Genomic DNA, 72,089 nt, shown 5'->3' on the forward strand with positions numbered 1-72,089 from the left:
GGATATATTGATTCCGGTTCTTGTTGAGGCCTTGAGTTTGCTACTTGGCCCCTTGAATGCTGACGTTAAGGAGGCCCCGATGTTGAGGCCTGGATGCGTAACACAGCGTTTTCTTCTCTCAATCTTTCTGTCTCCTGGAGGAGAGCTTTTAGTTGTCTTTCGCTTGCCACTGTCTCCTTTCGATGGCTAGGCGCCATTCAAGATTATCTTCCACTCCTCTACTAGATGATCGGCTTTGGGAAGGTGTGACCATCTTTTTTAGTGACTGAACCAAAGTAAAAAAGTTCCCACAGACGACGCCAATGTTGATACCTCGCGCTCCTAGCGTTCCACGTAGTTGCCAAATGGATGGATACGCGATCTCAACCCACAAAGGTTCTTGATTCAGTCGTCATACCTGCAAAAGACATCCGGACAGGGTGTCCGGATGCACCCTCCGATGGTTTTGTTAGCCATGGTTAGAGAGGGAGATATAAATCAGTTGGCCTTTTACTAGGTATCAGGAGGTTACCTTCTTCTTCGTGCGAAGGTTCATATATAGTGCCAGGAGTGCTGTTCCTCTCATTAATGGCGAGGAGATATTTTATGTTTGTCATGATGACATTCGGAGGCAGCATGGTCATCGCCACCCTACTGGCGGCTGTCAAAAACCGTAGTAGGTGATGCTGCTGTTAGAGATCGTGGGAAGTGATCATGTAGAATGATCGTGGGAAGTGACTTGTTGTCACCTCAACCCGTCCTTTCACTCTGCAGGTGATGGGACGTGGAGCATGACAGGCTGTTGTGGTAACGTGTGAGACTTGCTTACTTCAGTTAATGATCCGGACCATTGTATCCGGATGGAATATGGCGATCATCCGGATGTATTGTGTAAGCCGTCCGGATGATATGTTTATAAGTGTCACTTGATCTTCCTTGAGGTAGTCCGGAAAAGCGTGCCATGTGTGCTTTATGAGAAGGTCCGGATGAAGATGACCCGGATGACAATGCATGCCATGTGTCACTGTAAGATGCGTGTCACGTGTCTCGGAGGGAGGGGTCCCTACACAAATGACTGTTCTTCTCCTCTAGCAAGCAATTATCCTTTCTTTTGGGTTGGAGGCAAAGAGGGAAGAATGAAAGTTCATGGAAGAAGAAAGAATAATGTTGTTCGAGTCCACAAGCTAAATTGTCCTATTCCAATTGTGGGGCTGCTAGTACTGCCCATTTTCTCAGATTGCTTTTAGATGGAGTCATGGCGTGTTCACACTGGCCTCAATAATGAGACTTGCGACTTTGGATTTCATTTTTTTTTTCTTTTTTTTTCACTCTCTCTCATTGTACTTTTATTTCCTTTCCTTTGCTCATTCTTTTACATCTATGCCATGTCCATGTTGCTTGCATTCTTCCTTTTTGATTTATTCCTTTCATTTTTATTTGATGCTTTTATTTTCCAATGAAGCTGTGAGACTCTTACAGTCCGTTTAGAAGTATTTCGAAAAACCATTTTAAGTTTTAATATGAAAAGCATTTTTGAAGGAAAATAAGGCATTGTATGGACCCCGCGTTTTAGCTCATGCGCTTCCATTTGATGGCGAGTTCGATTTTGATTTTTAAAAAATTGATTTATTATTTAAAAAATGATTTGGAGTCGCCACTTATTTTTTGTTTTATTTTTTAAAGGGTAAACAAAATAAGAAAGAAAATCGTAAGTGTAACTCCTTATTTTGGAAAAGGTGGTCTGTGAAAAACCGAATCGGGCTCAGGGGTCAGGTTACTTATCGAGAAGGTACGGTAAAAACCGTAGCACCTCTCTAAGTCCTTAAAGTCGGGTATTTGCTAATAAAATGAAACGATCATGACAATTAATGAGTAAATCAACGGATATCGAATGAAAATCACAACAAAATACCCGAATGAATATGAGAGGCAATGAACGTACATGAGTGATAACTTGATTTATTTCGTGGGAAGCAAATGTTAGTGAATAAACACATAATAACTATGTGCATATCATAGGATAGAATAAATCAATCACATATAACAATCAAATCAATCAATCAATCATAAAATCTTATATGTCGGGCGTCCATCAAAACCCGTTTATTTTTCGCGTGAATTAATTTCATAGATTCCATTATTCAGGAATTACAAAATTGAGTTCACGCTTATTTGAAAAATGTTTTAAAAACTAAGAAAATGTAAAGATTGCTTACCGAATGGGAAGTGGCAGCAACTTTTATTAAAAAAATGTGATTTTGGGAACCTAAAACTATAAGGATGAGAATTTGAAAAAAACTAAAATTATTTGAAGGGTTTAGAAATTGAAAACTATTTAAAAGCTAGAATTTGAAAAAGATTTGAGAAATAGGAGTGTGAGAGATTATTTATAAAAACCAAACAAGAATGAAACAGAGGGAGGGGGACACGTGGCTCAAAGGTGGCCCATACTAAAGGTGGCCATGCATGGCCTGGTAGGAATGGGGGCCAGGGATGTTTGCTCAACTTGCAGATTCCGAGAATCATGGCCGGCGCGTCGTCACCGGAGGTGATGCTCTTCTGGAACCTCTTGATCGAGCCTATGATCGCCGTCGATGTTGACTCTGTTTTGCCTTGGTCTTCAAGCTTTAGCAATCGGCTGTAGGTTGCCGTTCGTAACATGGCCTCTGGGAGCTCAAAGAAGTATCTTCTTCGTCGTACGCTGTTCTCGAAGCTTTGTGGTTGTGTTGCCAAGAGCAGCAACCAATGTCATAATCGGAATCGAGATCAAGATCTGCATTCTGACGCGTTCTCTTCAGCGCCGAAACACCTCCGCGGCCTCTGACAGAGAACCTGCTCGAGGCCTCCCCATCTTCGCTGCTGCCTGTGCCGCCGCTACCAGCAGCACCACCCCCCAGCTGCTGCTGATTCTGAGCCTGCTAAATCGCGGACCCACCGAAGTTCATCTGGCCATGGATCCCCATCTGCTGGCGCACCATCATCGGATAGAGCGTTCTGTTTTGCAATACCTGGTTCAGGATTCATGCCCGAAACCCATAATAGATGTCACGTGTTGCGCAGTCAGCTTAATATCTCCTGCATGATCTCTGTTCATGTGAGACGCCACAGGCTTAGAAAACTGAGCTATTGGATCAACTTTTGCAGCTGTATAGACCTCTTTAGTAAACTCTTCTGATCCCAAGAGAGCCGTTGCAATCCCAGACACATAACGCACTACTTTTGGTTCAATACGCATAAATTAGAAGTCACCAAAATCAACCCAGAATGCATCGGGATGCCTTGTCAAGTATGCTGTACGAATATTCCCTTTATCCATGCACATCGTCTTCATTGATTGGGTATGTGAACTCCTCCAGGAGTAGTCTAGAGAGAGGAAATGGAGACATAGGTGTATGGTGGGTATGAGATAATGAAGGTAGGGTGGTGAGGAAAAGAGTGAATGAGCTGGGTATTAGAGAGTAGGGTGGTGATTAGTGAGGCATTTGCATGGGAATAGGGATAAAGGCTATGAAGCATATACACGGGTAGTGAGAAAATGGGTATAAAGGATATGGCTATGTGGAATGGGTTGTAACAGATGGGTGTAATGAATGGAGGTAATAGGCATCATGGGTGGAATGGGTAATGGCTGTTGACACGGCTACGAAGTTCCAACATCTCTTGATGGTCAGGATCTACAGAGAGGGCAGCTCTACAGTCTCGCAGTGCACCCAACACATCTCCAATGTGCTCATGAAAGGCTGCCCTCAGGTGTAGAAGGTGAAGATCTGCCTTGAATGCTATTGCCCTTGACAGTTTTGCTATTGCTTCCTTGTCCCTGATGAGCACCCAACAGAAAACCAAATATTGACCGAAACCTTCCGCCAATGAAGCCCATGTAACTGGTCCTGCACTCAAGGGTTTGCCAATCCCTCCAACAGCATGCACCTCACCTCTCATAATATTGATGACAAAAAGTGCAGGATGCCTTTTGTCAGCATAAGTTTCCATCCCGTTCTTCGAAATTTGAATTCCATGGTCCAACAGTATTGGGAAGAAACTTCATAGATAAGTATCAGGGACAGGGAAAGGTATCCAAAAACAGAGCACAAAAAGATAGAAATAGAATGAACCAAGAAAAACCAGGTTCCATGTTTCAAATCAGTGGCCTATGAACAGGTGAGACAAACAGGGAAACATATATGTGTTCACCAAGTATCAGACTCAAGAATGAATCAAGCTGCTTACAGAGAGAAAAACAAAGAACCCAAGAATACGACTAAAACAGAGCTAGGTTATAAACAATCAGATTCAGCAAACAAACAAGTGATCATGATGTCCATACCAAATACAAACGATGTCTAGGAATTAAAAAAAGGTATAAAGAAGAACAAAATGTGAATGAGATCATAGTAAAATGACAAAAACCATACCTGGGAAAAACTCTACTCAAACCATGCTCACACTTAGCCTCAAGTGGGATCTGTCCTTACCAAAAAAAATACACAAGCCAGCACAATCTCACCTCTGCAGCTGGCTCCTCAAAACTCAACGAATACCCTCAAGCCCCAGGATCTCTCTAAGAGTATCTCAGAAAACTCCCTCCTCTCTCTTGCTTGCCGCTCAAGCTAAAACCCATACTCTCCAAAAAAAAAATCTCCCCCTCTGAAGTTCTCCCCTTCACTCTCTCTGCCTACCTCCAGACTTGCCCCCCAAGCCAAAAGGAACCCCCTAAAAATCTCTCCACCTCTGAAGGTCACCGCCCAAGCCCAAGCCAAAAGGAACCCTACAAAATATCTCCAGCCAACCTTTCCAAAACGCCACCTCTTCTGCCAGTAACAGAAGCACCACCCTCCACTAACGGCCTGCAGCTTTTCCGAATATTCCTTGGACAGGTGTCGAACTCTCATTCGCTCCTCAATTCCACTTCATACAACCTTTAGGCTTATCGTGTTACTTGTTATCTCCCTTGAAGGCATATGTAAGAAAGTTGCAATAGTTTAATGAAGCTAAAAAAGATGTGATCTAGGTTTATTATTCACATGGAGCACAATCCGTTATTCTTAGAGAGTATTTTGCTAGTCACATAGAGTGCATAGAAACAAAAAACTTAAGGAAGCTAGTAAGTAGCTTTAGTCAAGCATAGTACCTTTTTAGGTATGTCGGGTTCATGGACGTGGCAACTAAGTGCCGTTGGGGTAAGTAAGCCCATAGGTACTTGTAAGTGACATTTTCAAGATATGAAAAGGGTTATCCTAGGTCGGAACATTGTTGATAGATTGACAGGTTGGGTAAACCCATGGGATAGCTGGTTGAAGGTCCTTAATGTCTAAAACATGCCATAAGCTGTTGAAAAATAGCATTACGAGATTTTTCCACTAAGGGTGGGGCTGTAGTATGAGCTAGTCCAGCTTTTGCATCAAGTAGAACTGTCATAGAAAGACTTTCCATAAGAGCCTATAGTTCGAGTCAAAGTCATAACCTCTTTATTTGTTGAAAATAATCGTTAAAGAGCATGCTGGGTGAGCTTCCTTGCATTGGAAAGATAGCTCAACTTTTCTTTGATCGAGAGTTATAGGTGTAGCATTTTAAGAAGACCTCGCAAAGCAGATGGAGCCATGTATTGACTTTCTAGGTGATTAGTAGGGCCATATGAGGGTAGATTGCCGCAAATTGATAGAAAAAAACTCTGAAAAATAGTCCTTCGCGGTTGCCTACTAGCATCATGAATTGTTGATAATGGTAAAAATGTTCGATTGGATTTTTCATGCCATCGTATAGGTTGAACCTTGAGGTCACATAATGAGTAGGCGACTCTCTTTGAAGCAAATGGGGAACAATAGGTGATGCACATGCTTGGTTCCAATGCTTTGATGCCTCTAGGGCTAAGTCGTCTTGTAATTTTAACCAATGGACCTTCGTCGATAATTCTTTACACTTGTGTCCCAACTTTGTTTAACTCCAAGCTTGGTCATTTGAAGAATTTTCAATTTGAGGTAAGCTAATAATGGAGTTGCGGTATCTTATAATGCTATTCTCTGAGAGTCCTTCATGTAGTATCTAGTCCAATAGGCTTTAAGGCCTTAGGATGAGCTTTCTGTGGATTTGTAATGCACTGCTACCTTAGCTCTATACAAATGATGTACCTATTTTGTGGGGTCACCAACCATGAATTGAAGGTAAGGTAGACAAGTAAGTAGCACACGAATTTCGAACTATTTGTGGTTGAATTCTATTATTGTACTTCACCATTAGAGATTTAATCGTGGTCCTGGATGCGTTTTTATTAGGGCTAATTTTTTTTGCTAAACTTCCTCAACTTGTTACTCTTGATTAAGAGGTTGTTCTCACATGTTAGTTCGAGATTCCCAATCTGTTGTTTGAATGATGTTACCATGAGGTGGACACATTCTATAGCTTGGCTTGCCTTGGGATAGTTCCTACATCATAAATCAATAGGCAAGTTCAATTACTTAGTTCACATGCAATAGAATTCATACTGTTTCCAAAGTAGATGGTAGAGAAAGATTTAGGTTAAGTTCTTTACACAGTGGAATTGTTAGACTTGACTACTTAGGCTTCAATCATTGATGGAACTAAATTGCAGTTGTCATATTTTTTAATGTGATTTTCTTTTTGAATCTTCATTTGCTTTTATCATCATTATCGCAATGTCCTTTTCCTTCCGTTTTTTGAAGTGTTTGATTTCTTTTATTATCATTTAGTTGTTTAGAAGGAGGTCATTGGACGACTTTTCTATTTTTTAAGATATATATATATATATAGAAACTAAAAATAAAATAAATATAAATATAATTGGATAACATAATTATGAATATGAGAAATCCCCTATTAAAAACAAAAACAAATATTTTTTTGTTGGTAATATGTATCATTTTTTTGTTTTTTTTTTCTGTATTTTTGTTGGTGGTAAAATAAATATTGCTATACTTTTTATTTTATTATTATTATTTTTACTCTTTTGCAACTCCTTACAAACTTGGTACTAAATTTTCTCTACCTTTCAAGAAATTTACATCTTGATAAATAAAATCAACTCATTGTTTTTGGAATAGGACATATTAACAACATTTTTTGAATGAATTTTATGTAGCTTTATTTGTAATTTTTTTTTCCTTTAATGTGATTAATATTTATTCATATATTTTACTATAGTGATAAGTTTTTATATATTCTAAATAATTAATAATTATCAGTACATAAAAAGTAGATACAAACACACATGCATATTTATTTATTTATTATTATTTACTTTTATATAATTATATATATATTTTTTTCAGTTTTCTTTTCAGAATAATCTTTAAGCAACCTTCGTCATATTTTTTTTTTTATATATATAAATTTTTTCATGCAAAATTCCTTGATCCATGTTGTTGTTCTCCACCCATTTAATTTTTTAGCCACATATTGAGTTACTCAAAGGCCACAACCGTTAATATAATTACTTTTAATTACATATTTAGGTAAAGATCAGAATTATAATTATTAAAAAATTAATAAATATGAATAGAAAAGTGAATGAAATTACACAGAGGGGATGAACTTGAAGAGAAAGTGGGTAGTTATTGCGATGGTGGGTGTGAAGGGAATATGAAATTTTCATAGATTTATATGAAAGAATTTATGGGGAATTCCCACCTATGGTCAACAAAGCTTTTCAAATAAAAAAAATTATAGTGTTTCATTATGCTAAAAATATTTATTAGTTATAATCAAATTCAAAATGGTGGGTCGGTGAGCAATTGTGGCTTAGGGCCTTATATGTTGGTTGTAAGGGTCTCCAAAAAGCCCGCGGCCCGCTTTAGGCCCGACCCGGCCCGATGGGCTAAAGCCCGGCTCAAGCCTGTCAGGCCCGAGCCCGTTTCTGGATTTTAGGCCCGGCGGGCCGGCCCGCTCCTTTAAAAAAAAACTACAAAAATAAAAAGTATTAAAAAAAAATATTCATTTCAAAATTTTATTCATTGAATGTATAATTACATTTAAAAATGTGGGAAAAGTTTACATCACTACAAAATAAATACATCCCAACTAGGTTGGCACCTATTTATTTGTCAATCATTGTATTTTTCAACCACAAAAAATAAAAATAAAAATATAATATACATTTAGTCATTATTTTCTAGTGGTGATGGCGAACTATCATGCATCTATGAAGATCTTGATAATTTTAAAGATTCCATATCGGCAAGCATCTCTGTTTCTCGAATGGAATCGTACATCCTTTTATCTGCTATTTCCCAATCTTTCACACATATCCCTACTTCAATAACATCTGGTGTTAAGTTGCATCGTTTTTTACTAACTACTCTTCCACCTGCACTAAAAGCAGCTTCTGATGCAACTGTACTCACAAGAACTGTTAGTACATCACGAGCAATTATAGAAAGCACAGGATATTTGTGTTGATGTGATTTCCACCATATTAAAATATCAAAATCTTCTTGATTTTCAAATGAAATTATATCAGTATTAAGATATTTATCTAAATCAGATGTATTATTTGGAGAACTATTTGTTGTCTTTTTTTTACTTTTCAACATTTCTAGAGCTCCTTTATAAAAAGATGAGGAGTTTGTAGATGTAGGTGGTAATTTAATAGTATTAATATCATTACCCTATTTTTCTTTATAATAGTTATATAAATTATATAATAATGAATTTATTTCATTTTTAATTTCTTCAATTTTTATTTGGTCATTAAAATAAATAATTGTTAACCATTCATCCAAAGCTTCAAATTTCAATCTAGGGTCCACAATTAAAGCAATATAAAAAATTAAATGTATTTCTCCCCAATATTTTCTAAATTTTTCTATCATTGCAAATATTGTATCATTAAATATTTCAAAACTTAAATATTTTTGAAGTACAATAAAAATATTAGTTATTTGCATAATAACTTGATTTGAAGTTGGATAATATACACCACAAAAAATGTTTGTTGAAGTATCAAAACTTTCAAAAAGATCTCTTAAAAGATCCGCAATATTTCAATCATAATCATTTAATGCATAAATATCTGCTTCACAATCATTGTTAATTAATTGTATTTCATATAATTCGACTACTTTTCTATATTTTGTAATATTTTGTAAAAGTTTATATGTGGAATTCCATCTAATGGCCATATCCAAATTTATATTTTTTCTTTTCATATTTAACATTTTGCAACAATAAAAAAATAATTCATGTTTTGCTTAAGAACTATTAATACTATATGCAATGTCTCTAATTTTTTCCAATGTACTATCAACATTTTTTAATCCATCCTTTACAATTAAATTTAAAATATGTGCACAACAACGTACATGAAATATTTTAGCATGATCTTCTTTTACTTGTCAATATCGTTTTAGTCTATGTATTACTGCATCATTATTAGCAGCATTATCTAATGTTATTGTCAATATTTTATCACGAATGCCTAAATCTATAATTTCATCATTTATTAAAGATGCTATATTTTTACCACTATGTGGAGCATTTATTAATTTAAATGAAATTATTCTTTTATTTAATTTCCATTCATTATCAATGTAGTGAGCAGTTATACATAAAAAACCAGTGTGAGTTAAAGATGTTCAAATATCAAATGTTAAACAAATATTTCCTTCAAAATTTGCAAAAAAAAATTTTTAAATTTCTTTTTGTGTATAAATTTTTTTCATAATATCTCTTTTAACTGTATTTCCAAACCAATCTTTAAATTGAGGATTAATACCTCGTTGAATTGTTCCTGCAAAATCATGAGTTTCCATCATGTTGAAAGGTTGTTCTGCTCTTATTATATAATCAATCATTTCTTCACGACAGTTAGATTCATCATAAGAAAATGTTTTTAAATTTCCACTTTCATTTTTACCTAATTGCATATAATTTCTAATGTCTACATTATTTTTAGTTTTACAATTTTCATGATGTCTTTTTAAATGACTTGTGCCTGCATTTGAGCCACCAGTAAGAAATTTATTACAAATTTTACATTTTACTTTTATTTCTTTTTTATTATTTTCTAAAATTATTTCTATTCTATCAAAAAAATTCCATATATTTGAAGTAAATTTTTTGTTTGATGATATTTCATCACATGGACTAGATGAAGAAGCACTTGTCATATTATAATTATTGATAAAATATTATGCCAAAAATAATAAAGTAATAAATATAAAAAAAAAATGTAACAAAAAAATAAAGTAGTAAGGGTGAAATATGTTACTCAATTAGAGAACCGATGCAGAAATTCCTAGCAAATTTGAACTCTTGGAGCCACCAATGCTTATTTTGCACCACCAACAATATTGTATAATTTGAGGGAAAAATAAAAGAATTTGAAATATTGTAGAATGTGAGAGAAATAGAGAGAATTTGATGAAAAAATGAAAAGGAAGAAAATGTATTTATAGGAAGGTTAAAAAAAAATTCAAAATTCAAAATAATTGGCCATGTGACCGTTGGAGCCTTTAATTTTTTTTTTTTTTAATAATATACTTTATATATATATATATATATATATATATATATATATATATAACTAACTCAATTAATAAACATAAAAAGAATGTAGTTTAGCTGGTTAGAAACTTAAAGTTTAAACATGAGGGGAGGGGTTTGAATCCCCCCCTCTTCCTTCCCTTGGCTTTTTTGAAAGCCATTTTGGCTTAATTCAAAAAGTCTGCCGGCCCGGCCCGCCCGCCAGCTCGCCAGCCTACAGGCTCATAGGCCGAGCCGCGGGCCTAGCATTTTAGCATGGCCCGGCCTGTTGACCAATCAACTGGCCCATAGGCTCGGCCCGAGCTGGGCGCCTCCTATTTACGGCCCACCCCGCCCGTTGGAGACCCCTGGTTGGTTGGAGGATTAAACACTTATTGAATCCAAGTTGTGAAATTGTGAGTTCATAGGAACACACGTATTAATATTTATAATCAATTAAAATGCTTCAATTATAATTATTTTTTATTGATAACAAACACTAGATAAATAGAAACTCCTACTAAAATAAATGATAAGGCACTAACTTATCATACATTTCTTTTGTAAAATTACACATGAAGAAAAGTCTCTCCTCTTTGCTTTATGCATTGTTTTTAATTAGGGTTTAATAATATTCTAATTTTTTTAAGCTGAGAAAATCGAACAATTTAATCTTAAAAGAAATCTGTGGATACAAGTATTAATAATATTTGTTCGATAGACCATAAGTAATTATTTAAAAATTTTGGAAAGATGGAGTTTTTTCATGCAAAGCTATTAAAGAATTGTTATACTCAATTTTAATTATATAAAAAATATTATAAAATTTCCTTTTATTACTTTTTTTTTCCAAAGAAAATAGAAGGAAAGAAAAAAAATAAAAAAAAAATATTAGAAGTTTATGAATTAGTATTTTATACCACTTCAAATTCATTTTCCTTATTTCAATCCTTTCATATAAAGATTAAATAATTTAATTATAAATACAAGTTTGTAATTAACATTAAATATATTTTATTTTTTTTTATTTTTTTATAATAAAATCAAACATGAAAAATTATTTTTATTTAAGTTTTTTTTTTTTTTTTAACCAAACATAACGTTAAACTTTGGCGAAAGGAAGGACATTGCTAAAAAATCATAAAAGTTGAAACCTCAACTTGTTGAAATAGATATTTTTCACACTTATTTATTATAGATTCTTATTGGGTGTTAGCCATTATTTAGCTTCAATTTTTCTCCTCACTTTTGCTCTTTTTATGCCTTTGGGTTGCTTTGCTCTATATATTTTTATTCCTTAAGTTCTCCGGTAAATATTAAAAATACATTAAATCAATTGATAAACCAAGAGAAAGCCCTAACCAGGTACAGTAGAAGAATTTAATTGGTAAAATATGTCTTCAAGAGAAACTTTTCTTGTATTTTCTTTTCTTTTCACTTTTCACTCTTTCTTTTTTTAGTCATTCAATGATCATCATTTGGCTCTTAGACTTTGCTTGCCTAACAAGTTAATGATTTTATTTGATTTTTTTTTACACTTTATTCATTATCTCCTATTTTATTATTACTATATATATATATATAATTTCTTATTTTTCTTATTATTAAAAAAAAAGTAAAATGGAAGAGAGAACAATAAATAAATAAATAAATAAATAATATAAGCTGGCAGGTTAGGTATACTAAACTAGAGAGGGAGACAAGGGTGGGACCAAACTATAGTTGAAGCCTAACATAGTAAACAAACATATAACAACCAGCATGCAAACATTCTAAAGTGATGAGATGACAGTAAAATAATATACTAAGATCGTATTTGTTATTTTACTTTTAATTGTCTAGATTGTACTTAATAGACGGTTTATTTTATTTTAGCTTTTTGACTTTAGTTATTTTAAAAACTGTTTGTTTTCTAAGGTATCACTTTGTTTAAAATAATTTGATCTTAATGAAAATGGTAACAAAAAATTTACTTTCATCTTAAATCTTTACTATGTAACAAGTGTGTACAGATGAGAACTTGAAGTCAGTTTCATGTGGAGAATGAGATCGCCAACAGCCATAATTTTGTCTTTAAAGGCATCCTTCATTTGATCAGCTGAGTGAATATCTTAAGTAGAAACACTAGATGAGCATGACCATAAGGCCTGGTAGCAAGCACACAAAATTCAGCTCAAACACGAAGGATTATTTTGAAGCCATTGGTAAATAAAATTATTACTGTTATCAACAAGAAACGATTTCTTAGCCATGTCCTTTCATTTTCTCGAGAACACTTCGTGTTCAATTAACAAGGCCAATCAACAACCCAAAATAAGAGTATTCACAACCACTGAACAACATATGTAGCAGACACAAATCTATCATGTTCTTTTCAAGCCATTACTTTCTATCAAGAAACCTATTATACACTGAATCAGAAGGGGATGCATTTCCTCCAACATACAACTGCATTATTTGAAGCCACTCACTGCCCTGATAATTAAAGAAAATAATAATCGCCCTGGTCCGATGATGAGCCCACATCCAAGGGGTAGTTGTTGTAACACTATTTGTAATGCCCCGCTTTTAATTGTGTAGATGTTGACTACTTTAAACTCAAGATAGACCTAACAACCTTAAAACATGTCTTCATAGTTAAGAGGAGTTTGTACATGTTCTCATATACCATATCACAATTGTGCTCTAAATTGCATTACTTAAAAAGCCTGTTACCTTCCCATGGAATGCAGCAACAAAAAACAAGCTCGAAAACTCCCACCAGTTTCTCATGTAGGCCAACATATCCATTTAGGGATGCAAAGGAGTGGGTGGTTGTGACAGGGGGAGTCGCGGCAAGCGAAGGAGTAGACCGCAAAATGGGTTGCAGAGTGAGAAGTTGCACCTCTATAGAGTTTCCGGAGTGAGATCAACAGAAAGATAAATGATCAGAAACTATATTATAATGCGGTTTGTTTGCATGTATACTATCCAGTATAATGCAGCAACGTACCCCAAGCAAGTATACTAAATCGTAACAAATAAGAACCAAGGCTGCTGTATGGCAATTTCTAAGAATAACTCACCATGGTTTGAGAATTTTTATGACCAGTTCTCCTCCACAATGGATGCCGAAATACTGGGAAGACAAAGTGGCCTTGTATGAATCTTGACTGACAAAAACACTATTGGCAGGTAGTGATCGCTATACTATGGATTAGCAGTCATGTTAAAGTGATATAATCCTCCACTATTTCTCTAGATCAGGAAATGGCTACACAGAACATGCAAAAGGCCTTATTTCAGTGAAGGGACTGCATTCATCTCTTTGAAAAGAAAAAATTCAAGACGAAAAATAAAACATACCATCAATACAAGAACAAAATGGAGATGGATACAAGGTATATAATCTATATATTGTACCTCTTATCCTTCAACAAAACAACAATGGCAGCGACTTCAGCAGGAGAAACACGTGACCGTGGCTAATTAGAAGGTGTTTGCAGACAGCAGCTACTAGAAGACGTGGTCGTGGCGAAGCTTTTTGCTCTTGAAATACCTTGAAAAGCAAAAATCATTAGGACTTTGGTGCAGTCTAAAATAGAAACTAAAGAAGCTAAGTAGTTCTGCTTTTATAAAATTCATTTGGTTACCAATGAATATTCAGGACAGCTTAAACGAAAAGAATCTTTGCTCATGCACCCAGTGATCTGAGTTCAAAGCTTGACATTAATTAGTATCCTCTGATGGTATTGATCCATCATCACCAAAATTCCTAAGATCCAAAGGCATAGGAATATGGTTGTGTTCATCATCTTGGAATGTTGGGTATTGGACATCCAAATTTCCTTGAGCATCCAGTAAGTCTAGCGCAGCATGGTTTTGTTGATGATCTTGGATGTATACAAGATGTATCCCAACTCCTTTGATGTTGACGCAAGTTGCTTGATGACTATCAAATGAAATTTCAAGGCTTCTGCGTTGATTGGAGTCATGCTCATCTAGAACAGCAACCTTAGGGTAATACACCACCCACAATCGATCTGACACACCACCATTACTCTTGTAGCATTCACATGGGTCATAGTTAATAAAGAAGGAAGAATCCCCTTTATCAGACGAGCCACCAAGCAATTTCCAAGAGTAGAGTAAAGGAAAATCATCCTCAAAATGTTTCTCAGAACCATTTACTTTCTGATAAAGATAGAAGAAAGCAAATCCGAAGAAGTTGTTATCCTCGTACAAATTCATAGGAAGCCGTATTCTTATATGGTTCCCCATTTTCTGATAGGATACCCACCTTGGAATTCCGCTACTTCCTGGAATATTAATTTTACTGATTCCCGTTTGTGTGTCACATTCTGAATCCTGCACAAAAGTTTAAGCACCATCATCAAATACAAAGCATAGTTGGTATAAAAGAACTTTTATATCTAATACATCGTACCTGAGTAGCTGATTTCAACAATTTGAGGAAAGAAGACCAGAGTGGACTTGATGGACTAAACAAAGTTTCCAAGGCCGTGCAATCATGAGCATCAATTTCTCGTAAAGTTGATGGAAACTCCGGAATTTCTTGAAGCAACTTGCAGTGGCTGATATTAAGCTCTCTCAGCTTATAAAATTGACCGATATCACTGAAGATTGCTCCTTCCATCCCATCGCAATAACTCAAATCTAGGTTTTCTAAGGAGCGTAAGCCTTTCAGATTCCCCATGTTCCTAGGAAACTTCTTCAGTTTTGGACAGCCATGGGCAGTCAGATCTACAAGAAATTCCAAATCATAAATGGTGTGTGGAAGAGTCTCAAGGTTCTTGCAATTACTCAAATCCAAATATCTAAGACGCTTTATTCGTTGAACGGATGATGGTAACTCTTTTATAGCCGTTCCACGTAAATCAAGGTTTTTCAACTCTTGCATGTCCTCCATGATTTCCGGAAATGTCTCCAGGTTTGAGCAATGATTGAGATCGAGTGTTGTAAGGGACTCCAACCTACAAATGTTGCTTGGAAGACTCCTCAGGTTTTTGCAGAAACACAATGAAAAAAAAAGTAGCTGATTCAGATGTTCAAATGGTGCTGCTATCTGTTTTATACCCGTTCCACGTAGATTAAGACTTTCTAAATGTTGCATGTCCTCCATGATTTCCGGAAATGTCTCCAGGTTGGAACAATCTCTGAGATCGAGTGTTGTAAGGGACTCCAACCCACAAATGTTGCTTGGAAGACTCTTCAGGTTTTTGCATATTCTCAAAGATAATAACTCAAGTGAAGTGATGTGAACTATTGAGGAGGATAATTCTTCAATAGCAGTATTATCTAACCAAAGCTCCCTTAAACCTTTCATACAACCTCTTTCCATCTCCAGAAATTTCTCCAAGCTCGAGCAATTACGTAAATACAGTTCTTCAAGGGAGTCCAAGTACTGAATGCTACTTGGCAAACTCTTAAGCAGTTTGCAATTACTCAAATCCAACCAAGTAAGCTTTGTCAAGACTCCAATAGATGAGTCAATCTTGTCCAGACTTCCACAAAGTCTAAGATTTAGTCTCTCTAGATTTGGCATAGTTGAGAAATTTGATATATGGTCAAGCTGCGTAGATCCCTGTAAATTTAAGACCTTCAACTTTCCAAGACACTGTAGCCAAAGGAAAATTATTTTAACAAATAAATTTTTATAATCCTCAAAATTAATATGTGACAAAACCACAATAACTAATTAGTAGTCATACCTTATTCCCTTGCCAAAGTTGTCTTATGTTGCTCTTCTTCAAGTTGATTTCAATCAGGTTCTCGCCATAAAAATTTGAGGGCAATGATTTCAAAGGATATCTTTCCCAAAGAAGATAACTTAACTCATATGAAGGAAATTCAAAGTCTTCAGGAAAATGCACCTTAGACTCCATTTTCATAAACTCTTCATCATCATTACAAATGATTTGGAGCAACCTAAGTTTCATCATCTCTGCCCAAACTTGTGAATTGAATTGTATTTCCTTCATTCTAGACAAGTCCATAAATATTGCCTCAACGTTTTCCATTCCCTAAAGAATTAGAAAATAGAATATATGAGCTAACTAAAATTATACATACATACATACATATTATATATATATATATATATATATATATATATATATATATATATATATATATATATATATATATACATAAGGCAAAAATAGTAGTATGAAGGAAATTAAATTTATGTATTTTCTTCTTACCTGCTTCCTTATAAATGCTCGATAGATATCCTCAGGCTCCCACAATCTGCTCCACTTGTTAGGATCTCTAGGATATTTTTCACGAACAATTTCCCAACCCATTTGTTGTATAAGATCGTGCATATGTATCTTGTTATTTAAAATAGTGATAAGACTTCTGTCAGATAGATGTCTTATTCCACTATAACCATCCAAAATTCTTGACACAAAATCCATATCTTGTCCTTTGAAAAAGCACGCAATATCAAGAAATATCTCCTTTTGTTCACGATCTAATCCATCAAAACTTATTCGAAGAACATGTAAGATTTCCATGTTTGGTATTCTTTTCAATTTATGCAATTCACTCTCCCATTCAAGTATTGTTCTTTCGTATAATAAAGAACCCAAGATTTTAAGAGCTAATGGAAGCCCTTTAGCATAATCTACTATACACTTTGAGAGGTATGCATACTTTTGTTTGGGATGGTTTTGTCTAAAGGCACTCCAACTAAAGAGCTCAATGGAATCCTCAACATCTAATTCCTTCATCTGGTATGAATCATCTAGATGATGAAGTTTTAATAGGTGCTTATTTCTAGTTGTAATAATAATTCGACTTCCTGGACCAAACCATTCCTTGCTTCCAACTAAGGATTCTAATTGGCTCAGATCATCTATATCATCAAGGATAATAAGAACCCTTTTGCAGTTGAATGTATTTTTTATCATTAGCTTTCCTTGGTCCAAACTACTTACGTTGTGATTTTCCCCCACTAAGATATCCAAAAGTTGTTTTTGTAAGTTAAGTAAACCACGATGATCTGCACAAGCTTCTCTCACACTTCCAAGAAAGATGGTACCTTCATATTGATGAAAGATTCTATTACAAACAACTTTGGCAAGGGTAGTTTTACCTATTCCACCACATCCATAGATTCCAACCATTCGAACATCATTTGACTCAATACATAATTTCGAAGTCATTTCATTCAAATGGGAATCCAGTCCAACAAGATTCTTGTCAACATATATGAAACCATGATTCAACCTACTGAAAATATCTTCAGTAATTTTCTTAATGTACTGTGACTCATACCTGTCAAAAATAAAACATCATAAACATATGATAAGTTAAAAGAACTAGAAATCATAAGAAACATAAAATAAATTTGATAATACTTCATTTAGATATTTTCTACATTGAAGTACATTAATTTCCATCATATAAACATGATTACTAGTAGAGTTAAAATGTAGAATATATATGATCGATGCTATTTGTGAAGTGCCACCATTTAAGTTATACTTGTTCAGCACACCAATCAAATTGGAATGGCCTAACCAAGTATTATAAACATGAAAAAAAAAATTCATGCTTTCATAGTCTATATTTCTTCTGGAAAGTTTGGATCTGTTTCATAGGTGGTAAGTTTCAACCTTAAAAACTATTTCATTTGCATTTTGTCACACATGGTTACCGCATGAATGATAATGATAATTAAAGGAGTAATATATGATATTCTATAAAATAATGTATTCTCTTTTCTCACTTTACTACATGGATCATAATTAAAGAATTAGTACAAGGATGTTCTTTAAGCACAGTATTGTATTCTTTGAGTGCTAATTCTTATCCTCTCTCTAATCATATTCCAACATTCCTACACTCACATATATGCTAACAATTCAATCAAAGCTTAAAGCAAAGGTATCTTCATGACTTCTTAATTATTTAACCGCCCAATGCATATACTGAGCAAACTCAAAATAAAAATTGAAAGCCCAATTTCTTTTGGGAACTCCAATCGTAATTTTTGTTTCTAAAACTTAAAATCATCATATCTCCTAATCATGGATTTCAATTCATGTATTTATCAATATTCCAATGATATGACTATAATTAAAATAGCCAAATTCCTCACAATCCTATATAAATAAAACTCCCTTTTATATGAACCCTGAAAGAAAGTTAAAGTTTTACGTTCTTCACAGTCCAACTTTGCACCTTACAAAATTGGTTAAATAAATTGGCAGATTGAGTACAATTTGATTAAGGTGTTTTATTGGTATTCAAGATACTGGTTAGTTTACAATTTTGTAGCATGTTAATAGATATTAATAACTTTTTAATCTTTTTTCTTAACTTTAATTTTAATTGTTATATAACTATGCAAACAAATTTTTAAATAAATTGATTAATTCATTTTTGTAAGATTAATGGATTAATTATTGAAAATTGTAAAATTAATAATAAATTTTGATTAAATATTTTAGATATGGATTCTTATAAGGCCTAAAATAGTCAAACTTATTAATTGATATTTAATAAGTTCAATTTATAATTTATTATGAATAATTATTCAATATAATTCTTCTTCTATTATAATATTTTTTATATAATAATAGAAGAAAAATGATATTTAGTTATAAAAGATAGTAAACTTCCATAAATATTTATAGTTTATTGCAATTTAATTATCATTTAATAAATTAAGCATTTAGGCTTTAGATATGAAATAAAAAGCAAAAACATTTGGTCTTTCTCGTTATCATTCCATATCTAATATATAAGATTAATCAACCAATAACGTAAAAAAAAAAAACAAACAAACAAACAAACAAAACAAAAAAAGTTTCAAATTTTACAAAACATTTAAAAAAATTTAAAGAATTTTTCAAAAGAATTATAAAAATAGCAAGGGATCTTATTAGAAAATTTTCGATATTTTTAATAAATTTCATGGAATAAAAAATATTAAGGTGGTGTTTCTTTTATTTTAACTTTTTGTGTAACTTGCTTTTAAATTTTAGATAGTTTATTTTAAAATTTTTATTAACTTATTATTTATTTCTTATATTTATTTTCAAAAAATAGAAAAAGTCAAAAATATTTTACTTTTCCTAAATGTTAAAAGTAATTTATTAATATTTAGTTTTAAGTTCTATTTATAAAATTAAGTTTTAAAATAAAAAAAAACAAACATCACTTAAGTCTTTTTTAAAATATTTCAATAATTTTTTTAACTAAAAACGCAGAAGATTTGTATTCCTAAATTATCTATAATTTAATAATTGAGTTTCCTATTAAACTCACCGCTTTTTAATTAAATATCCAAATCTAAAATGTTTAAGCATTAGAATGATCATTAAAAAAAATATTTAGTAAAGTATGAAATACAACATTAAAAAGGTCAATTTATTAGACAAGAAAACCAAAAATTTCCCATAACAAATGAAAAGTTAAAAACCAAAAAATAAAAAAATAGATTAGGATAAAAAGAAAGAAAATACTGACAAATATAAATATTAAATAGATTTTATAAGAGAATTTACTTTTCTTAAAATTTGATTTTAGTATATGAAATTTATGTTATTCAAATGCCCCACCACACACACCTAACATTCTAGAATGTTAGGTGACATTCTATAATGTTCGGTCACCACATGAACACACCTAACATATATAATGTTAGGTTTTTTGCCGACAATATTAAAATTGTATATTTTTCAAGGGGTAGATTCTTTCTTTTAAATAAATAAAATAAAATAAAAATTAAAGTTGAAAAAAATCCAACTTATAAATAAAAGCTGAACAACACTTTTTATTTAAGTTTAGTTCCCCTTTTTTTTCTTTCATTTTTATTTTATGGCTCCATAGAAGCATAAAATAAATTCCTTATATTCATCAGAAGTAGTTTCCAGATTTTAACATTAGTAGGCCTCCAAATAAAAAAATTTGGTTCATGTGTTTATAAATATTTCAATGAATTTTTCATGACTATAATTGTAGAACCTCTTATTCTTTCATGACTATAATTGTAGAACCTCTTATTCATGTACTAATAAATAAAATTCACATAAAAATGAAAGTTGAAAGGAAATTTAAGTTTTTTCTTACCCATCATCTTTCACATGCTCTCCTGATAGATTGGCTGCCTCTGTCAATGCACTCCTCCACCTTTGCACCATCTCTTTCTTCTCTTTTGTATCTTCTTTGTAATTCTTAAAAGCTTCTCCAAAACCCCCTGTTTGCTTTCGTACATGGGATGGATCAACATGGTAGAAAATTGAGAGGACGATTTGTCCCATTTCTTTCCTGCACTCCATGATCTTAACAAGCTCATTTAAACACCATCTTGAATCAGCATAGTTTTCAGAGAAAACGATTACGGAAAACCTTGATCTTTCAATGACTTTGAAGAGTTCTGACCCAATCTCTTCTCCTCTCTTAAGTTTATCATCTCTGAAGGTGCGATTGCCTCTCTTGAGCAAAGCTTGGTAGAGGTGATCAGTGAAATTATAGCGGGTGTCTTCGCCTCCAAAACTCAAGAAAACATCATAGTTCTTTTGAGGGATGGAATTAGTAGTAGTCGTAGCAGAGGAAGAAGAAGAAGATGAAGATGAAGATGATGATGAAAAGGGTATTAGAAAACTTAGGAACGCAATTATGGAAGCGATTAGGGAACTTATGGAAGCTATTAGGGAATTTATGAAAGCCATGGTTGGTTTTTGTTTCAAAATCACAAGAGGGTGTGAGGCTTGATTTCTCTTGAGACTTGAGGATATGTAGCAAGCAAACTTTGCTTAATACATAAACTGTTTCTTAGTAAAAAGCTGGGGAGGTAATTAAGTGGCTTCCACTGACCTTCCTAAGCAACTTCAATATTTGTAGCTTGGTAGATAGGAAAGAAGGACAGCATTCCCAGTGCCGAAAGAAAGAGATTCTCTCATTCTTACATTTGCTTTTCTTTTATCACCTTTTGCTTTTGTTTTGTTGTCTCACAGGTAGGCCATTCAATTCAATGATCAGCATTTGGTTCTTGCACTTTTCAGTGTATTCTTCAAGCCATGAATGGAATTGAAAGGTAACTGTCAATTTTTTAATGTACGGCTTCACGTTCTCTTTTTTACTTTTGCTTTTGTCATCATTACTGCAATGCCATTTTTCTTCAATTTTCCCTGTTGCCTTTTTCTCTTTTATTATCATTCAGTTCTCTTTGAACGAGCTCAGCGGGGCCAGCGGGCAAAGAAAAGACTTCTGTATACCTTGCGTCTGTTTTTCTTGCCACTTTTTCACTTTTCTTCTGTTTTCATTTGGGTGTTGCATGCACTCAACTTCCCTTTTAAAAAATAAAAATATTTTACTCTTACTAAATAATAAAAATAATTTGTTGATTTTTATTTATTTCTTAATATTTAATAAAAATAAAATATTAAAAAAATACGTAACTTAATACTTGACACTATTAAATATTATTTAGTTTTAACTTATATTTAAAATTAAATAAAGAAAACAAATATCATCTAAGACCTTTTTTTTAAACATTTCAATAATTTATCTAACCAAAAGTGAAGAAAACTTGTGTTCCTAGATTATCTGTAATTTATCTAACCAACAGCCCCAGCCAAAAATAAAAATAAATGCAACCATATCATATTGTTGCAATTGAAGTTGACCGCCACAAAGCTGGAGCAAACATAGTATATGGTTGCGGCTAGTGTTATTTCCCCTATTATAGTTTGAAAGACAAGGCAGCAGCCAAAAGGAGGGTGCAACTGAAGCTTCCGGATATAGTTGTGGCAGTTTAATTCCCTCCACCAAAAGGTATATAAAGCAATATAGCACCTGTTTTCCGCTGCTGTAAGCATCTTATGGTCAAACATTAAATGGTGGCTGTAGAGTTCCACAAGTTACTTTGTGGTTTTTTTATATAAAATGTCTGTGCAGATATGCAGACTTAGTTTCAGTGTACCGCCATCTCACTTCACAGGTTACAAACCGGCTATTATAATAAGTTTTTCAGAATTTAAGCACAATGAACAATACAACATATCAACAACTAAAGTTGATTGACTCTGCTATTTTGGGTCATTGACTGTCCTTGAGAGTTCAAGTTGTCATGTTTGTACTCGCTTTGCATTACTATTGCAACAATTACATACTACAGTTGAAACCAACATCAACGAGACTTGACGTTTACAAATTAAATTTTGCCAGCTAGAAGGTGAGGTCTCACTTTCCTCACCAAGCCCTGAACTTCAACAGCATCTGGAAACATGCATTCAATGCGGATGCCATAGTGTTTCTTAACAGTATCCAAGAATTGATATGTTTCCAGGTTGAACCTTCCGGTGTTCAAGTTGAACACCTTTAATGGACAATTCAGCAGCATCTTCAGCACCACTGCCAAAAAAACAGGAAAGCAAATATTTTTTTCAGTACACAGCTTTGATTCTGATTCCACTAGTAAAGATGATGCAGAATATCACACATGGATTGATCAATGACAGATACAGGAGTAGCAGATAGAGATAAAAGAAACACAATATAAAGTACTTAATTCCATTCTGGTGGAAATCCCAGTTTTTCAATTGAAAATGGAGTACCAGTACTGGATTAATCAGGTGTTCTGTTTTGAAACAATTGTCAGATAACCATATATAGAGCTTCAAATGTTGCATATTGCATACAACTTCATGATTCTGCACATCCCAATAAAAGTTCCTACGAGATCCAGTATAAAAGTATAAACCTAACTCCCCAAATCAGTAATGCTGGCATTAAAATGCTAGCACTAAACTAATGGCTACAGTCAACTTGTTGCACACTTTTTCAAGAATGAGTCAAAACACAGTAACGTTAATGGATATGATGATCTGTTGACAAGAGAACACCATTCCAAAAAGATATCTCATGTGTTTTCTAAAACCAGATAAGGTTTAGAAACAGTTACAATAGCATGCAAGCATGTCTGCAAAATCGTAACTCCACAGATCTATTAGAATATGTAACACAAATTTCATCTACCTCATACCTGCTTTTACAAAATCTGTATGTTTATACTGAGCTTTTCCTTTAACATCCTCCTCTGTTACAGAATGTACATGAACACAAAACTCAAATCAATGTCCTCTATAGTCAATTGGTACTCCTTATCTTCTGCTCCAACTATTATCACTGGACTGTTCCATCCTCTTCTTAACCAACTGAAAGACATAAATAGAAAAGCTATGTTATTTTTTAATTTCAACAACAGTAAAATCACTGCTTTGAAAAACCTCACAGTGATGTAGAACAGCTGGAAACAGGTTCCAAATTTTAATAGGATTTAATGATTTTAACTGTAGGGATTGGAACATCTGGACCACTCCCTTTTCAGCCCACATCTTCCACTCCCTCCCTCCCTATTTCTCCTCATAATTCATTGAGGGTTCAATTTCCTTTAACTCTATTTTTGTCTTCTCGCCTAAGCATACATTCCTGAGATGCCAAAGATAACTCCCTCCTTGTCAACTGCAGAGAGGAGTTGCATGGCCTCTTCACCTCGCAACACCTTCTCCTGGAGTCCCACCACACTCCAGACATTCATGGACATTGGCACTTAACTGCCAAAATCATGAAAATCTATGATTGCCCCTAACATTATATGAAAACTAGTTGCATATTATGTCAGAAAAATTCAAACCCCCAGCCCATATGCTATGGCCCTCAACTTTGCCAAAGAAATAGGCATTATTTTCCAATGGTGTTAATCCCCATAACTGGAATGCAAATTGGATTCTACTTGTTTGTTCCAAAGGTATAAACGAACACATCCCAGGCAAGCTGACCTCGTAGCTAACCAACTTTTTGTAGGTATTCAGAAAATGCTACTTGAACAATGATGCAGGTGTGATCGATTTACATTTACATATTTGAATCATCAAAAAAAGAAGCTGAGCAGCACATAGGAAGTTCATTTAACAATATATTCATTATTTGTAACCAGCGGCTTAAATTATGAACATTCAGTGAAAATTACCTGTAAACCCATTCATTATCATACCAAGAGACCAACTTGATAAAGTTGTCATTCAGAGCAATTCCAGCCTTGGCATAAAAAATACTCGACCTGCCAAAGGGCAAGTGATTATACAATTCACTTGCAAAATAAGAAAAGTATTGAAGATGAGGAAGAATAAAGATATTGCAAGATTTGCCTCACCTGCGGTCCCCGATAAAATCACTTGATACCACATCATCCTTAGTGTAACCAAGGATTTCCTTCAAATTTCCCTCATATTCCGCCCTGGAAGAGAATCAGATGGTTAAATTAATAAGAATATCTCGAGTTATTCTTTTTCATCCTCTTTTCTTGCAAATCAGAAGGTGCAACCAGCCAAGAAAAAGAAATAAATAAATCCAAATCAGAATATGATAGAAATTCAAAAAAAAAAAAAAATTCCTTCTAGATCCATTTGTATATATGAAAAAACTCTCACAAACACAAACATATATATTAGTCATATTATTGTGGAACTAACTATAAGTAATGCTAATAAACATTGAAGAGTAGTTATGGAGCAACAAAATTCACTCTAGCAGCAACTCTCAAGAAGAAACCATCCTCAAAATCGGTGGCATATATTGAAAGGTTGAGGCCTTAACTCAAGAGTAGATATGAATGGAGAGAGAGATTTGGATGAACTACAACAACAGAATGGAAAACATAAGAACAAGATGTAAGTTTGAATTCAAGAATGGTCTAAAAGTTATCTCTTGTTCCGATTTATAGAAACTTACAGTACACTGTCCAAGAATAATTCTTGAAACATTGCTTAGTTTAAGTTGTTTCACTTTTTTGCCAGAGTACCATATCAACATATATTCATCCTGAAACATGACCTAGGAACACAAATATATGGGAACAGAGGATGAAAGAATCAAGAGGAAACATACCTGTTACTTGCTCCTCCTGTAAGAGCAAATTGCAACTGATAGATGCAGCTTCTTCAAGATAAACTGCACACAATAAATACCCAGAAGCACATCTTCTCAAAAATGAAAAATTTTCAACACCTATAAATGAATGGATTTGAATTAGACCTAAAAGGTAAATAAATCCTTTGGTTCCAAAATAGAAGCCATAGGATAGAACATAATTCCTACAAAATTGGGGCAAAAAATAGAAAAACCATATAAACCTACCAGTGTCACTAGGTCCCAAGGGTTTTACGGGCCTAAAATGATTCAGGCCTATCTATTCTCCACCATCTAGAATCTGTAAATCAGGGGTTACCTAAGCACAGGAATGAGTTAAAGATCCTTGAGAAATGAATTTTCATATTTAGAAGTCTTTTCGTCTAAAACACAATGATATCCAAGTAGGTGGATGATCTTCATACCTTTCCTGTCTAAAACACCAGTAAAGCCTTTTGGGGCACCCTCAGGTGGAATTTTCATACCTACATTTAGGGCTTCAAATTACACCAACAACATCTTTGAGAAATCATCAAACTTAAGAGATTATCTCAATCCATAAGAAAGGAAGAAAAATCAGCTAGAAAACCTCCAAATCGAAATTTCTACAGTAATGAGTGGACAAAAAAAATGGAGAAGCCGTACCTGAAAACCCTCCAAATCCTCTGGTAACTTGAAACCCTAGCAATTCAAAGCCCTAGAGAAAACCATAAGGTAGAAAATAATAGAGTGAAATCGAAAAAAATAAAAATAAAACAAAGTGACAATGTTGAAAGAAAAAAATACCAAGCTGCATCCCACAATGCCTGAAGAATCATCCAGCTATTACAAGAGAAAAAAAAAAAACCAATGAGTTCGGTACCGACAATGATGAAAGAGGAAATGGGTTTGGCAATCAAAGGTGAACGGGAGAGAAGTGGGTTTGGCAACGAGGGTAAGCAGGAGAGAAATGTTGCAATTTATATATGGGTTTTATGGTAGTGGTCTGGTGGCGTCCTGGGCCATATATGGTAGCGGCCAATTTTATCCCACAGCTATAGGATGTTTATAGCAGCATCCAATTAATCCTGCAAACTATATGTCTGTTGGGAACCACTCTGCAACTGCGACTTGTGTAGCTGTGAGATTATATATATACTTTTTAGTTGCGGATGTTGTCGACCCTTCCTAAAATTACGCGACTATATCTCACTTTTTTAGTAGTGTGATTAATGTCTCCCCACATTTCCAGAGATTACCTTAATCTCCCACATGGTTTTCAATACAGAAAAGAAGAAAATCAGAGGTTTGAGAGAGAATTGCATGTCAAGGAAGTATTCAATTGTATTGAAAAAATTCTTTTAGCTTATGCAGGACCAAGATTAGCTGCCATGAATATACCCCTAACAATGTGACCAAGATACGAGCACCACTGCAACCTATTGGATGTCCCAAAGATATAGATCCACCATGAACATTGACCTTTTCCTGAATCCACAAAAGAGCACATGCTTATAGAGGCAGAAATATGAAAATGCTCAGGAAAATAAAATTGTACAAAACTGAAGTAAACAAATTCAATGTATAGTAAGTCACTATAGGTTAAAAAAAAAAAAAAAAAGTTGAGACGGTGAACCAAAACACTCACAGGATCAAGACCGCAACTTTTAATTAGCAAGAGCTACAACCTGCAGAAAGCAAATGAGATCATAAAATTAGCATAAACTGTTACTTGATAAAAGAGATGGTAGAAGTATAACAAGCACAAGAATAAATCCTTACGGCGAAAGCCTTGTTTATTTCATAGTAATCAATTTGAGAAGCCTTCAGGCCCGCATTAGAAATAGCTTTTGGAATTGCAAGGGCTGGGGTAGTTGTAAACAACTCAGGTGCCTGCCCAAGCCAATCATGTTTTAGTATCAAGTCATCTGTGGTCGTATCAAGATCGAGACAGATATAAGTTAACTTTTTAACAGTACCTGAGCAGCATCACCATATCCTGCAATCTTAGCAATCACTTGGAGTCTAAGCTCAACTGCCTTCTTACCACTCACTAGCACTAATGCAGCCGCACCATCACTGTCCACAAGCGAATAGCACCAACTTACAGTGAAATGATTGGCAACACCTCATGGGTTGACATGCTTGGTTACATAGAAATATACAACAGAAATCTATCAAAGCAATATATGGGTTTAACTAAAATCTGATGAACTAAAAGAATCACTATCTCTTTAGTGGGTTAACAAAAAAGTATATGCCCCTAACTTAGGTGTTTAGATATGAATTTAGTTATTTATTTTCAAAGTGAAGCCCTATATAAAGAATCTGGCAAGAGTTTCTCATTTTGGCCAGATGGTTGGGAAATTCAATTGTTCATCTCACATGCTACAACAAGATCAGGTGTTTGAGACTCTTAAGGACAAGGCAAGCATGTGAGAGCACACACACACACACATACCTTATGCTAGAAGCATTCCCTGCAGTAACTGAACCCCCATCCTTGAAACTTGGTCAAAGTTTCCTTAGTTTAGCAGCATCAAACTGTCAAGATGGAAATGGATATCTTAGAAAGCAAGGAAAATAGATGGTACTGAGAACCCAGAACATGAATTTGTTTCATGACAGGTAAGGTAATTACTGGGTTAAAGATGATCTGACTAATACCATTTGGTGATTAGATCCTATATATTTGTTTTCATACATCAAATTACCCATTACATTACAGCAATGCCCAGGCCCCTTTTAATTGATGAAGATTGAAATGGCTTGATAGAAAAATTGAAGAATGATTCGACATATTAGGCAAAGTAAATAAAATGAAGAGAACGGCACAGGATTGCTTATATCAATAACCAGTTGCAAATGGAAGAGTGGCGTCAACAACTTTTCCCAAATTACATGTATGAATAAGAAATTTATATTTCAGATGATGGACGTGAATCCCTATGCCCATAAATAATATTTACCTTTCCTAGACCTTCATCCTTATCAACAAGTGCAGATGGCAAAGTCACATGGACCCGATTAGTATTTTCAAAGCCATTTACAGTAACTTTAAGAAAAAATGATGTGTGATAGTCAACACATAAATCACCCTTGCAAGCAGTACTGTTATTTTAATTTGTGTTCACTTGTTGTTCTTGTGATGCATGGTTTCACCAAGAGTTCGTTAGACATGTCCACTCGAATGAAATTAGACCGAAGATTGAAAAAGTAGAAGAAGATACAAACTAATCACAGTACAATTTTCAACCCTACTTGGTAAATTTCATTTAAGTTCCAAACAACTAGTGGGTAAAAAACATTGAGGAAAATTTCACAACAGCAAACTGTTACCTGTTGTTCTCTTGTTATCTTATGCTGATCAGCACATATTTCTGCACAAATTGCCATTCCAAAATCGTTGTAAACATCCCAGAGGCCATCTTTGGCCATACCATCAACAATAGTATCATGGCCTAATCGAGATCCATTTCTGTTTATAAGCTCAGAGTCAGCTTAGATACATAGACACTTCTCCCTATTAGTAAGAACGGCAACAATATGTACTGGCCCAACATGCTTCGTTCACATACTGAGAATCATGTTAAACTAAGCAAGCAACTCAATAGACATAATTGATCACATGACCCAAAAAGCTAACGTTGCATCTACTAGGTATTTAGGCGCATTAGACATTCTTTCCATGCCACCAGCCACAACTACATCATTTTTACATACTCTCAACCCTCTTAAACTATCACCAAAAAATTGTAAAATAATCCTGATCTTTAGTTTAGTCATTTGCTGAAAGTTCAATTTTTGAAGGGAGTATTATGGCTGTTTATTCAATTGTGAGCACCCAAATTGAACTCCCCTATGAAGATGGGATTGACTACACACAGTTCTCAATTTTCTTCTCTGATAGAGAGGCATTGGAACCAGGTTACATGATAGGGCAGCTCCGGCAAATTCCCAAAGAGAGATGGGCTAAAATGTGGAGGCATCTAAAGTACATCTCCCATCACTATGAATTCCAGTACCCCTAAAGAAAGGAGACAATATTGATATGCTATGGAGACAGGTAAAGCACAAGCTTCCCAGGGCCAACCTTGATGAACATAGAAGCCAAAGGTTGAAAGCTCCAGACTGGTGGGACCGCAGGAGATAGTTTCTGCATCCTGCTTTCATTACCTTGTAAATTAAAAAATCATTCCTAGTAGCTACAGTCTTAAAGGGGGAAAATTTTCCACACAACAAATGGATATATCAATTCCAATGTGCTTTGCTGGCTCTTCATGTCTTGGAAAAATTTAGAAAGAACCATCACAACTTTCCCTTCAAATTTATGTCGACTATTCTAGCATTTTCTCTGAATAATTGAGGTGGTTGGTTGCCTTGAAATTGGTTTTCCCTCTAGCCTTAATGGGGAGGAAGAATTTTCTGGACGTTATATTTTCCTAGCAGTGTTGGTGGTTGAAATGAATTCTTGGAAATGTATATGTTTTTGGTGGTCATCCTTGCTAGCTGTCTATGTTTATAATGGAATTTCAATGATGAGTCAGCAATCTTCTTGTTGGCTTTGAGTGAGAGAGTCTTCTTGTATTCTGTTAAACCAGAGATTGCCCAATAATGCATTAATATGTTAATTCTTTTTTACACAATTTAATTTTTATGTCTCAGAATAGTAGTGATTTGAACTCTCCTATATATCACTCAGTGAACAGATCGAAATACATCTGGAATCTGGATGGGTGCCTTGTCCTTCAAGGCAAACCTGGGTTTTCTGAGTTGTCTCATAATTCCTAATTATCTCTCACAGTCCCTGAGAGTTAATGCATTACAAGGAAAAGAGGAAAAGGGAAAAGGCTTATTATGGTTGCCAATTAGAGCCATCCCACCGGTTGATGGGAGTGAATGCTGATATCCATCACCTACCTGAAAAGTGAAAACCTTGGGACTAATGGTTGTCATAATCTGCTCACTGAGTTTCTTTGTGATGCTCTTGGAATCAAAGTTTCTGTATTATCCTACCTCTATGACCCATTTCCATTGTGAAAAATTTTTAAGTTGAGTTTCATTTGGAGAGGGAGACAAAAGCTCCTACTGCCCCCAAAAAATAAATAAAAAATAAAAAATAAAAATGAAAGAGAGAGAGAACAGAAAAACAGAAACTAGTGATGAGCAGGTGCTGGGATCTGAGGTTCCCTATGATTGGGCCTCAAGCAAGGAAGCAGAGTAGTGCAATGCAATTGAGCGGTGTTGGCCCCCAAAACAAAACAAATCAAACCAAGCAGGAGGCATCCAGACACAATGAACCCACCACAACCACACATGTCCACAACTTTCTATTACATCTTCTACTTTACCACTATCACTACTAAATATTTGGTGGTAGCAAATAAAAAGAAAAGGGAAATCAGATATCTGTATATCTGAGCTTTAGACTAATTAGGCTTCTTTGGTGGTAGAAATGATTCTAAATGTATCACTTTCAATCAGATCCACAAAGTTTCCCTGAGGCCAAAATCCATATCCATGAAATCTACTAATCACAATGCTAGCATGATTATTTTAATTGCAGAATTTAGATTATGCAAACCATAATCAGATTCGCAAGCCTAAAAAACACACACCGCATCAACACTGAAAGTGTATCTCTCTATTTCCCCAAGGCTACTGTGAACACATCATCCATGAAACAAAAATCAACTAAACAAAACCGACTGGAAAAATCAGGGGAACACATTATCCACGTTCCAAATCCAGTCATCCAAACATACACCATGATTCGAGAAAGTGGAGAGCAGAAACATTATAGTAGATAAACAAAACGAAAAGATTTTATTTCTTACCATGTTGCAAATTGAATCCTTGGGCATGATACTTCGTAAATAAGATTTCATTGAATCGTAGGCATGAAATCAAAACATACCTTAAGAATTGAAATTAGCAAATCGAATCCTACAAAACCCTTCAAATCAGCAGATCCTCATACCTTAGGGCTTAGTATTGGGCTGAAACAAAGACAATGGGCACTTGAGAAAATCAAAATAAGGAAATATGAAAAATAAGCAAAGCAAAGCAAGGAAAGAAAGGGTCCAAGGAGAAAGGCCTGACATTAAGAGTTTGGCTATGGAGAGGCATAGAGAGGGGTTTATGGCTGAGCTTTTAAAATGGGATATATTGCAGCAGCGAGGTTCATGCGGATTAGATGCATGAGAAAGCAGCCAGTACATGACTGCATCCATAAGGAAACACACTATCCTTTTAAGCACGGTAATGATAGTGGTCTTCACTGTAGATTTTTGCCGAGGAAAATTTTCTGCTCATGCTTGTATATTTAGATGCGGGTGGAATATTATTGATCCTGTATATAATCTTTAGTTGGGGACTTTTAGACCCCTACTAAAACTGTCACCATATCTTATGTTTCTTGTAGTGTATAATTGGACTTTCAAAATAGAGTAGCTAGGAAAAAAAATTAAAAATAAAATGAAAAAAATGAAAATCATTAGAAAGAATTTGGGCCTGTTGATAAGAAAGACGACTTACCAAAAGCTTGAGATGAATGTTTAATATCTTCTGCAGCATATCCATTGGACAAATTTGCAAAGAACCTCCAACCACTTGTGCATATAGGCGGGCGCGGCCTGTACTTTATGTGATTAGGGTGTGAAGAATATAATTGAAGTGTAAAAAAAATATTATAATAAGATGAACAACATGATCAAGGAACTAAAAATATGATTAGAACATAAAGAATATGATTAAGATACAAAAAAAATTATGGTTTAGGTATAAAAAAAATACGAGTGAGATTAAAGTATGAAAAATGTAACTAATTAATTTATAATTAGGGTCAAACTTGGACCAAAATGGTAGAAAAATAAATACTAATTCTTGATTCAACTAGCTTAACTTACACCATAATTAAGAAATTTAAAAAACATATGATAATTTTTAAAACTTGAATATAAAATTAATTTAAAAGTCTTTTTTTTTTTTTTCACCTTTTGCTAATCAATATATGCATTCCATTTTTTCCTTCTAAATTTTGAACTTAAAGACTTCTAATATCTAAATGTGCTCCTTTCCTTCCAATAACTCATTCCAAAGATTAGCTTTTGAGTATTATAAAATTAAAAATTAAATAATAAAAAAGAAAAGAAAAAAAAAACGGAATATCAATCTAGTAAATGAAAAGAAAGAAGACGGACCTTATAGGAGGATGAAGAAAAGTGTGTTAGGTTGAAAACTAGAGAAGTCTCGATTTTTTGTTGTGTGGGTTCTCTGCACCATCAAGACTTCTCCTTAACATTGAAATCTGTATTTTCACTCAATAACCGAGGCCAATGGTTGGTGGCATTGGAATCTCTGTTGAAGATGTTGGTTTTATATATAAGATGAAGCCCACACTCTTCCACTTTCACTTCTTCACCATAAAATGAAGCCTTCAAATGTCTCCATTCATTTGACCAATGCTTATTCTCAATAGCAACCTTTGGATAAAATGCCACCAAGACTCTATTTGATTCACCACAATTACGGCAATGTAGAAAGCTACGGCTAAATATGAGTAGATCCATGAACTTGGATTTAGATAAGCAACCATCCGGATAATCAAAGTAAAAATTATGGAAGGTCAATTGACACCAAGGATCTTCATATTCAAAAACAGAGCATAAGGCAAATCCCAAAAAGTTGTTATCCTCCCACCAATTCTCAGGAAGTTCTACTCCTATTTTAGATCCCTTTTTCTTATGGCTTATCCACTCTGGAATTCCATTATTTCCAGGCATTAAATATAAGGTCAAAATTTCGAATTTCTTCCTCCAATAGGACCACCTACACTTCTGTAAGAAATATTAGTGTAATTCTTGTGTTTTTGTCAAAAAAAAAAAAAAAGGAAAAAAAAAATGTTAAATGTCTTGAAAATCATACCTCAATTGTTGATTCGAAGCACTTGAACAAGGAAAAACCAAGTAAACTTGAGAGACTTGATAAAGTTTCCAGGCATGGGCAGTCGTGGACATCAAGAGCTCGTAAACTCGGTGGAAGCTCTGGAATTTGTAGAAGCTTCTGGCAGTGATACAAGCCGAGGGTTCTCAGTTTAGAAAGTTGAATGATGTTGGCAGGTATGCTACTAAAATGGTTCCCATCCAGAGATAAGTTTTGCAATGATGAAACGTGGCAAATATGATTGAGGATCTCTCCTTCCGTTAGACTGCAGTTACTTAGAGATAAATTTACCAGTGAAGATAGGTTCCAAATATCACTAGGGACTCCTTCTTCCATTAGATTGCAGTTACGAAGACATACACTTTTCAATGAAGATTGGCGGAAAATATCACTGAGGATTCTTCTTTGAATTGGACTGAAGTTACCTACGGATAATACTTCTAGTGCAGATAGGTGGAAACCTCTGTAGTCTCTTGAACATGATTCTACCAGTGATGACAGGGACAAAACATAATGGTTAAGGACCTCTCCTTCCACTTCATTTTGTAGTAGATTATTGCTCCACCAGATTACTCTTTGCTTTAGAATGCAACAAGTTAGATCCAAAGATCCCACTAAGTTCACCTCCACTCTCTCCAGTTTAGGGCATTTTTGGACATCAAGTTTTTTAAGAGCTCTGCAAATACTATCTGGAAGACTCACAAGCTCTGCACAACATTTCAAATTCAAGTGTTTAAGAGCCTTTAGACGTCCAATTGAGGATGGAAGCTCTTCTATACCTGTAAAACTTAAATCAAGCATTTTTAGATTTTCCATATCATCTTTGATTTCTGGAAAACCCTTTAAATTTGAACACCCCTCCAAGATGAGAGTTTCAAGAGAGCTCAAATTGCAAATGCTCTCTGAAAGACACCTTAGGCTTTTGCAATATGACAAATCTAGGTGTTGAAGAGCCTTTAGACGTCCAATTGAGGATGGAAACTCTTCTATACTTGTAAAACTCAAATCAAGCCTTTTTAGATTTTCCATATCATCTTTGATTTTTGGAAAGCCCTTTAAATTTGAACACCCCTCCAAGATGAGAGTTTCAAGAGAGCTTAAATTGCAAATGATATCTGGAAGGCTCACAAGCTTTGTACAACATTTCAAATTCAAGTGTTTAAGAGCCTTTAGACGTCCAATTGAGGATGAAAGCTCTTTTATACCTATAAAACTCAAATCCAGCCTTTTTAGATTTTCCATGTCATCTTTGATTTCTGGAAAGCCCTTTAAATTTGAACACCCCTCCAAAATGAGAGTTTCAAGAGAGCTCAAATTGCAAATACTCTCTGAAAGACTCCTTAGGCTTTTGCAACTAGACAAATCTAGGTGCTGAAGAGCCTTTAAACGTCCAATTGAGGATGGAAGCTCTTCTATACCTGTAAAACTCAAATCAAGATGTTCTAGATTTTTCATATAATCTATGATTTCTAGAAAGCCCTTTAAATTTGAACACCCCTTCAAGATGAGAGTTTCAAGAGAGCTCAAATTGCAAATGCTCTCAGAAAGACACCTTAGGCTTTTGCAACTAGACAAATCTAGGTGTTGAAGAGCCTTTAGACGTCCAATTGAGGATGGAAGCTCTTCTATACCTGTAAAACTCAAATCAAGCCTTTTTAGATTTTCCATATCATCTTTGATTTCTGGAAAGCCCTTTAAATTTGAACACCCCTCCAAGATGAGAGTTTCAAGAGAGCTCAAATTGCAAATGCTCTCCGAAAGACTCCTTAGGCTTTTGCAACTAAACAAATCTAGGTGTTTAAGAGCCTTTAGATGTCCAATAGATGATGGAAGCTTTTCTATACATGTTTCCTTCAAATTAAGCCTTTTTAGATTTTCCATATCATCATTGATTTTTGGAAAGCCCTCTAAATTTGAACACCCCTCCAAAATCAGAGTTTCAAGAGACCTCAAATTGCAAATGCTCTCTGGAAGTTTTGCAAGGTTTCCGCACGATAACAAATTAAGGTGTTTAAGAGCCTTTAGATGTCCAATTGAGGATGGAAGCTCTTTTATACCTGTACGACTCAAATCAAGCATTTTTAGATTTTCCATATCATCATTGATTTCTGGAAACCCCTTTAAATTTGAACACCCCTCCAAGATGAGAGTTTTAAGAGAGCTTAAATTGCAAATGCTCTCTGAAAGACTCCTTAGGCTTTTGCACCATGACAAATCTAGGTGTTGAAGAGCCTTTAGATATGCAATTGAGGATGGAAGCTCTTTTATACTTGTAGCTGTCAAATCAATCTCTCTTAGCTTACTCATATTTCCTTTGATTGCGGGAAAACTCTTCATCTTTAAACAATCTTTACAAGAGAGACTTTGAAGACGTTCCAACTTATGAAAGTTTCTTGGAAGACTCTCAAGGCTCCTACACCCTATCATATCCAAGAAAACAATTAGTTAATAACTTTAATAATAATAGTAATAAATAAACCTTTATAGTAACTTTATACAACCTTTTAGAATTAGGATCTCCAAATTTGTCACCCTTGAAAAGTCTGAAATTTCAACAAGTTTCTCTGAGTAACTAAGGTTGATGACTTTCAAGTTGTCAAGAATCTGGAACAAAATAAAATGTCTTAGTAGATAATTTTTTTTATAAATTTTAAAATTATTATAAAAACTATTAATGAAACAACAATTATAATAATACCTCATTCCCTTGCCAAAGTTGTTTTATGCTGCTATGCTTTAAATTAAGTTCAACAAGATTCTTTGCATGAAAATTTGTTGGCAAGGATTCTAAAGGGTATCCCTTAAAATGGAAATATCTTAACTCAAAATAAGGAAAATCAAGATTCTTGAGGGCCTTAAAATCTTTCTTCCACATATGTGGATAATAGACTTTGAGCAATCTAAGTCTATTCAGTTTTGTGAAAGAATTTGTAGATATCTGGCTTGCTAGAGAACCTTGTACAAATAGTCCTTCAATTGCTTGAGTCCCCTAAAAAATAAAAGCCAAGAATAAGTCAAGCACAAGATGTACGAAAATCAATTAAGTTATATAGATTTATTATTTCTTAAACAAAATACATTTGGCTCTTACCGTATTTCTTGTTAACACACTATCAACATCATTACAATCCCAGAGTCTACTCCTGTTTCCAGGCTCTTTGAGACATTCTTGACGAACAATTTCTTGGCCCATTTGTTGTACTAAATCATGCATATCTAACTTGTTTTCTGAAATAGTAAGAAGACATTTATCATTCAAAACTTTTATTCCCATCATTGCATAACTTCCTAATATTCTTGAAACAAAATCTTTGTCTTTTCCTCTGAAAAAACATGCAATATCCAAGAATATCTCTTGACATGTATGATCCAATTTATCATAACTTACTTTAAGCACATTTTGAACTATCTCGTCAGGTATTTTTTTTACTTTATGCAATTCACTTTCCCATTCATTTATTGACTTCTCATAGAGAAAGCCACCCAAAACTTTAAGTGCTACTGGAAGACCATGAGTATACTCCACTACACTATTTGAAAGGCTTTCAAATCCAGTTTTGGGAGTATTTTGCTTGAAGGCCCACCAATTAAAAAGTTCAACAGATTTTTCATGATTCAACTTTTGCACCTCATAAAGTGCTTTTACTTCATGTTGATCTAACAAATGTTTATCTTTAGTTGTTATGATGATTATACTTTTTGCACCATACCAACCATGTTTTCCAGCCAAGTTTTCTAATTGCATGTAGTTGTCCACATCATCAAGAACAATAAGGACTCTTTTCGATCGAAGCCTTTCCTTTATCACATTGATTCCTTGGCTAATATTGTTGAATTTTGGCACTTTACACTTGACGATATCTTGAAGAAGTGTCTTTTGTAATTTAAGTAGACCATCTTCACATTTCCCCCCAACATTTCCAAGAAAGCTACAACCATCAAATTGAGACGAGATATCATTATAAATAGCCTTAGAGATGGTAGTTTTGCCAATTCCACCAATCCCATAGATACCAACCATGAGAACCTCATCCAATTCAACTTTTATAAGTGATTTTAATTGCGTCAAATGAAAGTCCATTCCAACTATGTTGTAGCCCATATCTAAAGGCGTACGATTCAATCTTATAGCGATATCTTCATAAATCCTTTGAATAAACTCTGCCTCAGATCTATTAATCATAAAATATGTGGTATTAGAATATGTCACAAATATAATCAATATGAAATAAACTTGAACAATAGAATGTAATAGAAAAAAACTTGAACAATATTGATTAATTTAATATAATCAATATTAAATTACTTATTTAAGTACATTCTAATTATTCCCAGCTATTAATTCAAGTAAGAAAAAAGTGAAAAATGTAAACTTTAGTTGCTTACTTTGTTGAAAGGTTCAAATTGAAGTCGACTAGTATAGAACATTATTCGACTTCATGATAAGGGATGCTATAATCATAACACAAGCATATGTCAAGCTTCAAGATAGCTTCCAATTTGGCATCCAAGTTCCCTAATCTAGTAATACCTTTCTTGATTAAAGAGAATTGTTACTCCACTATGCTCTCACATAACTTTCTTTCACCCTTTATTTAGTAAAAAAGATCTTTAAATTCCTTATTCCCTTGTTTCTATGTTTTATCAACTTACCATTATTTTAATGATTTGTTTTTTGATTAAAAACCTTTAATTTAATTGAAGAAGATTTGAAATACTTCTTAAAGAAAATTAATATAAGAGAATAGAGATTCATTTTTGTTAGTGCTTTCATATTCACAATGCTTTCATTATGAGAATAAAGTTGGTAAGTTAAGTAAATATATATATATATATATATATATATATATATATATATAGTAACAGTTTTTGGGGATTGAGCATAGGGCCAACTAACCAAACGGTCAATGGAACAAACTTTTTATAAAATAAAAATAAAAAAATAAAAATAAATAATGTATCATTAGATCACAAAACAGGTTATCCAAGAAGAATATCATACTAAAAATATGATCATTATAGTGTAGCAAATTTGGATGAACAAGTCTTTGAACAATTTATGCACAAATACTAAGAATTGAGACTCTAAATAATAAGGAAGGTGCATGAGAATCTTTGCAGTGAGTGAGCATGGAATTCATGGGCATTATACAATCAAAATGTCTTTGCAATATAGAATGGTTAAACATTATACTAGGCTTGTGTCTATAAATTCTAGATCTCTAAAGAGACATGACCATTCAAGGTGTTATAAGATAATTGTAATAGAGATGATAGAAACTACAGATGTAGGGATCCCAAAGAGATGAGAAAATCCTTCATGCAAGCAGCCTAAGTTTATAAATGTCATTTACACTTTCACTCTTTAAAATAATATCTTACTAAAAGTGTTCATTAAATTAAACTATAATATTAAGCACTTAAAAAGCTTTAGATTTTGAATATATTAGAGTGAATATGATGAGGATGATGATGATGATGATGATAGTGATGGTAATGATGATAATAATCATAATAACTATAACCAAATGATGATATAATTAGTAATAGTAATTATAATTAATATCGATAGTATTTGTATTATAAACCGTAGTAGTAGTAGTAATAATAATAATAATAATAACAATTAGCAGTAGTAGCAATAATCAATATTGATAGTATTTTTATTATAAATTGTAGTAGTAGTAATAATAATCACAAGAAAGTATAAAAGAATGAAATAGAAAAGTGAAATGGAAGAATAAATAAATAAATAAATAAATCCATTTGGACTCTTTTTCATTGATCAAATATTAGTCAAATATTTAGTAGTAATTTTTTTGTAGAAAAAGAAAAATTTTTAAAAACATAAAATAACAAAATTAAAATGGAAGAAAAAGATAAAAATAATAAATAAATAAATGAAGCTATTTATTGGACTTTTTATACTGATAAAATATTAGTCAAATATTTAGTAGTAATTTTTCCTCCAACCCTAGGTCCTTACACTATTAAATTATTTATCTCAACTATTTATTAATAAAATAAAAGAATGATTTACTTGTAGGTCTCACCATGAAATCCAAGGTCACGCTACCCAGCTTTGTAATTTAAGAAAGTAGGATAAAATTTATCTAGTAGAAGTATAGTTACTGATTCTGCAGATGAAATCCAGACAGGTTGGCTGCTATCTTCAAGGCATTCTTCCACGTTTCTATTTTCTTCTTCTTCTCTTGATCTGCATCTTTTGCATGCTCCAAAAATGCATCTTTAAAACTTCCTCCTTGATTTCGTACATCTGTTGGCTCCACATGGTAGAAAACCGGCAAAACCACTGATTTCTTTTCTGTCATACAATCGATGATCTTTACCAGTTCATTCAAACACCACTTGGAGTCAGCATAGTGTTTCGAGAAAATAATAATAAAAATCTTTGATTCTTCGATAGCTCTCGAGAGATCTGATGCGATATCTCCTCCTTTCTCAAGTTCTTCATCATCTCTGAAGGTGTGAATTCCACGTGCAACCAAATTAGCATAAAGATGACCAGTGAAAGTCTGGCGGGTGTCTTCACCTCTAAAACTCAAGAACACATGATAATTATAACCATCACAATTAGAAGTGGAAGACGACGCTTTTAAGGTGCTACTAGAAGCCATTTCTGGACTGGATCTGGCAAATTACAAGGAGGCTAAGAACGGAAAGAAAGGGTCTTTGGTTGCTAAATGGCTGTTCTTCTCCTCTGGCAAGCAATTTTCCTTTTCTTTTTTTTTTTTTTGTGTTGGACGCAAGAGGGAAGAATGAAAGTTCATGGAAGAAAGAGAAATACTGTTTGAGTCAACAAGCTAAATTGTCCTGTTCCAATTGTGGGGCTGCCACTATTGCTCAGTTTCTCAGATTCATCGCGGCTTCACATGAACCAACAGCTGGCCTCAATAATGAGACTTGCGAGTCTGTTGATATCCATTTTAGGTTTTTCACTCTATCATTTTACTTTTATTTCCCTTCCTTTGCCATTCAAAAATCAAAGCTCATTCTTTTACATCTATGCCATGTCCATGTTTCTTCCATTTTTCCATTTTGATTTATTCTTTTAATTTTTATTGGATTTTTTTTACCCAATGAAGCTGTGAGACTCCTACGGTCCGTTTAGCAGGATTTCTAAAAACCACTTTTAGTATAAAAGATAATCATAAAGAAAAATTACGTATCAAGAAAACACTTTTAAATATTTGAAAAATTATTTATAATATTTTTTGGTGAATCATTTTGCCAATAATTCTTTTAAAAAGATTTTGAAAGAAAATATTTTAATTAAAAACATTTAAAATATAATCATTTAAAGTATATTTGATGATAATTTTAAGAAGTGTTTTAGGGTGTATTTGACAATAATTTTAAAAAGTGTTTCTACTATTTATAATACTTTAAAAAATTTATTTTTAAAATATTAAAAACACTTCTTAAAATTACTATCAAACGCTCTGTTAATATTTCTAATACTTAAAATATTTTATCATTCAAGTATTATAAATATTAGAAACACTTTCTAAAATCACTTTCAAACGAATTCTTAATATACAATGTGTGATAATATTTCTATTTGAACTGTTTTTAATAAAAACGATTTCTTTAAAAATGTTTTTGTGAGAATCATCAATTAGAGACTTCTCCCAAAAGCATTATGAGTGATTTTTCAATTTTTTAAAAGTGTTGTTTTAAGTGTTCTCTTATTACTTCTCTATGAAGCACTAAAATTATAGTAGAGTTTAAATTTTTATTCAAAAATACTTTTTATATATAAAGTGTTTTTTAAAATTACAATCAAAACCCTTAATTTAATTTGTTCAATTAATGAAATTTTGTCAAACTCAAGTGATTCAAGTTCAATAAGATCACCCTAGTTGCCAAAAAATGATTAAATTTGTACATGATGAGAAATGTTAAATTAAGAGACAGAAAAAACAAAATTCCTATTAAAAACATTAGGAAATTGTAAAAGGACAATGTAGCCATGTGAGTAAAGAGAATTTTTATCTGGATGGATGGAATAAATAAATAAACACAATTTCCATGAAATCTTTTGGGAGAGGAAATATGTTGAAGAAATTATCATTTGTAAAATTGGTCATGAAAAAAAGTCTCTCCTTTTTGCTTTATGCATTGTTTTTATTAGGGTTTAATAATATTTCTAAACTTCTTATTCAAGAAAATTGAACAATTTAATGTTAAACGAAATTTATGAATACAAGTATTAAATACTTTTGGCTCCAAGACCGTAACTAAGTATTTTAAAAAAATGAAAAGATGGAGTTCTTTCATGAAAAGCTATTGCCTTAATTTTTTTCTACTCAAGAATTGTGATTCCCAACTTTAATTATAAAAAAAAAAAAAAAAAAAAATATTGAAGTTGCTTTTGATCTGCCCAAGAATCCATGATTCCCGCGGCATGCTCAAATATTTTTGTGTAGCTTTCATGAATGATGGCACCCATGTGGTTTTGGGAGGTTCTCAATAAATCTGTCTTTGTGCATGTGAGAGGGCACCCATGGAGAGTGACATATTTAAAATTCTCTATTTGAAAATTAGATTTGCACAAATGAAGAGTGGGAATTGCACCTACAATATAACAATACATCTACACTAAACAAAGAAATTCACTACCAAACACGAAATATTATATATATATATATATATATGTCACTTGCTTATAATATAAATTAATGTAATAATGGTTGAGGTATGAAATTAAGTACCTGTATATGGAATCTTAGAATAGAGTTTAATTGTAATCATAATTCGATTAGATGATTTCGATCATTGAAAGTAATCAATTCGGCTTTTGAATAGGTACTTGTGAAGTAATAATGAAAATGGTTGTGTCTTTCCTCCACGCTTGACCTCCACTTTTCATCCATGGACACCAAATTTTCACCCCTATACACTTGCATGTGATAACATATAAAAAAAATTAAATTTTATACATGGAATATCTACGAGCCAGATAATTTAGCATGAAAGCTTTGTGTTCTATTATCTTCAGAAATTTGTAGAAGAGTATATAATAATAATATAAAAAATAATAATAAACATCCTATAAATATAAAAGAAGCATTAATTTTTAAAATCAAGAAAATAAAATAATATTAATATTTGAATGGTATTAATCTATGGATATGTTGATTGAAGTAATTCTTATTATTGTGTTTAATTCTATATATTTTCTTTATCATTTTTGTTATATCTCCTTAATTATTCTTATTGTTTCCATACATCTTCTTGATTATTTTTTTACATCTCTTTAATTATTTTCATTATATCATTCAACCATTTGGTGTTTTGATTATTTTTATTTTTTTTCATTTTATGTTTATTTCCTTTAATAATGTATAATTGTTAAGGAATAAGATTAAAAAATAAATAAAGTCTATTCAATAATATTTTTAAAAGGTACTTTTAATATAAAAGAAATTAAGTATTTAATAAAAATTAAAAAAATTAGTTTGTATAAATAAATGGTTAAAAACATCTTATTTTTCTTTAAAAATATATTTTATACTAGAAGTGATTCTCTAATATATTCATATTAAATTTAAAAGTGAAACTAGCCTATTATACAATAAGTTGGAGGATCCCACCTATTTCTTGGAGCAATGGTTAAAACCTCAGAGTTGGAGGATTATTTTCAAAGTGTCAACGGAAAAATCCAAGCTCCATGGACAATGGTTTCTCAAAAAATTAAGGTTGAGGGTATTAAGGGCCTTCCTCAAAGAGGACTATGGGCTGTACCACCAAACTCCTCTTTTTGTTATTAACATATGATAAAATTAATTTTCAGACTAATTTATATTTTATTTTATTGGATGATAAATATGTTGGAAATTATACTTTTATATAATTAAAATGGTGCTACAATAATTAAAAAATCTATTTTTTTCTATATTTATTCATTACAAGAAAATAGGATTTAATAATTGGCCAACAAGCCTCATTAAAGATTTAATTAACATTTTCTACAAATTTTATTATTTTTTATATAAATTTTTTACGTAAAAAATAGTGTTTTGAAGATTGAATCAAGTATTGAATAAGAAAAAATTTTAATGACTTCATTAGCCTTTCATTTAATAATTCTATTTTACTTGGACAACTTTGTCTTTTTCTTTACTTTCTTTTTTTTTTTTATAAAAAAAATCTAGTTTGATATTGATTAACAATTGATTCACTTAACATTTATTCTAAGGTCTTGTTCTAAAAAATGATATCAGAAGATAAATTTATAAATATAAAAGTTGAAATTCTTAACAAAATTATATATATATATATTATTTTCAATTATCTCCCATTTGTTGGATGATAATGGGATTGCTTTGTTGGTATAGTGGGTTTGGTTGGAGTTATTGATTTTGGTGCTATCTTTTTATTTTTAATTTTCCTATTTGTTGGATGATGGTGGGATTGGTTTGTTGATATAGTGGGTTTGATCGGAGTCATTGATTTTAGTGCTATTTTTTTATTTCAATTATCACAGTGTGTTCACTAAAATAGTGATTTAATTTTGGTCTATATTTTCAATTATTTCCCTTTTGTTGGATGATGGTGGGATTGGTTTGATAGTCAAGATTCCACAATTCTCTTACAAGTTACAATTTCATTCATTTAATTTTGGAAAATGTTAAGTTATTGTAATAGTACCTATCATGTGATAGATCTGAACCGTTAAATATATATATGGTAAAATACAAGTTTCAATAAAGGTATAAATAAATTAACTAAGATATAAATATACAATTAAATAGAGTTAGACAATAAACAAAAGATCAAAAATTATATATGTAATACCATTTAATTGATAATGTATTTTTGATAAATAACATAAAAAAAAATACTATTCAAGTGATGTAACCAAACACTTTAATTTTTCTTTACATTTCTCATTTGGATTTTACTTGATATTCCCATATCCTTTTTTTCTTAAAACAACTTTTTTTTGCTTCTTGCTTATTAGTATTTGGTGTTTTTCCAAGGAAGATAAGATCTTTAATATTTTTCATTTTTTCTTCAATCAAACAATTGTTACACCCAAAGTGGTTAAAAGTGTGACTGCATGGGACTATGCATCTTAATATTTATATCAAATTAAAATCCTTCTGTTAGAATTATATTTTTGTTAACAAGGAGTATTATGAAATGCTTACCACCAAAATAAAAGTAGAAATGTTAAAAGTTAAAATGTTACGTAAATATGGGGATTTTGGCACTAAGAGTTTGTTATATTGATAAGATAAAGAGATGCATGACATCAATAACAAGGAGAAAAATTGGGAAAGTTGAATTTAGGTTGATTTTTTCTATACAATATTAATTTTTAACCCACATAACCAAAAATGGAAAATCGGAGGAAAGAAAATAAATGTTAAATATAGATTAAATTAATTGACAAATCATAACAAATACCTAATAAAATATAGTAGAAAAGGAGTGTGTTTGAAAATGATTTTAAAAAACGTTTATAATATTTCTAATATTTGAATGATAAAAATTTTCAAGTTTTAAAAGTAATACAAATATTTCCTAAATTAGAACTCTTGAAGTTGGAAACACTTTCTTATCTTTCATGTGTACAAGTGATCCTCGCAAGCACATAAATAAAATATGGTATAAAAAAATTAAGTTTTGTGAAAAAAGTAAAGAATATGGTCATTTGGGTTTTATGTAATTTTGACCAATCGAAACAATCGAAGCCATCAAAAGTAGAAAACAAATAGAGCCAAGTCGTTAATTTTAACCAGCAGCATATAACCATAAGATCAGATTCATGATCTGAGTAAATGTTCCGTCAGACTCTGGAGCCATGTTTGGAACCAACCCTTGAAAGATTTCATTATCTGCCAGCACCAAGTCTCTAGCTAGGTGATGCAGTGATACGGTGCAGTAGATTCTTCCGGCGGTAGATCGACTGCAATGGAGCGAAAAGCTTGCTTTATCTTAAGCAAAGCCCCATTGCAATCATTGAAAAGGCAATTAACCATTTCTCTAATATATCCTCACCATACCAAGCAGAAGATGCCTGCACAATCATAGTGCAATTGGTACATGAAGCAAAAAAGAATTTAATCTGTCAAAAAAAAAAGAAAGAAAAGAAAAATCCGAACTGAATACGAAATCAAAAAAATCAAAATAAGAACCTATATAGAAAATGAAAAACAACTGAAAGATTCAACAGTTCTATGAAACATAGACAAGCTAACAACAATCATTCACTTGTAAGCCATGGCAAACACTGAAAACTATAGTGAAATAGAAAATTAAACCTAAATAATAGTAGTAATAATAATAACAATAAGAAAAACCTACTGTTTGGTTGACAAGAAAAATTGGAACCAACCAGTGCAAGCAAGCATATAGCGATGCTCTTCTTAGATTCAATTCGGTTAAATATCAAGTAGTTGGCTTAAAGTTCCACTCCATAAGACCTTTCACTCTCTCTCTCTTACTCTATTTTCTCCCCCCGTCTTCACTCCTAATCATCCTAAACCAACTGAGCTCCTCCACAACCCATTGAAAGACACCAAGTTGCACCAGCAACAGAAATCATAGCTGCACCAAAACTGTTGAACAACTCAAGAAGCGTGATAGCAGTTAGGAGTTTGTTTTAGTTTGTTATTAGGTTAAACTTGTTGAGATATTAGGAATGCTTTTCTTGTATCATTCTTTCCTTATATCATTCTTTCCTTGTATCATTCTTTCCCATTCTTAGAATGGTGATTATCCTCTATATATACTCTGTACATGAACGAATAAAAGAATGAATGAGATAAATAAATAAAAAACACACACCATTCATCAATTTGAAGATGGTATCAGAGCCATGAAACTGAAATCTTGGATATTTTGTCTGTAAGGCCAACCATTGCTTTCATATACAGATTTGCCATCCAGATTCCGATCTCCGTTACCCAATTTTCTGATTCGTTGATCTTCTGTCCTTCGCTTTTGATTTCAGATTTATTATTATTCATGTGGGACCATAGTCATTGGAATATCGGAGTGAAAAAAAAAAGAAAGGAAAGAAAAAAAAAAGGAAAAAAAAATTGAGTGAAAAAAATACTATTGTTTTTCAATCTGAAGGTACGTTTAATCCATGAATTATTTTGACTGAATCAAACTATGACGTTTGGTCACAACTCATGGAGATGCATATTGCTGAAAGGGAAAAACTTTCCTACATTCGAGGTAAAACAAATCCACCAAAAGAGTCAGAAGATGGATATGAAAAATGGTATGTTGAGAATCAAAAGGTGAAGATATGGTTGTTAATGTGCATGAGTCTAGAAATTATGAAGTGTTACTTACGCTTACCCACTGCTCAAGAAATTTAGAGTGCATTATCAAAGGCCTTCTATGATGGAAGTGATGAATTACAAGTTTTCACTTTGAATAAAAAAGTCTTCACTGCCAAACAAAGCGGCAGGTCTCTTTCTGAATATTATGGAGAGTTAACTGAGATTTTTTGCGAATTGGATCATCAGGATAAGGTAGTCATGAAAGATCCTGATGACATTGCAGCATACCAGAAATCCATTGAATGACAACGAGTGCACATCTTTCTTGCTGGATTGGATGGTGACCTTGAGCAAGTTCGAGGAGAGATTCTACGCAAAGATCCTCATCCCTATTTGGAATAATGATATGCACTGATTTGACGAGAGGCAGTGCATCATGCTAGTATGAAAGTAGAATCTGAAAACCCTGACACCTCAGCTATGGTAGTCCGACAACGATCAACCCAGAATTGGTAGGACCAATCCAAGACCAATCATCCTAAGATAGGCCCTAATATTGATAAGTTAACCTTCAAATGCACTCACTACAATAAGACTGGTCATACTAAGAGTCGTTGCTTTGAAATTGTGGGATATCCAGATTGGTGAGATCATAATCATGATCAATAGAAGAAGGATTTCAAGAAAACCTCGACTACAGTTGTTGTCGAAATAAAAAGAGAGGCTAATGCTGTTGAGAAAGTCTTTGCATTGGTAGCTGCTATAGATTATGGTGGTAAGGTTTTAAATACTTCCACACTTGTTATTAATAGTGCATGGATAATTGATTCTGGTGCTACAGATCATATGACTTTTGATTCTAGACAGGTCTCACCCCTTAGACCTTCCTCACAAAAAATCGTTTCCATAACCAATGGTAACACAACCTCAGTCATTGGGGAAGGATCCTTAACTCTTACTGATACTTTGAATTTGGATTTTGTTTTAATTATTCCACCTTTAGATTACAATATTTTTTCAGTTTCTCAAATCACTACAACCTTATCTTGTATTGTCATTTTTTGGCCTGAATTTTGTGTTTTTAAGGACATCCAAACAAGACAGACCATTGGTTATGGTATTAAATGGGGAAAACTCTATTACTTGGATTTGCAGTCAAAGGATTCCAATAAGTTGCGACAAACCTTGATGGTAGATGGATCTGAGGGGAATGAGAAAAAGTCTGAAATTTGGTTGTGACATCGACGTTTGGGACATGCTTCCTTTGGTTATTTAAAAAAATTGTTTCCTAGTTTGTTTGCAAGGAGTGATATTTTTGGTTTCCGTTGTGATATTTGTGAATTGGATAAAAGCCATCGTACTTCGTTTCTGTTAATTTTGAATAAAAGTCTGCTTCCTTTTATGGTTATACATTATGATGTTTGGGGCCCATCCAAAGTCCCAACTTTGAGTGGCTTGCGTTGGTTTGTTATTTTTATTGATGATTGTACCAGAATGACCTGATTATACTTGATGAAGACCAAAGATGAAGTGAACTTGTTGTTTCAAAATTTCCGTAAAATAATTGAAACTCAGAACAATGCAAAGGTTCGGGTTCTGCGTAGCGATAATGGTGGAGAATATCAGATTTTTTATTTTCAAAAGTATTTGGAAGGACATCGCATCATTCATCAGACTACTTGTTCCAATACATCCTAGAAAAATGGAGTCCCTAAACGGAAAAATCAGCACTTGTTAGAGGTTGTTCATGTTTCCTTGATAGCAACAAAAATGACGATATCTAATTGGGGAGAAGCAATCACATCTGTCGCATACTTGATTAATTGAGTATCTTCCAGCTCAATTGACTTCCAAACATCTTTCCAAACTCTTACTAATGTCGTAGTTACCCCAACTGTCCCAAATCTACCTCCTCGTGTTTTTGGTTGCGTGGCATTTGTGCATCTACACAAACACCAACACACCAAGTTAACTTCCTGTGCATTGCAATGTGTGTTTGTTGGATATGCATTACACAAAAAGTGATATCGATGTTACCATCCTCCAACTCGACGAATGTTTATTACAATGGATGTGGTGTTTAATGAAGATTCGATGTATTTTTCATTTGAGTCTGAACTTCAAGGGGAGTACCATAAAGAAATTTAGACTCTCGATTATGATTATCATATCTCGGAAGGGGATGAATCCGAAAGATCTGAACTAGTGAACAAAGAAGCGAGTGAATTGGATATGAGTGGTACAACTCTAGAACCAAGTAGTAATGAAGCTCCCGTGTCAGGATGGAGATTTCCAAGCCATAAATGTAAGTAGCTGAGCGTCATAAATGTTTTCATTCAAAGTAAAGCTTTTAATCGCTCTGACTTGCTTTGAATGGCCAATACTTGATAACCTTTTGGTCTCAGTGGATTCTTATTGTTAGATCCACTGATGTTCATTAGTTATCTCCTACGAGCCATTATATTGCAAGTCGAGGAGATGACCTATACCAATAAAAGAGCATTTATGAGGTTCAGCTACCCTTTTTGTAAGTTTTCAAGGACTAAAACTCAGTTGTTAAACTCATACCGGTTCGGGAAGTAAGCATCACCTTAGTTACTTCCCCAACTCGAGGTGAAAAGTCCTAAAATCTCCATTTTTACACAGTGAGTTAAGCATGGCTATCCAAAGCTTTGAGAAATTTCTTTTTCCATCTTTTAACCTATTTTCATGTTAGTTTAGTTTACAACACCTTCATCTTTTTATGTTTTCATCTTAACCTAATTTTTATTAAGAAAAGTTCACTCCATCCTCTGAACTTCACCAGTTAAAGTAAAAACCCTTCCCAGTGTTCGATCCTAGAGCCACTATGCTATAGTAGCTTTGCTACTTTAGTGTAAGGACCTTAGGTATAAATTTTGTTGATACCCTTACATGCCAAGCTACCAAGAGTCGGGTTATCAAATGGCGCCGTTGCCGGGGACAGTTGCCGGGGAAGGTGCTACTTCACTGTGAATACATTAGCCGGAGGTAACTTGTGAGACTTCTCATGAGTGAGGTGAATTCTATCTCATTTTTCATTTACTAACTTTTTATTTTAGTTTTAGAACATTTTTAACTTAGTTTAGATAAGTTTCTTTTAGCTTTTAACTTTCATTTTTAGTTTATTTTTCATACTCTGTTTTTCCTTCCGCATGCTCTGTTTTTTTTTTCTTTTTCTTTGTTTTATTTATTTGTTTTGTTCCAGCTGAATCCGTGCATGCCCTATTGGATTAGAGACCAAGAGGGAAGGTTAGTGCGGATAGAGACTCCACGAGCTACTGAATTAGAGATTATTTTGGAAGTCATGGAGAATCAGCCAGAGGATCAACATTCACAACACGGGCAGGAGAATGATCCGAACTTGTATAGGTCCATGAGGGACAGGATGCACCCTCCGAGGATGAGTGCACTATCTTGCATCATTCCTCCTACAGAGCAATTGATTATCAGGCCACACATCGTGCCTCTGCTTCCTACTTTCCATGGGATGGAAAGTGAAAATCCATATGCGCACATAAAGGAATTCGAAGATGTGTGCAATACTTTTCAAGAAGGGGGAACAACTATTGAGCTTATGAGGTTGAAGCTCTTTCCATTCACATTAAAGGACAAAGCCAAGATATGGCTCAATTCCTTGAGACCGAGAAGCATAAGAACATGGACAGAACTTCAAGCTGATTTTTTGAAGAAGTTTTTCCCTACTCATAGAACAAATGGATTGAAGAGACAAATCTCCAACTTCTCAGCACGTGAGAATGAAAAATTTTATGAATGCTGGGAGAGGTATATGGAGGCCATCAATGCATGTCCTCACCACGACTTTGATACATGGCTTTTGGTGAGCTATTTTTATGATGGCATGTCATCTTCAATGAAGCAGATATTGGAGACAATGTGTGGGGGTGATTTCATGAGCAAGAACCCTGAGGAGGCTATGGATTTCCTAAGTTATGTCTCAGAGGTTTCCCGTGGATGGGATGAGCCCAATAATAGAGAAATGGGGAAGAGGCCAATTCAGCAAATGTCAAGAGGGGGGATGTACAATCTGAGTGAAGACATGGAAATGAAAGCCAAGGTAGCTGCCATGGCTAGAAAAATAGAGGAAATGGAGTTGAGAAAAGTTCACGAAGTCCAAGCTATTTCAGAACCTCAACAACAAGCCAATCCTTGCTCCATCTGTCAGTCATTTGAACATATGGTGGAAGAATGTCCCACCATTCCAGCAGCAAGAGAAATGTTCGGGGAACAAGCTAACCTGATTGGCCAATGGAAGCCAAATCCAAATGCTCCCTATGGCAACACGTACAACTCTAGCTGGAGGAACCACCCAAACTTTGCATGGAAGCCAAGGCCAAACCCATATCAGTCACCAGCCCAATCAAGCCAACAAAGTCAAGGTCAATCCTCAGTTGAGCAAGCACTCATAAGCCTTAGCAAGGTTATGGGTGACTTTGTGAGTGAGCAAAAATCCATCAACTCTCAACTAAATCAGAAGATTGACAACGTAGAGAGTACATTGAACAAGAAGATAGATGGGATGCATAATGAGTTGTCTAAGAAAATTGACAACATCCAATATTCCATCTCAAGGCTCACAAATTTGAACACTGTCAATGAGAAAGGGAAGTTTCCCTCTTAGCCTCACCAAAATCCTAAGGGGATACATGAAGTGGAATCCAAAGATGAGGATTCTTCAAAGGTGAGGGACGTGCAAGCTATTATCACTTTGAGAAGTGGTAAGGAAGTGCATCAGCCGAAGCATGATCAGAGGAAAGCCAAAGAAGACAAGGCTGATAGAAAAGAAGAAAAGAAGAAAGAACAAAAGGGAAAGGAAATTCAGATGAAAGAAAGCATCATTCCTAGCATGGATGAGGAACTTCAAATTCTTTTAAAGGAAGGCATGATGAAGAAACACATGCCTCCTCCATTTCCTCAAGCCTTGCGTGGGAAGAAACCGATCAAGAATGCTTCTGAGATTCTTGATGTGCTAAGACAAGTGAAGGTGAATATTCCTTTACTTGATATGATCAAGCAACTACCCACATATGCAAAGTTTTTGAAGGACTTGTGCACTGTGAAAAGAGGACTCAATGTTACAAAGCAAGCCTTCCTACTTGAGAAAGTGAGTGCTATAATCCAATGCAAGTCTCCAATCAAATACAAAGATCCGGGGTGTCCTACAATCTCAGTCAATAGTGGAGGAACCCAAGTGGAGAAGGCATTGCTTGATTTGGGGGCAAGTGTTAACTTGCTTCCATACTTTGTATACAAGGAGCTGGGGTTGGGAGAACTCAAGCCAACATCGATCACCCTATCCTTAGCTGATTGATCAATGAAAATCCCCAGGGGGGTAATAGAAGATGTATTGGTTCAAGTTGACAAATTCTACTATCCAGTAGATTTTGTGGTGCTTGATACGAATCCTATTGTCAAAAGGATCAACTATGTTCCAATCATCCTTGGAAGACCATTCCTTGCAACATCCAATGCAATCATCAATTGTAGGAATGGGGTCATGCAACTCACTTTTGGGAATATGACATTGGAACTCAACATCTTCCATCTATGTCAAAAGCCCATCCATCCTGAAGAAGATGAGGGCCCAGAAGAAGTGTGTATGATAGATACCCTGGTGGAGGAGCATTGTAATCAGAGTATGCTTGATCAGTTTGAAGAGAATCCAGATGAAAGCCATGAAGATCTTGATGATGGGTTAGTTGAACCCATGAGAATGAATGTCGTTATGTCAAACTGGAGACAAAAGCCAGTGATCCTCCCTTTGTTCAAGGATGAGGAAGAGATAAAAGAAGCTAAGGATGCAATCCTTAAGCTTGAATTGAAGACCCTTCCTGCCGAGTTGAGTATGCTTACTTGGAGGAACGCAATAAAGCCCCGGTGGTAATTTCTTCTTCTTTAACCGTTTCACAAGAGGACAATCTTCTAAGAATCCTTAGAAAGCATAAGAAGGCCATCGAATGGCAAATTTCTGATTTGAAGGGGATAAGCCCATTGATTTGCAAGCACCATATTTATATGGAGGAGGGAGCTAAGCCAACTCGTCAGCCACAGAGGAGATTGAATCCTCATATGCAAGAGGTAGTAAGGGCTGAATTGTTGAAGCTTCTTCAAGCGCGCATCATTTACCCCATTTCAGATAGCACTTGGGTGAGTCCAACCCAAGTTGTTCCAAAGAAGTCCGGGATAACCGTAGTCAATGGGGAAAATGGAGATGAAGTGTCCACACGCCTCACAACTGGTTGGAGGGTGTGCATTGACTACAGGAAGCTGAATACAGTAACGAGAAAGGATCACTTCCCTTTACCTTTCATGGATCAAGTCCTTGAGAGAGTATCTGGGCATCCTTTTTATTGCTTCTTGGATGGGTATTCCGGGTATTTTCAAATAGAGATTGATGTGGAGGACCAGGAGAAGACTACCTTCACTTGTCCATTCGGCACCTATGCTTATAGGCGGATACCTTTTGGATTATGCAACGCTTCTGCTACCTTCCAAAGATGCATGCTTAGCATCTTTAGTGACATGGTTGAATGAATCATGGAAGTCTTCATGGATGACATAACTGTGTATGGGACTTCTTTTGAGGATTGTTTGTCACATCTTGAAGATGTTTTGAAAAGATGCATAGAGAAAGACCTCGTACTCAATTGGGAGAAGTGCCATTTTATGGTAAATCAAGGTATTGTTCTTAGGCACGTAATCTCAAAGAAGGGTATAGAGGTAGATAGAGCTAAGGTGGAACTAATTGTGAAGTTGCCACCTCCCACCAATGTAAAAGGAATAAGGCAATTCCTTGGGCATGTCGGGTTCTATAGGAGGTTTATAAAGGATTTTCCAAGATTGCCAAACCTCTTTGTGAATTATTGGTGAAGGATGCCAAGTTTGAGTGGGATGATAAATGTCAAAGGAGTTTTGAGCTTCTTAAGCAATTCTTGACATCAGCGCCCATTGTGAGAGCACCAAATTGGGAGTTGCCATTTGAAGTGATGTGTGACTCAAGTGATTATGCCATTGGGGCTGTTTTGGGACAAAGAGAAGATGGTAAACCTTATGTGATCTACTATGCAAGCAAGTCTTTGAATGATGCTCAAAGGAATTACACCACCACTGAGAAGGAATTACTTGCTGTGGTGTATGCTTTGGATAAGTTCAGAGCTTATTTGATAGGGTCTTCCATTATGGTATTCACGGATCATTCAGCTTTGAAGTATTTGCTAACCAAGCAAGATGCCAAGGCTAGGTTGATTAGGTGGATACTTTTGCTTCAAGAGTTCAACCTCCAGATCAGAGATAAGAAAGGTGTTGAGAATGTGGTAGCTGACCACTTGTCAAGGCTCAACATCGCTCATGACACCCATGGACTTCCCATAAATGATGATTTCCCTGAGGAATCCTTGATGCTTGTGGAGGAAGTGCCATGGTTTGCACACATTGCCAATTACTTGGTCACGGGAGAAATACCAAGTGAATGGAGCTCTAAGGACAAGAAGAATTTCTTTGCCAAGGTCCATGCATATTATTGGGAGGAGCCTTTTCTCTTCAAGTATTGTGCGGACCAAATTATAAGGAAGTGTGTGCCTGAACAAGAGAAGCATGGGATCCTATCTCATTGCCATGGGAATGCATGTGGAGGCCACTTTGCCTCTCAAAAGACGGCAATGAGAGTTCTTCAATCGGGCTTTTGGTGGCCCTCACTTTTTAAGGATGCCCATGAGGTAAGTAAAGGATGTGATAAGTGCCAAAGACTAGGCAAGATTTCAAGGAGAAACATGATGCCTTTGAACCCCATCTTGATAGTGGATCTTTTTTATGTTTGGGGCATAGACTTCATGGGACCTTTCCCTATGTCTTTTGGCCACTCCTACATCTTGGTAGGAGTTGATTATGTTTCAAAGTGGGTTGAAGCTATACCCTGTAGAACCAATTATCACAAAGTGGTTCTCAAGTTCCTAAAAGAAAACATCTTCTCGAGGTTTAGAGTGCCTAAAGCAATCATCAGTGATGGAGGCACTCACTTTTGCAACAAGCCCTTTGAAGCTCTTTTGGCCAAGTACGGAATTAAGCATAAGGTAGCTACACCTTATCATCCTCAGACAAGTGGCCAAGTAGAGCTAGCCAACCGGGAAATTAAGAACATCTTGATGAAGGTGGTGAACACCAATAGGAAAGATTGGTCTGTTAAGCTCCTTGATTCCCTATGGGCGTATAGGACGGCTTATAAGACTATCCTTGGGATGTCACCGTACCGTCTTGTTTATGGCAAAGCTTGCCATCTTCCCGTTGAGATTGAGTTCAAGGCATGGTGGGCCATTAAAAAGCTCAACATGGATTTAACTAAGGCTGGGCTAAAGAGGAGTTTGGATTTGAATGAGCTCGAGGAATTGAGAAATGATGCCTATCTCAACTCAAAAATAGCTAAGGAAAAGCTAAAGAGATGGCATGATCAGTTGGTGACCAAGAAAGAATTTTTCAAGGGACAAAGAGTCTTGCTATATGACTCTAAGCTTCACCTATTTTCGGGAAAGCTCAAATCAAGGTGGGTAGGGCCTTTTGTCATCCACCAAGTACACTCACATGGAGTAATTGAGTTACTCAACTCAAAAAGTGCAAAGACCTTCAAGGTAAATGGGCAAAGACTCAAGCCCTACATCGAGCCATTTTCCCGTGACAAGGAGGTACTCATCCTCCATGACCCATCACATCCTTGAGAAAGTGTGGTAAGTTGATGAGCTTAGCATGAAAAGCTAAGTGCTCATCTCTTTTTGTTTTAATTTTAGTATTACATTCTTGTTTACTTTGCATTTTTAATACTTTTGCACATATGTTGTTTAGGTTTCTTAGTTTTGATTTTGATTTTTTATGTTTTTAATGGAGCTTTGATGTCCAATAGCAGGTACGAAAGCTCATAAGCTCACAAATGTGGAGAGAAAGGTGAAATAGGGGAGAAATATATCTAAGTCCAAGCTTAAAAGCCCATTTCGCAACTCAAAAAGTGAGTTGCGAAAATTTGGCAAGGTGAATTTCACCTTGCGAAATGCACATTTTGGCAAGATGCAATTTACAACCTCTCGGGATTGCACTTTCGCAAGGAGTAACCAGTGCGAAAATTTTCGCAAGGAGTAACCAGTGCGAAAATTTTCGCAAGTCATTTTTCACCTTGCGAAATTGTTTTCAAAGCAAATATCAAAATGAAACCTCTCGGGACTGGTTTTTAAGGGGAGTAGCTAATGCGAAAATTTGGCAAGGTGAATTTTCACCTTGCGAAATTTTTTCTTCATACTTACCAAGGATTTGATTCTTTTTAAATTCATTTTCAAACTTCAATTTTGTAGTTTTAACACTCCTGATTAGCTTTTGAGTATAGTATGGATAACTATCATCTCCCCCCAACCTAAGTCTTTCTTTAAGCTTAACAAAATTAACCATCTCTTGATAGGCTAGGAACGCACCTCTTATTCACAATTCTTTTCACTTACTAAACTTAACCAATTCACCCATGTAACAAGCAGAGGATCGGTGACTCCCAACCAATAAAGGCTTAGGGCACCAGGCTTTAAAGGCTTTCGCCACCCCTTCGGACCATGCTTAGGTTTCAAGGCAAGCAAAGAAGTTTATGCTATTATTATTATTTTTTTTTCTTTTTCTATTTTTACAAAGACTCATTGGTCTTTATGAGGTGTCCCAACACTATTAAAGAGAGGTTAAAGGTGTCAAATTATGATTTCTCAAGCTTAGAGGGTGAGATAGTTTCACATCTTATAACTGGAATCTAATGTATGTGTGTGCGAATAGCTTAAGGTGGAAGAGATAAGTTTGCATGCAATGGGAGTTTCAACAATTCATCAGCTTTTAGAAGAGCATAATACAAACTCTAAGACTCATGTAATCAAGTTGAAACTCGACTTCTCTCATTTAATTTTGAGAGTTAATCCTTAATATCCATGGAGTTTAAAACAAAAATTTTAAAATTTAAACAAAAAGTAGCTAATTTAACTAAGTATGATAAAAATTTAAACTAATACTTACTTCCTCATCTCTCCCCCCAACCGAGATGAACATTGTCCTCAATGTTTGAATCGAAAATAAGGAGGAAGGAAGTGGTACCTCATGTGATGTGGACTTGGAGTTGAGAAGGTTGAACCACCTGTTTCAAAATTCAAAAATTGAATGAGAGAGGAATTTATACTAAATATTTACAAAAATGATGAGTGGGCCCCACTTTGAGCAGCTGAGGACAAGGCTCAAAGGCTTGGGATTGGGGAGGGTAGGGATGAAGAAGCTCAAAAATTCGCACAAGGGGGGGTGTTGTGCGAGTTTCGCACAACACAATATGTTGTGCGAGTGTTGTGCAAAAATTTCGCATTCCTGTAGTTCTCCAAGATAGAGAGCATGGTTTGAAATTTTGTCACAAAAACGAATTCGCACAAGGTTCGCATTCTTGTGAAATTCGCACTGAGATTTTGGGAAGGGACTGAGAGCATGTATTTTTGAAAATTGGCACAAAAGCGAATTCGCACAAGGGATGTGTTGTGCGAAAATTGCTGAGTCTTGGTTTTTCTCCCCTATTTTCCCTTGTTTTCACCATAACTTCGATTTTTGCAAGCATCATACCTGCATGAACACTTCAAAACTCATCTTAAAAACATATTAAAACTAAATTAAAGCTAAGAATTCAAACTAAAACATGCATAAATTTAAAGAAAGCATAGAATTTAAATGAAGCTGATAGCATGTACCCCAAAAAGAAGATGAACTATTTAGCTCATCCTCACTCACACACCCTACTTCATGCTGAATTCCCCCTGGATCCCAAACAAAATTGGCATCCTTCCCATTTGGTCCAAGGGAATTCGTTTCTCTTCTCTTCCCTGGAGAAGTGGATGCTTTAAAGGGTTCAGGTAACCCTTTATCATCTTGAACCTTATGATTTTCAATGGAAGGTTGGTCCATAGAGTTGTCATAGCAATCCCCTACCAAAGTGTCGATCTTTAATACTTTCCTTAATCTTTTTGCATTGGTTCCTTGAAGGTTATGGTGGGGTTGAGGAGGAAGCTTCCTTTTCCCCCTTGCTATGTCGAGATTGGTGAGTTTCTCAATGGAGTCTTGAACTTTTTCTATCCTTAGTGATAGATCATTATAAACCCCCTCCATTCTTACATTTATTGAACTCTCCAAATTATCAATCTTTTCATTAAGATGAGAGTTGATCTTTTGTTGTTCACCTACAAAGTCCTCCATGACTTTGCTTATCTTCAAAATGGCTTGCTCCAATGAAGATGTACTCATTGATGGTTGAGGTTGAGGTTGGGTTGTAAGGTTTTGATGGTTATTCCAACTTGAGGTGTAGGAGCTTTGGTAACCGTACATGTCTCTCACAATTGGAATGGTAGGGCACTCCCCTACCGTATGCTCATATGAATCATCTCCATTCAAAGCATACTTACTACCCCATTGGCTTTGTTGAACTTGCCTTTTCCCTAATTCAATCCGATCCCTCATGGATAGGTATGCGAATTTGTCCTTCTCATAATCATAATGAGAGCTTTGATCTTCATGTGGAATTTCCATTTCTAAAAAAAATGATATTCAACTAAGGCTCTTTTCTTCAACTTGTACCAGGGTTCCCTCTTGGTCTCGAATCCAACAAGGAATGCACAAATTGAAATTAAAACAAAAATAAAAGAAAAGAGAATAAAAAAAAATTAACTAAATAAAAACTAAACTAAAAAAAATTATAAGAAAACTCACCAAACTTGTGATGAAGATCACAAGTTACCCTTAATGGTTGCTTCACTGTGCTTGTGGCACTTTCCCCGGCAACGGCGCCATTTGATTCGACTCATGGTAGCTTAGCTTTAAAGGAGTATCAATAAAATTTATACCTTAAATACTATTACTAAAGTAGCCAAGCTACTATAGCATAGTGGTTCTAGGATCGTTCACTGGGAAGGGTTTTCGTAAACACTAGTGATATTCAAATTAGGAAAATATGTGATTTTCTTATGGATGTTAGCTTTAAAAGAAAGTGTAAATGTTTTAGAAAGATTTAAACTAATCTAAGCTAACATTAAAGACTAAAATGAAAGGGTGTAAAAACAAGTTTCTCAAAGATAGGATAGCTATGCTCTGGCTCTTATGCAAATTGGAAATCTCAGGATAGGCTCCTCGCGTTGGGGTTGCAACTATGGTGATGCTTGCTTCCCGAACCGGTATGGATTTAGCAAATCAAGTTTTAATCCTTTAAAATGGCAAAACAGATGGTAGTGAATTTCATCAATGGTTATTCACCTTAGACTTCTTTTGAATGACTCGTAAGAGATAACTAATGGTCTAAAGCTAAAAGTTTACCAAATATTGGCAACTCAAAGTCATTCCAGGTGATAAACTCACCTTTCAATGGCCATTGAAATTGGTTCTAACGGATTAATGCAAAACTTGGAATTGAAAACCTCACCTTCCAATAGCTCGTAGGAGATAACTAATGGATAGAAATCCAAAAGCTTATCAAGTATTGGCCGTTGGAAGTTGTCCAAAGGAAATAAAAACCAAACTTTGCATTAATGAACCTTTAATGAAAAACGACTACCTTACCTTCCAGGTGCGAGAAATTTCCATGGGATTGCATCCAAGTCATCACATAACATCCATACTTCGAGAAACTAAAAGTTTTAGCCAATCATCCTCTGAGGAAAAGCCCTCAGAGGCTGTTTGGCTACTAAGAAAATAGAAATGGGGAAGAACAGGAGAAGAGAGAAAAACAGAGCAAGGCTCCGTCTCTGTATATCCGTCTATATATGTGTATATTTTACAATGGATGCACGGGAATATAAATAGAGAAGTTTTTTCCAACCTTCCTAGCTAAGAAATCTTATGATTGGTGGATTACAAGGAGAAGAATGGAAATTTATACAAAAATATCTAAAAGAAAATATCTCGCGTGGAGTCGGCAAAACAGAGGAAAATTCGCACCACGCATGGGCTGTGCGAATTTTGAAGGTGTTGTGCGAGTGTTGTGCAAGTTTCGCACAAGCTTCGCACAAGATGAAGGTGTTGTGCGAGTGTTGTGCGAGTTTCGCACAAGCTGAAGGTGTTGTGCGAATTTCGCACAAGCTGAAGGTGTTGTGCGAATTTCGCACAAGCTGAAGGTGTTGTGCGAATTTCGCACAAGCCTGGAGCAGTTGTCTTCCAAAGGCCATATCTTCCTCATTTCAGCTCCAAATTGTATACGGTTTAAAGCGTTGGATTCTTGACTTCCTGAGCTTTGAAATGGTATATAGCATGTAGAAAATGGACTTTGGAAAGTGCTCCAAAAGTGCAAAGGAAGACTGCAGCTGCTGTCATCTATTTTCTTCACTTTCTCTTTGCTTCTCTTTGCTTCTTTCCTTTGCTTGGCTTGTCTTAATGATCCAAAAAGCTGTCAAAACACTAAAACTAGCCACAAATATGATTAGAAGTCATTGCTAGGTCCTTAACATGCCAATTGGAATAAAGATGGAGAATTACTACACAAAAGTGCTTAAAAGATATTGAATTAAAGGTATAAAATAGCACTTTTTGGGTAGTAATCAACTCCTCAGTTCATCCCCGTACTTAGACAAATTTTCAAAAAAAATTTCATGGCCAAAAACCCTTTTTAAAGCCTTCTCAACTTCATTTTTCATGCATAAAATACTATTCCCCTTGCATTTCCTCTCTAGGCCGCGTGCTTCATTGTTTCAAGGTGAGTAATTTTTCATTTTTCTCCATTTTTGGCTCCTTAAATTGCTTGTTTATGTCATTTCTATGTTTTAGGAACCATAAACATGCATTTTCATCCATTAAAACCATTTCAAAAATCCATTTTTTCAAATCAAAGACCCATATGGCCGGCCACCATTTTTGCAAAAATCTCTATCTTGCAATGTGTTTTAGGCTCCCAAACTTACTCCATTGCGTTTAGAATCATGTTTCCATTAAAACCATACCCTTTTTCTGAATTTTAAACCGTTAAAAATGAAAACTCAAATTCAAAGTAAGCATTGGAGAAGAAGATGAATAGTGCATGTGAATAGTGCTGCGTGAATAGTGCCCGTTGCCAAATTTAGCAACCACTATTCATGCCTTGCAAATTTTGCACTGGTTACCATTTCAACTGTATTTTTGACACTTTACCCCTGGGATGCTCTATTTTTCGTGTTTTTCAGTCTTATTTCAGTATTTATACCATGGCACGGACACGGGGGACATCCTCTTCAGCTAGTCAGCGTGGGGCCCACTCACAGAAAGGTGGTCATTCTACACCATATCAGCCTGCCCAGACCCCAGTTCCCTCTACTCAGCACGGGTTCGAGACCAGACGATCATCTGGGTCTTCCATGGCACCAATGCCACCCCCTGTGAGCAGTCCTCCACCTAAGAGGACTAGGATTTCAGGACTAGGCGAGTCCTCCAGAGCCCCTCCATCACCTCCAGCATCTACTATCCCAGGCTCTTCACACCTAGCAGAGGTCCTCAAGCGGCCTATGATAGCAGGTCCACCCCTACCAGGCAACACGGATATCAGAGATAGGCCATTTCACGATGAGATCTGTATGGAGCATGAGACTCTCCGCCTATTACCAGAGCTAGAGGAGTCATACCGCCTTCTGCAGAGGTACCACATCGAGCCATTTATGACTCCTAGGTCCTTCTATTACCCTAGGGTAGTCTTAGATTTCTACCAGACTATGACTACTAGAGGCGTTCAGGACCCCATAGCCATTCATTTTTTGATTGATGGCCAGCATGGTATTTTAGAGGCCCGAGATATAGCCGCCGCTATGCATTTTCCGCCTATCCCTGAGGACCTTGGTTCCTTCCGGCATTGGTCTCAGTATTCAGAGCCCGACATGGTGTCTACCTTATCAGGAGGTAGAGTCACTGGTAGGACCATTTTGAAGAGGGAGCTTCCTCCACGGATGTTACTTATCGATTTGGTGCTCCGCACCAATCTTTTTCCACTCCAGCATGTCGTCCAGAGGAGAGGTGCTATCCTAGATGCACTTTACCGCATCTCTGAGGGATTCTACTTTGGACCCCACCATCTAGTCATGACTGCTCTTACCTATTTTGAGGAAAAGGTGCATAGGAAGCGCCTACGCAGAGCTGGTACTATTCCACTCTTATTTCCGAGGCTGATCTCTCAGGTCTTAGAGGATATGGGATACCCTTCTCAGCCCCACCTAGAGCGTCGTCATCATTGTCGAGAGCTCTTTACCAGTGAGAGTTGGACCCATTTCTTAGACCGCTCACCCATGGACCAGGGTATCCCTAGACCATTAGCTCCCGCGCCTCCAGCTTCTCCAGCACCTCCCGATTCTCCAGCAGCTCCCGATTCTCCAGCAGCCTCAGCACCTACAGTACAAACATCACCAGAGCAGGACCCACATACCACAGAGTCTTCTTCTTCAGTACCTGTTCCAGTGACTTGCATTACTGATACTCCCACCCCACCAGTCACTCCTGCTCCAGCCTATGCTGAGTCTTTAGCCGGGCCATCCATCACTGTCTCCGCTATAGAGTTCAGAGCTCTCATGTCGTCCTTTCACTCATTGAGCGCCTCTCAGGCCACCTTAGTCCGTGAGATGCAGGCCATCAGACGATAGATGGATACCATACAGACACATCAGGCTCAGCATATAGCTATTCAGGCTCAGCATACAGCTATCCTGGACCAGCACTCCGCCATACTCTCTCAGATCCACCATCACCTGGGCATATCACCTCTTCCACCTCAGGAGCCACATCCATGATTGGATATTTCTATCTCCATTTTGTATATGTTTTTTGTATATGATACATGTTATATCATTCATTCCTCATCTTTTTCGATAGAAACATTGGGGACAATGTTCATCTCGGTTGGGGGGAGAGTTGAGCAAGTAAGTATTTCCTATTTTAGTTAGTTATTTTGTTGATTTAGTAGTTTTTGACCTTTTTCAAAATTTTTTGTTTCATTCTCTATGGTTGTTAAAGATAATTTCTCAAAATAAAATAGGATAAGTCGAGTTTTAACTTAATTACTTAAGTCTTAGAGTTTGTTTTATGCTTTCAAAGTTGATAATCTATTGAAGCCCTCTTTGATTTCGAACTTATTTCTTCCATTTCAAGCTTTACACACACCGTGCACATTAGATCCTGGATATATGATGTAAAACTTTCTCACCCTCTAAGCTTAGGAAAATTTTGACTTGGTTCATTACTTAATCTCTTTTTAATAGTGCTGGGACACCTCAAAAAGACCAATGAGTCTTAAAAAAAAAAAAAAAAAAAAAAAAAGCTTCTACTCTTTCCTTGAAACCTAAGCATGATCCGAAGGGGTGGCGAAAGCCTTTAAAACCCAATGCCCTAAACCTTGATTGGTTGGGAGTCATCGATCCTCTGCTTGCTACATAGGTGAATTGGTTAAGTTTAGTGAGTAAAAAGAATTGTGAATAAGAAGGTGCGTTCCTAGCCTATTAATAGTTGGTTAATTTTGCCAAAGTTCGAGAAAAGCTTAGGTTGGGGGGAGAGGATAGTTGTACATACTATATCCGGAAGCTAATCTCATTAACACTTAGCTCATTATGGAAGAGTTTGATCCGGAACCTTGAGAGTAGAGATTCTTTTGATACTTAATTGCATAATCTCCACTCTTTGTACTTTTTGTTTAAGTTTTAGCTTTGACAACTCCTATTGCATTTTGAATCTTCATATCTTTAGTTCACCATGTGAGATGTGTTTTGATATCAGTCATGCCACTCAATTATTTTTTGGAGTGATTTGCATGACCTCTTTTATGTATATTATTATGTTTGCTTAGTTTTTATCTCCTCCATTGCTAAGGGACTAGCAATGAGTCGGTTGGGGGGTATGATTACTACAGAAAAGTGCTATTTTGTAGACCTAATTATAAGGGTTTTAAGCACCTTTGAGTAGTAATCATATTCATTTAACCTAATTAATTCATTAAGCTCTTTAGTAATTAGTTCTAACCATTTTTAGTGGCAAGTTTACATGTTTTTCATCAGCTTATGAACCAATTCAAGCATGCCAATTGATGGAGGAGCTACTTGGGCGAGTTAAGCAAGGATTTTGGACGTTTACAGGCTTGAATTTCAAGTGGAAACATGAGCACAAGCAATGGGAACACCATTTCGCAAGGGGAGGCAATTCACTTGCCAAATGACCAATTTCGCAAGGTGAATTTCACCTTGCCAAAATTTCGCAAGGGGATTTTCCTCATGGTGCGAAATTTGGCCATTTCGCACCATGAAGAAAACCACCTTGCGAAATTTCGCAAGGTGGATTTAGGCACCTTGCGAAATGCCAAATTTCGCAAGGTGGCTTTTCACCTTGCGAAATTTGGACCTTTCATCTTCCCCCCTTGCGAAATGCCTTTGAAATCTCCTGTTTTGAGACGCTGTTGATGATATTCCACTGCCGGTTCTCCAAGATATTTTGCTTGACTTTTAGCTTTGTAAATACCTATTTTACCCTTGTAATCAACCAATGAAAAGGTTGCTTTTGTAATAACTCTTGTAATTTAGCTTTTTATTGTCTTTAAATAAAGGTGAAGAGCCTCAGACACGATCATCTTGTAACCTGTAACTTTATAAGTTATAAGAGCACTTTTGTTCATACGCTTCTTTTATCTTTTTCTTTCTCATTTTCTTAGTAGCCAAACATCCTTGGAGGATGAAATCCCCAAGGATGAGAGGCAAAAACCTTTTAGTTTCTTGAAGTAATGGATGCCATGTGAAGCTCCCATGTCAGGATGGAGATTTCCAAGCCATAAATGTAAGTAGCTGAGCGTCATAAATGTTTTCATTCAAAGTAAAGCTTTTAATCCCTCTGACTTGCTTTGAATGGCCAATACTTGATAACCTTTTGGTCTCAGTGGATTCTTATTTTTAGATCCACTAATGTTCATTAGTTATCTCCTACGAGCCATTGTATTGCAAGTCGAGGAGATGACCTATACCAATAAAAGAGCATTTATGAGGTTCAGCTACCCTTTTTGTAAGTTTTCAAGGACTAAAACTCAGTTGTTAAACTCATACCGGTTCGGGAAGTAAGCATCACCTTAGTTACTTCCCCAACTCGAGGTGAAAAGTCCTAAAATCTCCATTTTTACACAGTGAGTTAAGCATGGCTATCCAAAGCTTTGAGAAACTTCTTTTTCCATCTTTTAACCTATTTTCATGTTAGTTTAGTTTACAACACCTTCATCTTTTTATGTTTTCATCTTAACCTAATTTTTATTAAGAAAAGTTCACTCCATCCTCCGAACTTCACCAGTTAAAGTAAAAACCCTTCCCAGTGTTCGATCCTAGAGCCACTATGCTATAGTAGCTTTGCTACTTTAGTGTAAGGACCTTAGGTATAAATTTTGTTGATACCCTTACATGCCAAGCTACTAAGAGTCGGGTTATCAATAGGTTACCAATCTAGGCAACCAATCCAATTGTTTTGTGACAATAAAGCCACATGTGGCATTGCTCATAATCCAGTACAACATGATCGTACAAAGCATGTCGAGGTGGACAGATTCTTCATTAAGGAGAAGTTGGATGATAAGATTGTGGAATTGCCTAAGATTCGATCAGAAGATCAATTAGCCGATATCCTCACCAAAGTTGTCTCAAGTCAAGTGTTCTCAAAAATTTTAGAGAAGTTGGGCATGTGTGACATCTATGCACCAACTTGAGGGGGAGTGTTGAGATATTAGGAATGCTTTCCTTGTATCATTCTTTCCTTATATCATTCTTTCCTTGTATCATTCTTTCCCATTCTTATAATGGTGATTACCCTCTATATATACTCTGTACATGAACGAATAAAAGAATGAATGAGATAAAAAAAAATACCATTCATCAATTTGAAGAAAACTGTTATCAGTGTATAAATACCAATGTAAAAGGTTATTCTTCAAGATAGAAAATTGAAAACAATATCTTTCTTGATACAAAGTGTCACTCACCTCCTCGGACCATCACACAGAACATAGTTCTACCTAAAAGGAAATGAAAACTAAAGCTACGTGACAAGGTTCTTCAGTAATGCTGAAAGTTAGAAAACCCAGTTCAAAGAAATTTTTGGTGCCAAGCTTTGTAGAAAAGTCTTAGGGTTCTCATCGAAGGCAAGCAATGTGATACCAATTATCAAGTTGATATAAAACCCGTAATTCTAAGGGTAGAGAGAGAGGGAGATAGGGCCAAACTTAGGGAAAAAAACCAAAATTCATTGAAATAAGTTTGTTTTTTGATTGATCATGAGAATTAATAAACCTTAGGACATTTTTATTGTTAAATTTTAACACATAAGAAAATCTGGATATGGAGGCATACAAGATTTTACTTAATTGGCTAATAAAACCTCAAGGTCCTATACAAATTAACATAATTCAATTGTTATTAATGTCTTACTTTTGTGAGTGAATTGTTGAGTTTTGTGATATGGGTTTAACTTTTCATTGACTTAATTTGAATATATGAATAGACTACTTAATTAATTTGTCTTATCCCATAATAACACAATTTATATTATGGAACATATAAGAAAAATTGATAGGATCAAATATAGTTGGATCTAACACATTATGTTAACATTAATACTCATATTCAATTGTGTATATAAATTCAAGAAACTAACACATACACACATGTATATATAAGGTTTCAATTTTATAAATATTTGCATAATGAGTATATTTCAAATAATCAATAAAAGTTTGTATCACATATAAAGTGATATATTAACAAAATATAATTTATAGTTAAATCATGTTTTCAAAGTAGTGAAATAACATATTGACTAGAGAATTTAAAATATGTATATACACACCAAAAACATAAATACATTGATTCTTGTTAACTTGTGAATTCAAAAAAGTTTTAGTTTAGCAAAATCAATACCAAAATTTTATCTTGATCAACTCATTGTATTGGGTGGGGACATATCTCTACTAAAATATTTGAAAGGAAAATTTTACATTTGAGATGTTCTTATCCTCTTGAATTTGATAGTTTGTTCTTAGTTTGAGATTCTCTTGCCCTTTGATAAAATTAATAGTGTAAGTACAAATTGATAAAAGTTTAGTCAAAAATGAAAATTTACTTGAAGTGTCTTATTCACCTTAATTAATAAGGATCCATGAGTTGACTAATCGAGTTTTGAGCCTTCAAGTTGTTTGAGCATTTTATCTTCAATTGCTCAACTTTTTCCATCTAGATATCAATCAAACTTAAGACTAAGGTGTTAGATTCCATTATTTTATGTACTAAATTCGTTTAATAGAATGCTTGGTGATTCAAAAGTAATAACCTTTGAACTTAAGAATCAGTCCAAACAACAACTTTAGTAAGAAAATCAATGTCATAATTTGATTTTTTAACTCTTTTGGATTACTTAAGAACATGCACCAACTTCTCAAAATATTCTTAAGCAAAATATTGGAAATTGAAATGTTCTTTCCCTCTTAATTTGATTACTGGTTCTTGCTTCAGACTCTTTATCTCACTTTTAGATATTTAGATTACAAAATTGAATCAATTGTGAGTTCAAATTAATTGGCAAGACTTGGATCAAAATTAAAAATTGACTTGAAATATTTGACATACCTCTATTAGTAAGGATTTCCATGGCTTAACTAACTGAGGTTGGCTCTATCTTTAACCAATTAGCTAACTCAATGATAGATTTTTAGTGTCTTGGCATATCCAACAAAAACTTGATCAAATTCAAGGTTAAAGTGCAATTTCATGTACCAACTTATCAAACAAAATGTTTAATACTTAAAGTTAACAATGCAATTAAGCTTATCCTAAAAATGCTTGAAAACAAGTCCTAATAATTTGAATAAAACAAATATGGACTTTAGGCCTATGGAGGCGTATGGACTTTCAAAATAGGGTAACTAGGAAAAAAAAAAAAAAGAAAAAAAAATGAAAAATGAAAATCATTAGAAAGAATTTCATCCCTTTAAATCACTTAGCTAGGCAATATAAACTAATGAGAGAAAGAAAAAGTGGTTTACCAAAAACCAAGATAAATGTTTAATATCTTCCATAACGTATCCATTGAACAAATTTGCAAAGGAACTCGAACCACTTGTGCATATGGTCATCTTCATCATTTTGGGCTTCTTTGCCCATCAACATTAGTATCTTTTGTATATAAGCCAAGATGGACAGCAGACTTCATCCATGGACTAGCATTTAGATGATGGAACATCAACTAATCCAAATTCATCATCATAGAAATTAGCATCAATATAAACAAAGTGAGGAATTTAAGATACTTTATTAAATTCCTTAAGTGATCTTAAAAAATAAATGAAGATAATTTACCAATGATCTATCAACTCATTCTTGAGAGAATTTGTTAATAATTTCAAATACACAGAGTTATCCATGCTTAAAAAAATATAAATTAAAATCAAGGACAAAAATACAAAAGATATTGGAACAAAGAAGTCATTTTTTTTAATAGTATTCTCATTTTGATTCACTATTAGCATCTTTTCGACAGTTTCCAAATTAAAAATAATAAGGTAAGAAATTAAATAAAATAAAAATTATAAACTAATTAATTATGAAAAACCATCTTAGAAAATTAAAATAAAATCTAAAATAAGCAAATCCAAATTTAGTAATTTTTATTTTTCATTTTATTTTTATTAGTTTATATTTATTTTTGTTTTTATATATGTATATTATTATTATTTTTAAAGGAAGCAAAGTTGTTGCAAATTACAAAATTATAATTGTACTACTATGAATAATTCAATATATTAATGTCACACTTTATTTTGTCAATTTTTTTTCATATGTTAAATGATTATGTATCTATAGATAAAATCTTAAGGATAATAAATGTATTATATTATAAACTAGTTTATATCTAAACCTCATTAAAAGTTGTAAAAGTTTAAGAGCAATATGTCTTTATTTCTTAAAATAAATAGGGAAATATACCAAGAATGTAACTAAGGTACACATATGCATGTGAGTAATTAAAAATAGGAATAATGTAATTCACATATGAAAAATGTGATCAAAGTATAAAAATACAAAAATTATGACCGATGTATTAAGGTATAAAAAAATTCCGTTAGGATGTAAAAAATGTAACTAAGGTTATAAAAAATATGACCAAGGTAATAAGATACAAAAATTATTATTAGGGTATGAGAAATATGACTAAGATAAAAAAATAAAAAAATAAAATGTTATGAGGATGCAAAGAATATGACCAAGGTACCAAAAATGCAATTAAAGTATAAAGAATGTAACTAAAATATAAAAAATATGATTAAGATATGAAAAATGTGAGTGAGGTATTATAATGTAAATAATGTGACTAATTCATTTATAATTAGGCTCAAACTTGGATAAAAGTGAGAAAAATAAATATTAATTCATGCTTCAACCAACTTGATTTATAGTGTAATTAAGAAATTTAAGAAACATATAATAATTTTTAAAATCTAAATATAAAAATTAATTCAAAAGTTTTGGTCCACCAAACTCAATGATCATAATATTAGGAATATTTTCAACTTTTATTAATCAATATAAGCATTCCATTATTGCCTTCTATGATATAATTCTTTCCTCTCAATAACTCTTGCCAAAGTTAAGCTTTGGATGATTCCTAACATTTATATAACCTAAAAAAAAAAAAAAACACTCCTCTTATCCAAGAATTGAGGATGTCAAATTTTCCTAAAATTTTGGAGCAATTGAAAGCAAACTAATTAAAAGCAAAGGCATGAAAAAGGAGAAAAAAAAAAAAAAAAAAAAAAAAAGAAATATTGCCCCTTTAAATGATTTGACCATGTCTAACAGTATATTGAACTCCATGTTCTTCCAAACGCCTAACAATTTTAAAGTTGTGCAGATGTTTCTTTCACTAATTTTGATACGTCTAATAGCAAATAAAAAGAGAGAAGGCATACCTCACAGGAGGGTCAAGAAAAGTGTGTTGTGTCTAAAACTAGAGATGTCCTGATCTTTTGGGGTGTCGGTCCGCTTTTGGGTGATCCTCTCGCCATCACGACTTGTCTTGACATGGAAACCAGTATTTTCTCTCAATAACCATTGTAGGCATATAATGATCCTCTTTTTGATTCAATTCAGTTAAATATCATGCAGATGGCTTTAAGCTCCACTCCATCAGACCTTTCACTTTCACTCGTACATACTATATGCTCTCTCCTCCTAGCTCCTCACTCCTTACCATCCCAAACCAACTGAGCTCTTTCATAACTTATCTCTCCATACCATCACACAAAACACAATTCTACCTGAAAGAAAATGAAAACCAGAGTTAAGTGAGTGGGTTCTTCAATAATTCTAAAAGATAAAAAAAAAAAAAAAAAAAAAAAAAACCCACTTCAAAGAAATTTTTGGTGCCAAGCTTGGTACAAAACCCAATTCAAAGACAAGTAATGTGATACTAATTATCAAGTCCAAACATAACCCTTAATTTTATGGGCAAAGAGTGACAGATGTCGATTACCAAGTCCACATATAACTCTTAATTTTAAGGGCAAAGAGAGAGAAAGAAGTTTAAATGAAAGAATATACCAAACTAGAGCAAACCAATATGCAAATATTCTAAATTGAGAACATCATAGTGAGGGTAGATTGTAGAAGCAACATTTCAACTTAGATGCATCGTTTTGAATTTTAACCTGATGGAGAGAAAATAAGAACTAGCATCCTCGTAAGATAAGAGCTTCCACAATGCATCATCGTGGGATCCTCCCTAAAAATTGCCGCGTGGCTCCCTTTCCCTTGCGACACGTGGCACCGCCGACATTCCACCCGGACATCTCACATCCGGAATTCTTCTCCGCCGATATTCCACCCGAATGTCTCACCGCCACAATTCTGTCCGGCCAACGTTCTACCTTATTCGGATGTTTCACAGCCGCCATTATATCCGGCCAACGTTCCACCTTCTCCGGATGGGAGAGGAGGACGATTCAACTTCCCCGGGCAGACATGTCCGGATCCTCTGGTGACACTTACCCGGACAGCTTGGCTCGTCAGATACTCGTGATTCGTCGGATCCATTTCCGCCAACAATCAAAGAGATAACTCTGACAATACTGACGACCAAGTCTCCTGAACTATCACTCACATTTAATGCAAGATACATTCGACAAGACATTCTCAAGTTTTCTTAGGTCTCCTGACACATCCCCGATATTTAAAGTCATAAATTGAAGCGGTGGATGTCGCCTAAATATCCTCCTGACAGCTGCAATCTTGGACCAGAAACGTCATGATTGCTTCATCACCCTATAAGCCACAATCATGACGATGGGACCCGCTGGCACAACGAGGCGATATTTTCTGACTCATATATAAACTCTAAGAAGGCTCTCAGGGAGGTAAGAGATAAGAAAAAAAAAAACAATAAGCAATATATCATTCTGGAGGTCATAAGCCAAAAAAGATAAGCAACAAAGGATAAACATCCTGCTGAGTGATAAACATCCTTGACAAAAATCACGGAGCCACACTCCCAAAGGAAGACCTCATTTTCCATACATCTTCCAAAATACCAACTTAATCATCGGAGGGTGTGTCCGGACAACCCATCCAGACATCTTTTTTGCAGGAGGAAGAAGGATTCACTGTAACGCGTTGATCGAGATCCCGTTGCTGGTGACGACTACTGTAGCAGTGGAACTTTGCCATCAACATTGGCGTCATCTGTGGGAACGTCTTTTCTTCTCAGTAAATCCTATACCTTCCAACTGTAAAGATGACTTCACCCTCAAGGAGTCGTTCTTCCGCCAGAGGAGACGAAGGTTACTTCGAATGGCGAAACATCATGGAAAGACGATAGCGAGAGAACGAACGGCAGACGCAAATTCTGCTCCAAGAAACAAGGAAACTCAGGGAAGAAAACAATGTCTTGAGGATCCCAGGCTCTTCCCAACATCAGCACTATCAGCGGAGGCAGAATCCCTACCACTACCAGGAAGCTCCATTCCCCCTCGAGGCGAGCCCAACCCTCGAGGCGCATCAAGCATGGCCTGATGAAACCCCAGTGCACGCTCACCGCGTCCGACGAAAAGATAGTTCAGGCTCTACTCGAGTCTCGCCCAAGCGACAACGTGAAAAAAGACCCCAAATATCTGACGCGATGCGCGCACGTCTGGGACCTCAAACACCCTGCAGAAACAGGCCTTACACAGCCATATCACTGGAGGCACACTCCGAGCCTTCAAGCTCGCCTACTCTATAGGGACATGTCGCCAGCCCACTCGTGGCGCGGGTTGGTAAAGATCCCTCGCATTCAGCCCCTCCGGGCTCTATCAGCAGGTGCCTGGACGACATACTCTCCACGCCTTTCAGCTCTCGTATCATTAAATATGAGCCCCCACGAGGGTTCATCGTCCCGAAATTCTCCACGTATGATGGATCCAGCGATCCCTTTGATCACATAATGCATTATTGGCAGCTCATG

The 72,089-nt window shown here is 34.8% G+C and overlaps 2 protein-coding genes and 1 pseudogene across 3 annotated transcripts; all 3 read right to left on the bottom strand.

The window, feature by feature from the left end:
- Positions 1 to 12,675: 12,675 nt before the first annotated feature.
- Positions 12,676 to 21,277, bottom strand: LOC100855123 (disease resistance protein RPV1). 2 transcript variants are annotated; one of them, XM_059734399.1, is made up of 9 exons: positions 20,536 to 21,277; positions 16,656 to 17,733; positions 16,164 to 16,475; positions 14,879 to 16,069; positions 14,085 to 14,799; positions 13,855 to 13,990; positions 13,518 to 13,705; positions 13,168 to 13,338; positions 12,676 to 13,069 (listed from the first exon to the last, which is right to left on the bottom strand). In XM_059734399.1, exons 1-5 carry the CDS (start codon positions 21,135 to 21,137, stop codon positions 14,161 to 14,163), a joined length of 3,822 nt encoding a protein of 1,273 aa, XP_059590382.1. In that variant the 5' UTR covers positions 21,138 to 21,277; the 3' UTR covers positions 12,676 to 13,069; positions 13,168 to 13,338; positions 13,518 to 13,705; positions 13,855 to 13,990; positions 14,085 to 14,160. The 2 variants fall into 2 exon arrangements, with proteins under 2 accessions (XP_059590382.1, XP_059590383.1); XM_059734400.1 differs by having other exon boundaries at positions 13,057 to 13,338; positions 13,518 to 13,570.
- A 1,124-nt stretch (positions 21,278 to 22,401) lies between these two features.
- On the bottom strand, positions 22,402 to 29,518 carry LOC100249891 (acetyl-CoA acetyltransferase 1-like; annotated as a pseudogene).
- Positions 29,519 to 29,538: 20 nt separating this feature from the next.
- Positions 29,539 to 40,181, bottom strand: LOC100255036 (disease resistance protein RPV1). The gene is made up of 8 exons (XM_059734398.1): positions 39,433 to 40,181; positions 36,392 to 37,472; positions 35,999 to 36,289; positions 35,802 to 35,904; positions 33,283 to 35,720; positions 32,559 to 33,194; positions 31,894 to 31,991; positions 29,539 to 31,355 (listed from the first exon to the last, which is right to left on the bottom strand). Exons 1-6 carry the CDS (start codon positions 39,936 to 39,938, stop codon positions 32,640 to 32,642), a joined length of 4,974 nt encoding a protein of 1,657 aa, XP_059590381.1. The 5' UTR covers positions 39,939 to 40,181; the 3' UTR covers positions 29,539 to 31,355; positions 31,894 to 31,991; positions 32,559 to 32,639.
- Between the last annotated feature and the right edge of the window lie 31,908 nt (positions 40,182 to 72,089).

This window comes from Vitis vinifera, chromosome 18, assembly GCF_030704535.1.
Source record: "Vitis vinifera cultivar Pinot Noir 40024 chromosome 18, ASM3070453v1".
NCBI classification, from domain to species: Eukaryota; Viridiplantae; Streptophyta; class Magnoliopsida; order Vitales; family Vitaceae; genus Vitis; species Vitis vinifera.

Bases quoted from the DNA above. Each gene is read 5' to 3' on its own strand.
- LOC100855123 (XM_059734399.1), bottom strand. From the start codon at position 21,137: ATGGCTTTCATAAATTCCCTAATAGCTTCCATAAGTTCCCTAATCGCT. The intron at 16,476-16,655 runs GTAAGAAGAAAA...CTAATTCTTTAG, and splicing joins GAGCATTTATAAGGAAGCAG to GGAATGGAAAACGTTGAGGC. The intron at 14,800-14,878 runs GTACGATGTATT...ACTTTTGTGCAG, and splicing joins TGTTGAAATCAGCTACTCAG to GATTCAGAATGTGACACACA.
- LOC100255036 (XM_059734398.1), bottom strand. From the start codon at position 39,938: ATGGCTTCTAGTAGCACCTTAAAAGCGTCGTCTTCCACTTCTAATTGT. The intron at 37,473-39,432 runs GTAACTATACTT...TATGATTAATAG, and splicing joins GGATTTCATCTGCAGAATCA to ATCTGAGGCAGAGTTTATTC. The intron at 36,290-36,391 runs GTAAGAGCCAAA...TTTATTTTTTAG, and splicing joins GTGTGTTAACAAGAAATACG to GGGACTCAAGCAATTGAAGG.